At 44.8% G+C, this 63,241-nt stretch overlaps 4 protein-coding genes and 1 non-coding gene across 5 annotated transcripts; 3 read left to right on the top strand and 2 right to left on the bottom strand.

Moving 5' to 3' along the window:
• The first annotated feature begins 21,028 nt into the window (after positions 1-21,028).
• LOC124003254 (transcription initiation factor TFIID subunit 5-like) lies at positions 21,029-28,816 on the top strand. The gene is made up of 12 exons (XM_046311351.1): positions 21,029-21,447; positions 22,755-22,995; positions 23,255-23,402; positions 23,518-23,685; positions 23,908-24,071; positions 24,400-24,535; positions 24,776-24,896; positions 25,088-25,217; positions 25,706-25,870; positions 26,080-26,257; positions 27,779-27,956; positions 28,167-28,816. The coding sequence occupies exons 1-12, from the start codon at positions 21,042-21,044 to the stop codon at positions 28,379-28,381; spliced, it is 2,250 nt and encodes a 749-aa protein (XP_046167307.1). The 5' UTR covers positions 21,029-21,041; the 3' UTR covers positions 28,382-28,816.
• A 5-nt stretch (positions 28,817-28,821) lies between these two features.
• Positions 28,822-30,188, bottom strand: LOC124003255 (ATP synthase membrane subunit K, mitochondrial-like). Its single transcript, XM_046311352.1, has 4 exons — positions 30,069-30,188; positions 29,329-29,427; positions 29,150-29,240; positions 28,822-28,950 (listed from the first exon to the last, which is right to left on the bottom strand). The coding sequence occupies exons 2-3, from the start codon at positions 29,413-29,415 to the stop codon at positions 29,151-29,153; spliced, it is 177 nt and encodes a 58-aa protein (XP_046167308.1). The 5' UTR covers positions 29,416-29,427; positions 30,069-30,188; the 3' UTR covers positions 28,822-28,950; position 29,150.
• A 120-nt stretch (positions 30,189-30,308) lies between these two features.
• On the top strand, positions 30,309-54,140 carry LOC124003203 (protein RRP5 homolog). The gene is given in 38 exon segments (XM_046311281.1): positions 30,309-30,414; positions 31,395-31,525; positions 31,629-31,766; positions 32,025-32,189; positions 33,900-34,061; positions 34,361-34,481; positions 34,800-34,975; positions 35,268-35,375; positions 35,560-35,766; positions 36,230-36,354; positions 37,406-37,469; positions 37,735-37,881; positions 40,193-40,444; positions 40,846-40,971; positions 41,174-41,272; positions 41,274-41,369; positions 42,290-42,463; positions 42,864-43,077; positions 43,279-43,431; positions 43,666-43,775; positions 44,077-44,570; positions 44,718-44,780; positions 44,872-44,968; positions 45,066-45,155; positions 45,334-45,439; positions 45,731-45,908; positions 46,075-46,131; positions 46,338-46,456; positions 46,624-46,630; positions 46,778-46,900; positions 47,157-47,325; positions 47,952-48,114; positions 48,117-48,220; positions 48,900-49,150; positions 50,765-50,933; positions 51,173-51,326; positions 51,680-51,845; positions 53,610-54,140. Coding segments are annotated over 37 exon segments (5,427 nt in total). The 5' UTR covers positions 30,309-30,414; positions 31,395-31,417; the 3' UTR covers positions 53,782-54,140.
• Positions 49,187-49,428, top strand: LOC124004464. The gene has a single exon (XR_006833448.1). It is a non-coding gene; the product is annotated as a small nucleolar RNA SNORA53 (small nucleolar RNA).
• An 803-nt stretch (positions 54,141-54,943) lies between the features above and the next one.
• LOC124002611 (RING finger protein 122-like) lies at positions 54,944-60,462 on the bottom strand. Its single transcript, XM_046310159.1, has 7 exons — positions 60,266-60,462; positions 59,286-59,697; positions 57,445-57,602; positions 56,625-56,667; positions 56,352-56,393; positions 56,028-56,110; positions 54,944-55,657 (listed from the first exon to the last, which is right to left on the bottom strand). Exons 3-7 carry the CDS (start codon positions 57,546-57,548, stop codon positions 55,537-55,539), a joined length of 393 nt encoding a protein of 130 aa, XP_046166115.1. The 5' UTR covers positions 57,549-57,602; positions 59,286-59,697; positions 60,266-60,462; the 3' UTR covers positions 54,944-55,536.
• Positions 60,463-63,241: the final 2,779 nt, after the last annotated feature.

The following is a 63,241-nucleotide window of genomic DNA, read 5'->3' as shown; positions in this document are numbered from 1 at the left end:
GGCCCATGCAGCAGCACAGGCAGCAGAAGCCAGAAAAGTAATACGTCTTCTGTAATAAATTGAATGGTAAGCCAAAATGAAGAGATGTCCCAGATGACTCCTTTGCAGTAGGCAGGGCGTGTGTGTGTGTGTGTGTGTGTGTGTGTGTGTGTGTGTGTGTGTGTGTGTGTGTGTGTGTGTGTGTGTGTGTGTGTGTGTGTGTGTGTGTGTGTGTGTGTGTGTGTGTGTGTGTGTGTGTGTGTGTGTGTGTGTGTGTGTGTGTGTGTGTTATGCACGCCTCTATGAAGAGGGAACGCAACACCCTGCTACAACTCAACTCTCCGTGAAGTGAAAGAGGTATGGACTGTAGGTGTGAGTCTGGACTGTAGGTGTGAGTCTGGAATGTAGGTGTGAGTCTGGACTGTAGGTGTGAGTCTGGACTGTAGGTGTGAGTCTGGACTGTAGGTGTGAGTAAGGAGGACAAAGGCAGAGAGAGTGGTACCGTTTACAAGGACTTTATTCCTTCACACAGTAATATGGGGGAAAGGGGGCTGGACGGAACCAAAGCAAAGAAAGTAAATATCAAAGCCCCCTCTCCTACCTTACCTGCCTAAGCACTACTTACCTAATTTAGCACCACCTGGTTCCCTAACCAAAATACAGGGCGTGGTCCGCCCAGGTCTTACCTAGTGTGCCCAGACAGTGAATATACTACGAGTATATGTATGCCCGCGGGCCTCTTGCCTAAGCACTCCCTAGGTGCCTTCCCCTTCTCCCTGGGAACAAATGAAACAGAATAACACAAACAAGTTCAATAATCAAAACACTGCGTCCTATTGACACACAGACATAACCAATCAGCTCTCTCACTCAACCTCTCTCAACTCAATACAGGACACACTAATCATATCCCGAGGAGAATAACCAAGATGGCATATCACCCTCAGCCATCTGCCTCCTCTCTCAGCAATAATCTTTCTGCAATCTATATCTCTGCAATGACCTCCCAGCAATGATCTCTCTTCTGAACAGAACACTGGCTTTTAAATAGCTTCAGAAGGAATGGGAATTTGGAGACAGCTGCATCTTGACGAGGGGGCGGGGTCAGCTCCAATTAGCCATTGAGTCAACCAATCAGCTGCTTGGTGGATTTCAGGAAGCCATCCTGAAACACACATAACAAACCACAACCCAGAAACTGGGTAACGTAACAGTGTGTATGTGTGTGTTTGTGTGTTTGTGACAGCCATGGAGGACTGATTCGATTTTTGTCCCCGGACCAGCCAGGCGTGACATACAGAGACCCTCCACCCATCACTCAGCGACCCCCCCGAAAGTGCCACTTCGCTGGGTTAGGATCAACAGCAACCTATCCCCCTCTGAAAGTTTCCTGGTTGACGTGGATTGTGGATCCCGTGACCCACCTCCACAAAGCTGGGTAGGGCAAGGGCTTAAGCCCTATAGTCCTGTGGGACAGTGGGGTGGAGAGCCTACTGTCTGTTCAGCTCTCCACCTGAGAGGTGTCAGTTTCTGTAGCCCCTTTTACAATGAACTAGGTTTCTCCAGGGAATAACATGGGATTCTAAACCCTAGCTGGTGAAAGAAGAGTTTCTGGTAAAAGCAGAGTGTCTGGTAAAAGCAGAGTTTCTGGTAAAAGCAGAGTGTCTGGTAAAAGCAGAGTGTCTGGTAAAAGCAGAGTGTCTGGTAAAAGCAGGGTGTCTGGTAAAAGCAGGGTTTCTGGTAGATGCAGAGTGTCTGGGAAAAGCAGGGTGTCTGGTAAAAGCAGAGTGTCTGGTAAATGCAGAGTGTCTGGTAAATGCAGAGTGTCTGTTAAAAGCAGGGTGTCTGGTAAAAGCAGAGTTTCTGGTAAAAGCAGAGTGTCTGGTAAAAGCAGAGTGTCTGGTAAAAGCAGAGTGTCTGGTAAAAGCAGAGTGTCAGAGTGTCTGGTAAAAGCAGAGTGTCTGGTAAAAGCAGAGTGTCTGGTAAAAGCAGAGTTTCTGGTAAAAGCAGAGTGTCTGGTAAAAGCAGAGTGTCAGAGTGTCTGGTAAAAGCAGAGTGTCTGGTAAAAGCAGAGTTTCTGGTAAAAGCAGAGTGTCAGAGTGTCTGGTAAAAGCAGAGTGTCTGGTAAAAGCAGAGTGTCTGGTAAAAGCAGAGTGTCTGGTAAAAGCAGAGTGTCTGGTAAAAGCAGAGTGTCAGAGTGTCTGGTAAAAGCAGAGTGTCTGGTAAAAGCAGAGTGTCTGGTAAAAGCAGAGTTTCTGGTAAAAGCAGAGTTTCTGGTAAAAGCAGAGTTTCAGAGTGTCTGGTAAAAGCAGAGTGTCTGGTAAAAGCAGTGTCAGGTAAAAGCAGAGTTTCTGGTAAAAGCAGAGTGTCTGGTAAAAGCAGGGTATCTGGTAAAAGCAGAGTGTCTGGTAAAAGCAGGGTATCTGGTAAAAGCAGAGTTTCTGGTAAAAGCAGAGTGTCTGGTAAAAGCAGAGTGTCTGGTAAAAGCAGAGTGTCAGGTAAAAGCAGAGTGTCAGAGTGTCTGGTAAAAGCAGAGTGTCTGGTAAAAGCAGAGTTTCTGGTAAAAGCAGGGTGTCTGGTAAAAGCAGAGTGTCTGGTAAAAGCAGAGTGTCTGGTAAAAGCAGAGTGTCAGGTAAAAGCAGAGTGTCTGGTAAAAGCAGAGTGTCTGGTAAAAGCAGAGTTTCTGGTAAAAGCAGAGTGTCTGGTAAAAGCAGAGTGTCTGGTAAAGTTTCTGGTAAAGGCAGAGTGTCTGGTAAAAGCAGAGTTTCTGGTAAAAGCAGAGTTTCTGGTAAAAGCAGAGTGTCAGGTAAAAGCAGACTGTCTGGTAAAAGCAGGGTGTCTGGTAAAAGCAGAGTTTCTGGTAGATGCAGAGTGTCTGGGAAAAGCAGGGTGTCTGGTAAAAGCAGAGCGTCTGGTAAAAGCAGAGTTTCTGGTAAGAGCAGAGTTTCTGGTAAAAGCAGAGTGTCTGGTAAAAGCAAAGTGTCTGGTAAAAGCAGAGTTTCTGGTAGATGCAGAGTGTCTGGGAAAAGCAGGGTGTCTGGTAAAAGCAGAGTGTCTGGTAAAAGCAGAGTGTCTGGTAAAAGCAAAGTTTCTGATAAAAGCAGAGTGTCAGAGTGTCTGGTAAAAGCAGAGTGTCTGGTAAAAGCAAAGTTTCTGATAAAAGCAGAGTGTCTGGTAAAAGCAGAGTGTCTGGGAAAAGCAAAGTGTCTGGTAAAAGCAGAGTTTCTGGTAGATGCAGAGTGTCTGGGAAAAGCAGGGTGTCTGGTAAAAGCAGAGTGTCTGGTAAAAGCAGAGTGTCAGGTAAAAGCAGAGTGTCAGAGTGTCTGGTAAAAGCAGAGTGTCTGGTAAAAGCAGAGTTTCTGGTAAAAGCAGAGTTTCTGGTAAAAGCAGGGTGTCTGGTAAAAGCAGGGTATCTGGTAAAAGCAGAGTGTCTGGTAAAAGCAGAGTGTCTGGTAAAAGCAGAGTGTCTGGTAAAAGCAGAGTGTCTGGTAAAAGCAGAGTGTCTGGTAAAGTTTCTGGTAAAAGCAGAGTGTCTGGTAAAAGCAGAGTTTCTGGTAAAAGCAGAGTTTCTGGTAAAAGCAGAGTGTCAGGTAAAAGCAGACTGTCTGGTAAAAGCAGACTGTCTGGTAAAAGCAGAGTGTCTGGTAAAATTTCTGGTAAAAGCAGAGTGTCTGGTAAAAGCAGAGTTTCTGGTAAAAGCAGAGTGTCAGGTAAAAGCAGAATGTCTGGTAAAAGCAGAGTGTCTGGTAAAAGCAGAGTGTCTGGTAAAGTTTCTGGTAAAAGCAGAGTGTCTGGTAAAAGCAGAGTTTCTGGTAAAAGCAGAGTGTCTGGTAAAGTTTCTGGTAAAAGCAGAGTGTCTGGTAAAAGCAGAGTTTCTGGTAAAGGCAGAGTGTCAGGTAAAATCAGAGTGTCTGGTAAAAGCAGAGTGTCTGATAAAAGCAGAGTGTCTGGTAAAAGCAGAGTGTCTGGTAAAAGCAGAGTGTCTGATAAAAGCAGAGTGTCTGGTAAAATCAGAGTGTCTGGTAAAAGCAGAGTGTCTGGTAAAAGCAGAGTGTCTGGTAAAAGCAGAGTGTCAGAGTGTCTGGTAAAAGCAGAGTGTCTGGTAAAAGCAGAGTGTCTGGTAAAAGCAGAGTTTCTAGAAAACTTTGAAAACCTGACTGTTTATTAGTCGACCCACAGACTGTAGGAACACCACAGAACCACCTGCACTGAGTCAGATGTTATTACAAAGAATTAGGACTTGACGTGTGATGACTCATTGCTCCATGAAAAAGATCCGGATTTGAAAGAACATAATTAACCTACACTAAAACAAACTCATAAAAACCAATAATAATTCTCACAGATACGTTTTTAAAACTAATTCAGTGATAATGTTTTAATACACACAGACAGTATTGATTCCTCATCGACTCAAGGTTTTCCATAGAGAAAGGCTCTAAGTAGCAATGTTGTGACCTTTTAAACGTTTATTCCAGTCTCTCCCCCTTATCTCGTCCTCACAGCAACTGTCAATCAAGCAAGGAGGAGGGCCAATTAACCATTATCTTTAGACACTGTCACTAGAGAATACAAAGGCCCTGTTTAAAATGAGCTATCGAAAGAGGCTGTGTGTGTGTGTGTGTGTGTGTGTGTGTGTGTGTGTGTGTGTGTGTGTGTGTGTGTGTGTGTGTGTGTGTGTGTGTGTGTGTGTGTGTGTGTGTGTGTGTGTGTGTGTGTGTGTGTGTGTGTGTGTGAGAGCTATCTAAAGTGACTGTGAATGTGGGACAATAGCCTTCATAAACTCCAGCATGTCATTTCAACAAAGCAGCGATAACAATGTTATAACAATGTTGTTACTTCGTTACACTGTTGTTTCATTGAACAGGTACAAGGTTTTGTTAAAACTCAAAGGGAGCCTGGACTTTAGTCTTTTTACACATTTTAGCAAGTCTATCACAATAGTGGAGCAAAATGGCACGGACACAGACTGAATACAGGAATAAAATAGTCACAACTTGGAAACACAAGAAACAAGGTAAAAAACAAACTGAGAAACTTAAAATGTAAGTGGTTTGGAATGAAAAAGTCCCAATACTGGTAAGTGATCCTTCTGTAAACTGTGTTGTGTCGTGGTTCTGTGATGTCGTGCGGTGCACTGATGTAGCGAGGGGCCTTATTCATTTTAGATGCATTATTCAGGCTAATAAAGAGACTGGAGAGATAGACATTGGTGTTCTGAAGAACCCGTGGCAGTGAGGACAGGGATCGGGCTGCCTGGTGTGTGGGAGGGAACAGAGAGACAGAACTATAGAGCGAGAAGGAGAGAGAGGAATTAGAATTCTGCAAAAACTTAAGTTGACAAACTAAGGCTGGTACGGAACAATTTAACCCACTATATCAGACTTTGTCTTTCACAGTACAGTCCAAACCCAAGATCACCAACCATGAAGTCTATTTAGGTCCTCATGCTTCATCATAATTAATTTAAACCAGGTACTACTCCCATGACCCCATCATTGTATTTTATACTGCGTGCCCAGCTCCAGCTCCATCTTGGGTTGGGCTGGTACTGAATAATGTAGGCTCCACACGTTTTCTCCAGAACAGAGCAGAGAGACCACTGGTCCCAGAACTCTGCCTGACAGCCATTATCATGCTTCACTGGGCAAAAGGCTCTGAACAACCCCCTACACACACACACACACACACACAGGATAAGAGCAAGAAAGGTGAGGTGAGGACAGAGGAGGGGAGAGAAGGTAAGAGGAAGGAAGAAAGAGGAGAGGAGAGGAGAGGAGAGGAGAGGAGAGGAGAGGAGAGGAGAGGAGAGGAGAGGAGAGGAGAGGAGAGGAGAGGAGAGGAGAGGAGAGGAGAGGAGAGGAGAGGAGAGAAGTTGAGGGGAGAGGAGTGGAGAAGAGGAGATGAGAGGAGAGAGGGGAGAAGAGTGGGGAGAGGAGAGAAGATAAGAGGAGAGGAGAGAGAAAAGGAAAGGAGAAGAGAAGACAGAGGAGAGAGGAAAAGGAGAGGATAGGAAAGGAGAAGAGAGAAGAGAAGAGAGGAGAGGAAAGAAGCGAGGATAGGGGAGAGGGGAGAGGAGAGGTGAGGTGAGGACAAAGGAGGGGAGAGGACAGGAGGGGAGAAGAGGAAAGAAGAGAGGATATAGGAGAGGGGAGGGGGGGGGAGGGGAGGGGGGGAGGGGAGGGAGGGGAGGGGAGGGTGGTGAAGGGAGAGGAGAGGAGAGAGGAAAGGTGAGGTGAGGACAGAGGAGGGGAGAGGAGAGGAGAGAAAGGGGAGGAGAGGATAGAAGAAAGGATATTCGATAGGGGAAAGGATAGAAGAGGAGAGGAGAAAGGAAAGGAGATAAGAGGGGAGAGGCAGGGAGAGGAGAGGAGAAGACAAAGGAGAAGGGGAGAGAGGGGAGAGAGAGGAGGGGAGATGAGAGGATAGCGGAGAGGAGAGCGGAGAGGGGGAGAAGGGAGAGGAGAGAGGATAGGAGAGAGGAGAAGAGAAGATTGGAAAGGAGAGGGGATTGGAGGGAAAAGAGAGAAGAGAGAGAGAAGAGGCAGAGGAGATGAAAGGAGGGGAGAGGAGAGGAGATGGGAGGGGAGGAGGGAAGGGGAGGGGACAGGAAAGGAAAGGAGATGAGAGAGGAGGGGAGATGAGAAGAGAGAGGAAAGGAGAGGAGCGAGGAGAGGGCAGGAGAGGAGGAGGGTGGAGGAGAGAGGAGGTTGGAGAGAGGAGATAGGAGTGGAAAGGAGAAAGGAGAGGAGAGCAGAGAGAGGAGAAAGAAGAGGATATGAGAGAGCAGAGAGGAGAGGGGTTAGAAGAGGATATGACGGGCATGATAGACTAGCACAGGATGCCGCGCGGTGAAACATTCATTTCAATGGAAGGAAAGCGGTGAGAAGCAGAGAGGGGGGGACCTTTGGGCAGTGCAAAATATCAACTTGCAACAACTTTATCTTAAACACCAGCGGCGAACGCTAGGCGGTGACCAATCATATTGAGTGGTTCCCATGACGAATTAGACACTATGCAACCCAAGGCTGGAGACTTTCTTCAGCAAATGATGGCTGAAAATTGCAAAAAAATTACAGTTGACAGGAATATGTTCATGTTAGTTAATGATTCTGCATATTTTTTATCATAAACTTAATTGACGAAAATCGTGATTTAGCAAGCTAGCTGACTAGCTAACAATAGCCAGCTAGCTTTATGGGTGTTGTATGAAATTGTAATTCTGGTTGTTTAAAGTTTTAGGGACAGAAACAGCCAGCAAACCAGGCAGTCGTCGTGTGAAACAGTGAATGTAAAGAATCTAGCTAGCTAAAGGATTCACTGCAAAATGAATGTACAATTTTGTAAGCTTGCCTTGCTGATATTTGCCATGCAAATAGATAGATAAAATAACGTAGCTAGCTATGTTCTTGCTTATTGTGCAGTGGAGGATATAAATATCTGTACGCCTATGGATGTGTAGCTAGCCATCTAGCCAATCTGTGTATGGACCCAAACGTTTGTTATACATAAAAGTTCAGAACCAAGCCATGAACCTCAGCTCTCATAGCCAGTAGTATCAACTTCAAAACAGTCTGAATGACATTAATGAAGCCTATGGATTGAGTAGAATATAATATCACTTTGTGCCAAGGATGCAAGTCGCATATTCATGTAGTTATTACCATGTATGAGATCCCCACATTGTAGCCTGTACATTTAATATAGTGACTGGTCCTGTACTCTACCTTGGAAAATAAAGGTGCAGTTCAGGTATGAATGTCTGTGAGATTCTTTTTCAGTCATATCCAATACCAGCTGTATCAAACTCCAGTCTTTGAATGATGCTGTGTCTGCATGTATGTATTACAATTATACACTTCAACAGTGTTCACCAATCTTGGTCCTGGGACATCAATGGTTACATATTGTAACTAGTAGACTAGAAACAGGATTTAGCTAGTTAAAGGCTGATTTGTCATTCATGTATACAGAAATATAATTTAAAAAACAGCACACTGCACTTCCTATGCATCATGTAAATACTCTAAAACAGTTCTTCTCAATATCCAATGCCCTTCATCTGCATTGATTTGATGAACACAGGATAGGTGTAGTATTTCGTCAAATGAGAGACCAGTAGAGAATGTGAAACGCTTTATTGAAAGAAGTTCATCGTCCAAGTGTTATAAATACATGCATTCTAAATATTAGAATTGTAACATTATAAATACAAGTTCAATCTGTACTTCAATGCACATCTGTTGTGTATCATAAAAACAGAGGAAGAAAGAGAAGGTGGCGAGAGAGGTGTAAAAGCGGGCGAGGTGGCGATGACGGGACTGGGGGTTGGCATCTTCTCTCACATCAAAACATATCTGCGGACGAGATGCAGAGGGAGAGAGAGATAGCATTGTTTAAGCCTTGTGTTTCTATTTTTTATTCTAACACTGTCAGTCATCATAATCATCAGGAGGTGAAATGCAAAAACTGACCTTGGATCATTATCTCTGGGACGACTGCATCTCTATCTGCATTTCAATGTGAGGCATCTCCTTGATAATAATTCCTGTTGACATGACCAAGTGACCTCTCACCTCTGATCATGCTGTGCCCTCTACGTAGCCAGTTCAGATGGGGGAGGGGTTCACCGACACAGCTGATATAACCTAGAGGATTTATGGAGAAGAGGAGAGAGGGATGAAGTGAAGGAGAGAGACTTATTGAGAAAAGAAGGTAGTTAAAGAGACCGTGTTCAACAGGAATCTGTGTGTGTGGCCTCACCTGGTGTCCACACTGAGTGGCTGCAGAGTACTTTATGCTGAAAAACATGAACGGACACACGAGGACAAACAATATAGCGTAGTTATAGAAATAATGAAGTGTCTTACTATTCTCCATGGTTGGCCCTCTTGCCTATTCTTTGAAGGTGGAAGGAGCCACAGTTATACATCTGAACCTGCTTACTGCACAACACAATCCATCAATCAGATTGATACATGAATGTGTAGGTGTGGGTTATAGGGTGTCTAATTGTTCTACATTTTTCAATATGAGTGATTTAAAATAGCCTGTTTTGTTTTTGAACGGACATCACACCCTTACCTAAACAGCACCCTCACCTGAGAAGTAGAAATCAAAGGAAGAGAAACTGGAAATTGAATAACTGCAGTTGACATAGCTAAGTAAATGGAAGAATACACTTATTGCAATGTGAATGGCTCTATAAAGAGCCTCTGGTGGTGCATAGTGTAGTCAATGGTGTTGCCAGGGAACAGCACCCTCTTCCAAGAAGAGAGAAGAGTGAGAAGAGAAGAGAAGAGAGAAGAGAGAGAAGAGGAGAGGAGAGAAGAGTGGGGGAGGTCAGACCGGAACCACACAGAGAGATGAGGGAGTGTTATTATCAGACCTGAATTCAACAGGATTAGTTTTCTTTCAACATTCTTTGAGTGTTTGATTGAGACTGCCTGGTGTGCCAGGTGGGAGTGTTTTGCACTTTTGGGACTAATCCATTAATTCCATTGCGCCAGGCAAGCCCAATCAAGCTCAGCTAGAATATTTGTAAGAAACAGATACTATTTGAACCTAGGTCTGGTGAGAGGGCTAGCCCAAGGCTTTACAAGGGAGATGAGGGAGTGTCCTTGAACTTACCCTCTTCACCATCAGATCTGTCTTTGAGGTTGGCAATGAAACAATGTGGGGGTTGGATGGAACAGTAATTGGATGTGGGGGGATGTGGGGGGATATGGAGTGGGTTGCCAGATTGACAGATGAAAAGGTTCATATAATGACTGGTCTGCTGGTGCCTCAGCTTGCCAGGTGGGGGATATGGAGTGGGTTGCCAGATTGACAGATGAAAAGGTTCATATAATGACTGGTCTGCTGGTGCCTCAGCTTGCCAGGTGGGGGATATGGAGTGGGTTGCCAGATTGACAGATGAAAAGGTTCATATAATGACTGGTCTGCTGGTGCCTCAGCTTGCCAGGTGGGGGATATGGAGTGGGTTGCCAGATTGACAGATGAAAAGGTTCATATAATGACTGGTCTGCTGGTGCCTCAGCTTGCCAGGTGGGGGATATGGAGTGGGTTGCCAGATTGACAGATGAAAAGGTTCATATAATGACTGGTCTGCTGGTGCCTCAGCTTGCCAGGTGGGGGATGTGGAGTGGGTTGCCAGATTGACAGATGAAAAGGTTCATATAATGACTGGTCTGCTGGTGCCTCAGCTTGCCAGGTGGGGGATATGGAGTGGGTTGCCAGATTGACAGATGAAAAGGTTCATATAATGACTGGTCTGCTGGTGCCTCAGCTTGCCAGGTGGGGGATATGGAGTGGGTTGCCAGATTGACAGATGAAAAGGTTCATATAATGACTGGTCTGCTGGTGCCTCAGCTTGCCAGGTGGGGGATATGGAGTGGGTTGCCAGATTGACAGATGAAAAGGTTCATATAATGACTGGTCTGCTGGTGCCTCAGCTTGCCAGGTGGGGGATATGGAGTGGGTTGCCAGATTGACAGATGAAAAGGTTCATATAATGACTGGTCTGCTGGTGCCTCAGCTTGCCAGGTGGGGGATATGGAGTGGGTTGCCAGATTGACAGATGAAGGGAAAATAAAACTATCCCACTAGGTCACCTGTGTGACTCAGGTGCAAATGAAAGACAAGAGGCTGGTATCTGCTGTGATGTGAGGCAGCTAGGTGAAAGCATCTGTTGGTGCATGCCACTGTTAGGCATTCAGGGGTTGCCCTGGTAGCCATAGGCGAGGGAATATTTTCTCTCCAATAGGTTTTGATTAGGGAGGATGGGGGCTGATGAAAGAGGTGTGCCTCAAGGTGAAAGAGGGAAAGTCTCCTGGATTCACTCTCTCTACCTCCTTCCCTCTTTTCTACATCTCTCCCTCTCTCTCTTTTCTACTACATCTCCACGTGCCATATTCATCTCCACCTCCTCCCATTCCACCTCTCATTCTCTCCTCTCTCTCTACCTCCCTCTCTTCGACACATAGCCCATTTCCACTTTTCATCCCCATCACTCTTTCTACCTCTCACTCAATTTCTCTCTCTCTCCTGCACTCTCCTCTCTGGAACATCCTCCATCTCTCTACATTCTCCATCCTCCACCTCTCTACGTCCTCCACCTCTCTACATCCTCCACCTCTCTACATCCTCCACCTCTCTACATCCTCCACCTCTCTACGTCCTCCACCTCTCTACGTCCTCCACCTCTCTACGTCCTCCACCTCTCTCCATCCTCCACCTCTCTACGTCCTCCAACTCTCTACGTCCTCCACCTCTCTACATCCTCCACCTCTCTACATTCTCCATCCTCCACTTCTCTACGTCCTCCAACTCTCTACGTCCTCCAACTCTCTACGTCCTCCACCTCTCTACATCCTCCACCTCTCTACATTCTCCATCCTCCACTTCTCTACGTCCTCCAACTCTCTACGTCCTCCACCTCTCTACGTCCTCCACCTCTCTACGTCCTCCACCTCTCTACGTCCTCCACCTCTCTACGTCCTCCACATCATCCACCTCTCTACATCCTCCACCTCTCTACGTCCTCCACCTCTCTACGTCCTCCACCTCTCTACATCCTCCACATCCTCCACCTCTCTACATCCTCCACCTCTCTACATCCTCCACATCATCCACCTCTCTACATCCTCCACCTCTCTACGTCCTCCACCTCTCTACATTTTCCATCCTCCACCTCTCTACATCCTCCACCTCTGTACGTCCTCCATCTCTCTACATCCTCCACCTCTCTACGTCCTCCACCTCTCTACATCCTCCACCTCTCTACATCCTCCACCTCTCTACGTCCTCCACCTCTCTACGTCCTCCACCTCTCTACGTCCTCCACCTCTCTCCATCCTCCACCTCTCTACATCCTCCAACTCTCTACGTCCTCCACCTCTCTACGTCCTCCACATCATCCACCTCTCTACATCCTCCACCTCTCTACGTCCTCCACCTCTCTACGTCCTCCACCTCTCTACATCCTCCACATCATCCACCTCTCTACATCCTCCACCTCTCTACATCCTCCACATCATCCACCTCTCTACATCCTCCACCTCTCTACGTCCTCCAGCTCTCTACATTCTCCATCCTCCACCTCTCTACGTCCTCCACCTCTCTACGTCCTCCACCTCTCTACGTCCTCCACCTCTCTACATCCTCCACCTCTCCTCCACGTCCTCCTCCACCTCTCTACATCCTCCACCTCTCTACGTCCTCCACCCTCTCCATCCTCCACCTCTCTACATCCTCCACCTCTCTACGTCCTCCAACTCTCTACGTCCTCCACCTCTCTACGTCCTCCACCTCTCTACGTCCTCCACCTCTCTACGTCCTCCACCTCTCTACGTCCTCCACCTCTCTACGTCCTCCACATCATCCACCTCTCTACATCCTCCACCTCTCTACGTCCTCCACCTCTCTACGTCCTCCACCTCTCTACATCCTCCACCTCTCTACATCCTCCACATCATCCACCTCTCTACATCCTCCACCTCTCTACGTCCTCCACCTCTCTACATTCTCCATCCTCCACCTCTCTACGTCCTCCACCTCTCTACGTCCTCCACCTCTCTACATCCTCCACCTCTTTACGTCCTCCACCTCTCTACATCCTCCACCTCTCTACGTCCTCCACCTCTCTACATCCTCCACCTCTCTACGTCCTCCACCTCTCTACGACCTCCACCTCTCTACGTCCTCCACCTCTCTACGTCCTCCACCTCTCTACGTCCTCCACCTCTCTCCATCCTCCACCTCTCTACGTCCTCCAACTCTCTACGTCCTCCACCTCTCTACATCCTCCACCTCTCTACATTCTCCATCCTCCACTTCTCTACGTCCTCCAACTCTCTACGTCCTCCAACTCTCTACGTCCTCCACCTCTCTACGTCCTACACCTCTCTACGTCCTCCACCTCTCTACGTCCTCCACCTCTCTAAGTCCTCCACCTCTCTACGTCCTCCACCTCTCTACGTCCTCCACCTCTCTACGTCCTCCACATCATCCACCTCTCTACATCCTCCACCTCTCTACGTCCTCCACCTCTCTACGTCCTCCACCTCTCTACATCCTCCACATCATCCACCTCTCTATATCCTCCACCTCTCTACATCCTCCACCTCTCTACATCCTCCACATCATCCACCTCTCTACATCCTCCACCTCTCTACATTCTCCATCCTCCACCTCTCTACGTCCTCCACCTCTCTACGTCCTCCACCTCTCTACATCCTCCACCTCTCTACGTCCTCCACCTCTCTACGTCCTCCACCTCTCTACGTCCTCCACCTCTCTACATCCTCCAACTCTCTACGTCCTCCACCTCTCTACGTCCTCCACCTCTCTACATTCTCCATCCTCCACTTCTCTACGTCCTCCAACTATCTACGTCCTCCAACTCTCTACGTCCTCCACCTCTCTACATCCTCCACCTCTCTACATTCTCCATCCTCCACTTCTCTATGTCCTCCAACTCTCTACGTCCTCCACCTCTCTACGTCCTCCACCTCTCTACGTCCTCCACCTCTTTACGTCCTCCACCTCTCTAAGTCCTCCAACTCTCTACGTCCTCCACCTCTCTACGTCCTCCACCTCTCTACGTCCTCCACCTCTCTATATCCTCCACATCATCCACCTCTCTACATCCTCCACCTCTCTACGTCCTCCACCTCTCTACGTCCTCCACCTCTCTACATCCTCCACATCATCCACCTCTCTACATCCTCCACCTCTCTACATCCTCCACCTCTCTACATCCTCCACATCATCCATCTCTCTACGTCCGCCACCTCTCTACGTCCTCCACCTCTCTACATCCTCCACCTCTCTAAGTCCTCCACCTCTCTACGTCCTCCACCTCTCTACGTCCTCCACCTCTCTACGTCCGCCACCTCTCTACGTCCTCCACCTGTCTACGTCCTCCATCTCTCTACATCCTCCACCTCTCTAAGTCCTCCACCTCTCTACGTCCTCCACCTCTCTACGTCCTCCACCTCTCTACGTCCGCCAACTCTCTACGTCCTCCACCTGTCTACGTCCTCCACCTCTCTACATCCTCCACCTCTCTACATCCTCCACATCATCCACCTCTCTACGTCCGCCACCTCTCTACGTCCTCCATCTCTCTACATCCTCCACCTCTCTAAGTCCTCCACCTCTCTACGTCCTCCACCTCTCTACGTCCTCCACCTCTCTACGTCCGCCACCTCTCTACGTCCGCCAACTCTCTACGTCCTCCACCTCTCTACGTCCTCCACCTCTCTACGTCCTCCACCTCTCTACGTCCTCCTCCATCCATCCAACTCTCTCTCTCTCTCTCTCTCTCTCTCTGGGTGTTTTCTGCTTCATCTGTGAGACACACCTCCTGAATTATTCAATGTGCAACACAGTGGGAGGTGAGGAGCCGCACCCTCACCATTTGCACATACACACGCACACGCACAGCTCAAATACACACCTCAGCAGGGACCTTTCAAACAGCAGATGCATAGACGCTCGCTTGCTAAGGGTAAGCAATGCCTCGAATACTCACGCCTTTGGCTAAAAGATGAAAATCTGTGTTCAGTGAGCAGTAAGGACAAATTTTATGATAAACTACAACCCAGCACTGAGGAAGGGCAGCGAACACAAGGCAACCAGCATCTTATCTTTCGAGAAACAGCTTGAGGAACTAGTTCACTGACCAGGGGCTTGAGCAATGACAGAACACAGCTTTTACAGAGTCCGAAGGCAGTTAAAGACAGCAAAGCAAAGGCCTTCTCTCACAGACTGAATGGATAGAGAGGGACCAAAGACTGACAATACTGCATGGCTATTATTTTACACACACAACAAAAATAATTTTGCCAGTGTGTATGATCCTCTCACAGAAGACCTAATAAATGATAAATGATAAAGGTTTTGTTAAAAAGTATAACATACAACTTGTTATCAGGATTCACTGTATCTTTTTGCATTTCTTTGTCAGTTCCTTGTTCTCTGTGCCATGTGCTTTCCCTGAAACACAGACACACACACCTAACAAGAGGGTTAGTGAAAAGGGGGAAGGGAAGTGTGGATGTACCACGCCCTATCTCAGTCCTCCTCTGTCATAGAATGGTGTTACATTGCTCTCCTCTGCCAAGTGGAAAACACACACACACACACACACACACACACACACACACACACACACACACACACACACACACACACACACACACACACACACACACACACACACACACACACACACACACACACACACACACACACACACACACACACACACACCCTTCACACATTTCAATCTAATAAGAAAGAAGAATATTCACCAGACTGGGCATTGAAGGGAATTACATGATGTATATCAACTCAATGACTGCAGATTGATATCAGACTAATTGGAAAAGCCCAGCGGGGAAGAGGGCTCTAGAGAGCTCTGCCATCAGAGTACCTAGCGAGCACCTGAGTGTGACAAAGGAGATCTCTATGGCTACAGTCACCAATGCTGCAGATTGCAGTGCACTTAACAGACAGTCAATCGCTGTAAAACTCCCAAACGATCTCATCATCAGGGCAGCCTTTTCCAAACAGGTTAAACAAGACAGCTTTAAAGGGTCATTCATCAGATCTTTTAATAATGTTCCGTTTGGCAAGTGGTTTAGATTTACGCAGTGCTGCTGAACTGTAGATAAAATAGTCCTTCTGGTTTCTTGGAGTGCTGGCGTGAGTGTGTGCGTGGTTGCGTTTGTTTGTTGTGCATCGTTGGTAGTGTTTTTGTCATGCGGTGCGACGGTGGTAGTGCCACACCCTGTTGTGTTTCCACACAGTCAATGTGAGGGATGTGTTGTAAATGCAGGAGGGAGGGAGGGAGGGAGGGAGGGAGGGAGGGAGGGAGGGAGGGAGGGAGGGAGGGAGGGAGGGAGGGAGGGAGGGAGGGAGGGAGGGAGGGAAAAGAAAAGAGAGAGAATGGGTTTGTTCTGACACCCAGCGTGTGACTTGGGGAGTTGTCACTCTCCTTCTGTGAAGCTACTGAACATGTGAATCCTCCCCCCTCACACACAACCAGCGTGTGACTAGGGGAGTTGTCACTCTCCTCCTGTGAAGCTACTGAACATGTGAATCCTCCCCCCTCACACACAACCAGCGGGCAGACTGGTTGAATATGAGACAGTATGAGACACCAGAATACACACACACACCAGAATACACACACACACCAGAATACACACACACACCAGAATATAAAAGCTTTGGATAAAAGCGTCTGCTAAATGGCATATATTATTATATAATATTATTATTATATTATATACACACACACAAATACACGCTCACAGCGCACCCCATGAATATTCATAGGACACTAAATCCAACAGCACTGCAAGTTTGGGCACAGAACACATGACCGTATAACATTACACATCAACATACAATACATCCACTTCCTCTCAAAGTATCCCACAGAGAAAGAGTATCAAACTGTGAAACAATAGTAGCGGAAAAACAATAGGAAAAATAAAGGGGAAAAACCCGTTGGCATGGTTAACTCTTTAATCAGTTGGATGCTGTCACAAGATTTACTGGCGTCCAGGATGTGTTCATTTCACAAATCAATCTGGCACTGAATGTCTTGACTAAAAATCGAATTACTCCGTTTTATTTCAAGTCACTGGCAGCCACAGTGCCAACTGCCAAAGATACTTTCAAGCTCTTAGACAAGCATTTGGGTCATTGCCATCCAGAACATCATTCATTTGTTTCTACCAAGCAACATTTCTGTTTCATTTCCTACGACAAACAAACTACTACTACATCCATTCCCCAACAGTCTGTTGTATTGTGTAACGGCAGGAGCAAATGAAACAACTAAGGAGAAACAGACAGAATAGAAGCATTGATCTACATATTGATATCTAAAGGATGGGCACGTTTGAGACGGACGACCTTGTGCTGCACATGATCCCTGATCTACAAATCACCTTGCGCACACACACACACACACACGCACGCACACACCGCCATGGAGACACAAAGATTCAACGAGGCACCACATGGACACTCGGGAAGAGAGAAGCTGCTATCTGTACGTTGATGCTACAGGAGGTCTGCAGCATGTCTATGTGGCATTTCAGGAGGCAGGCGGCAGAGTACGCATTAATTAAGACGACACGTGTACAGGTCCAGTCTCTGGTAATTGCTTTTGGAGGGGAGGGCCAAACAGCCATTGATCTAAAATCAATAACCTTAGGCCCTTTTACGTGTGCTTCAGCCCTGAGCCAGCATTAGTAGGGGGCAGATCTACAGTTCTATACATTATAGATCTATCTGGGGGGGGGGGGTTATTAGCAAAAAACATTAAGATTTTGTTTTTAGGTGATGAAGAAATCATTAATATCGCTATTAACAGAAAAAGTAACCCATCTAGGAAAGTTTTGCTTATTTCTAGGGAGTTGTCTGCGTGACAGGTTCCTCCTCATCTCCAGCAAACTACTGATGTCCAGATTCTCTGTTGTCCGCTGCTTCCTCCTGCCTACAGGGTGTCATTACACTGACGTTCCAGCACCAGGTTTTACATGGACCAGGGTCCTTTTACAGGGGAGGAGGAGGTGTAGCTGGAGCACTGCGTTTGTTACATAACAGCTGCAGCAGTCTAGGGCGGTGTGGGGGCGAGGAGGGGGGAACGCACAGACGTTAGCATTACCCAGCTCAGGGTGTTGGCCATCAGTGCTTGACTTGGCCAGGAGCTGAGTACCGGCACCTCAAATGTTCCACTGCTTGAGTTCCTGTTCCTCATATAGAATATTAGCTCAAAAGTACCGGCACCTATTTCAGTCCATGTCGAGCATTGGTGGCCATGCGTGTGGACTCACAGGGCTTTAGCACTGTAGACACATGCACACATGCTGTTCCTCCTCCTAGTGATCTTTTTATGTGGTTTCTCACCTATCAAATACACTCATGCAGGAGCAGATGTGGGACTGAAAGTCCGTTCTAGTACTCTCATCTTCACCCCCCAGACAATCTCTCTGTTGTGTGATCCAGAAACAGACATTCTAAATGTTAAACGCTCGTGTTTCACTAACTGCTTATTCTAATAATAATAGATGCAGGGGTTAATTCATTCATTTGTGACCAGAATGGTAGCCTAGCGGTTATAAGGTTGGTCCAGTACCCGAAAGGTTGCTGGTTCAAATCCCCGAGCTGACTAGGTGAATAATCTGCTGTTGTGTCCTTGAGCAAGGCACTCCACCCTACTTTCTCCAGTAAGTTGCTTTGGATAAGAGTGTCTGCTAAATGACTAAAATGTCAAATGAATGGACCGGTCCCCACAGAGTATAACTTTCTACAGAAACCTATTGAATTTCCAACTTTATGCTGACAAGACTTCCTGCTATGATATTGTATACGAAACATACTAGTTTGCCTTTCAACTGAAATTGTGCATAGTCTTCCTGTACTTTGTCAATGTAATTGATAATGAGGTCTGGTGTACAGCCCATACTGAGGAGACTGGGGGATTCTGTATGAAGGACTGCATTGCAAGCTCAGCAGGTGTGCTGCAGAAGGGGATCTGATAACCCCCTCTTCTCTTCTCTCCTCTCCTCCCTGTAACACCAATCACATTGAACAACAGAGGTCCCCCAACTCACAAGGTGCATCCAAAATGGTATCGTATATTGTCACACCCTGATCGGTTTCACCTGTCTAGTGCTTATCTCACCCCCCCCCCCCCACCAGGTGTCTCCCATTTGTCCCCATTATCTGTGTATTTATACCTGCGTTTTCTGTTTGTCTGTTGCCAGTTCGTCTTGTCCCATCGTGAAGCATTGTGGAGGAGGTGTGATGGTGTGGGGGTGCTTTGCTGGTGACACTGTCTGTGATTTATTTAGAATTCAAGGCACACTTAACCAGCACGGCTACCACAGCATTCTGCAGCGATACGCCATCCCATCTGGTTTGTGCTTAGTGGGACTATCATTTGTTTTTCAACAGGACAATTACCCAAAAACACACCTCCAGGCTGTGTAAGGGCTATTTGACCAAGGAGAGTGATGGAGTGCTGCATCAGATGACCTGGCCTCCACAATCACCCGACCTCAACCCAATTGAGATGGTTTGGGATGAGTTAGACTTCAGAGTGAAGGAAAAGCAGCCAACAAGTGCTCAGAATATGTGGGAACTCCTTCAAGACTGTTGGAAAAGCATGCCAAGAGTGCAAAGCTATCATCAAGGCAAAGGGTGGTCTACTTTGAAGAATCTAAAATATATTTGGATTTGTTTAACACTGTTTTGATTACTACATGATTCCAAATGTGTTATCTAGGTTTGATGTCTTCACTATTATTCTACAATAGAAAATAGTCCAAATAAAGAAAAACAGTGGAATGAGTAGGTGTGTCCAAACTTTTGACTGGTACTGTATCTACATTAAAATACAAAAATAGTCATGGGAAGCATAAATATAACATCACAAATCACTCAGAAAAAAAAACATTCCTCAACTAAGTCCCCAATCAATGTTTTAAATTGACCGACTGGCATCAGAACATCAAGATGAAATGTACACTACCATTCAAAAGTTTTGGGTCACTTAGAAATGTCCTTATTTTTGAAAGAAAAGCACATTTTGTGTACATTAAAATAACATCAAATTGATCAGAAATACAGTGTAGACGTTGTAAAAGAAAGGACGCATCCCAGAGTCGCCGCTTCACTGTTGACGTTGTAAAAGAAGGGCCGCATCCCAGAGTGGCAGCTTCACTGTTGACGTTGTAAAAGAAGCGCCGCATCCCAGAGTGGCCGCTTCACTGTTGACGTTGTAAAAGAAGCGCCGCATCCCAGAGTGGCCGCTTCACTGTTGACGTTGTAAAAGAAGCGCCGCATCCCAGAGTCGCCGCTTCACTGTTGACGTTGTAAAATATATATTTTTTTCTTTTTTTCCCATATATAGTGAATTCATGATTCAGAAATCTGTGAAATGTTGTTTTATTGAAAGCGTCTGGCAGAATTAGCTATTTTGGTCAAAAGTACTATAGGTTTGAGTCAGGAAATGTTTACTTATTCACCTAAATTTCTCCTTATTGACCGATCAGGTAGCCTGATTTCAGATGTGTCCATGTAAACTGGATTATTAGGAAAATCGTTTGCAAAGCATGTTAACAGTTTAAACAAACTATTACATTTATCTGTCTTTGCCAAATAATAAATTCAAAATTGCATTATTGTATTATTGTGTGCATGTAACCGTACTCAATATGTATTTCTCGTAGAATAGATTGACAGCACAGCATTGTTGAAGGAGCAGCAGGTAACTTAGCGATTAAGAGCGTTGGGCCAGTAACCGAAAGGTCGCTTGGAGAATCCCCGAGCCAACTAGGTGAAAAATTTGTCGATGTGCCCTTGAACAAGGCACTTAGCCCTAATTGCTCCTGTAAGTCACTCTGGATAAGAGCGTCTGCTAAATGACTAGAATAGAAAAATGTATTGCTTTTTCTGTCTTTTTTTTACACCATTTAATTGAATACATCAGGAATAAAAAATATACCGGTATTGCCGAATCCCTTCAAGGAGATTTAATCTCTCAAACGTCAGGGAAAGTGACAGTGGGCACAAAGCGCCACCTACTGGTACAACTGACACATGACTGGCACATATAGATCACAGATCCCCAGTCAAGGATAATCATTTTTTGTATATTTTTGTCAGCAGGTGAAAAATATATACTAACTAAAACTAAAAGCAATTCAAGTAATGCAAAAAATATTTACCTATAAGCTATTATCTGTCCTCTTCAATAAAATACAACATTTTCATATAATACAAAAATGTAAACATCATGGCACAATATTTCTACAAATATGGAAATATGATTTGGCCATAATAAATCGTTTCTAAAATATAAACTCGAATTTTGATTGGCTGCTGTACAGGAATGACGGTCCTCTAAGAATCCGCCTACACCACTGAGAACCAACGAAACTACAATTTCTTCTTTGGGAGGACCAATCAGAATTTTAGATATTGTGCGGTCCACGTTTTTTTTTTTGCCCGTACATGCGCACTTCATTTCGAAAATGGCGGCTGTGCAAGATGGTCAGCTCAATATGGAGGTCGAAAAAGACATAAAAACAGAAATAACAAACGATGGGTCTGGAAACATCAATGCAAACTCTTCGTCACCCGGTTCTACGTCTTCAGGCGGTAAATCGAAATCTCCAGCGGGATCGGGTGAAGATCAACAGACACTGCTCGCGGTGTTGCAATTTCTCAAGAGGAATAAATTGACCGAGTCCGTCGACATTTTGCGGCGAGAAGCGGGCTTATCTGCAGATGCAGATGATTCCCCTGTATCCGATTCGGCGGGAGCTGGATCGGGTGGCGTCCCAAGTGTCGGTGCTGATGGGGGGGATGCCAACTCTCTCCTCAGCCGAGTGTCAATCGCCACCCCCGTTGCACCCCCGACCACCGCACCCCCAAAAGGTCTCGTGCGATCACATTCAAAAGTCATGCGTAATTGTTTTGATTTGCCTTGTTAGCTAGCTACCCAGCTAAGATACCAAAATACATGATATTATGCATATTCACAAGAGCATGCAATGCAATTGAATTGTTATTGCCAGTTGGCTTACTATTGAATGAATGAGACACGAGGGAGCTTGACAGCCAGTACTGAAACTGCTGTTGTTGTTCCTCATACTGTTGCTGGTAGATGTATGAAAACAGTTCTTGCGATAAGACCATAGCCGCGGGAAGTATGGGTGCTGAGTTTGTGCAGCACCCCCTGAAAAAAACATAATAAAACATAAAAAAAATAGTAATGCAAAATGGTAATATTTTTGGAAAAAATATTTTCACAAAAGTAGTGCGCTCGGCCTTTATTAGTATAAGCGGACTGATATAGAGGTATGTTACCGCGAAGCACTTTTTCCCTTCAGCTTCTCTGCTTTGGCAAAAAAGGTAGTTGTATAATTGCAGGATTCAATAGGTGGAATTGTAAGAGTTGTTGCCCTGTCCCTTTCTCTGAGATTGTCATTCTAACGGAATCCAGAAAGAACAAGACCCTGTCCTCAATCATTTACATCAAAAGGTAGAAAGTTATGGGCAAAGACACAAAACATCCAGTTCAAATTAAATATTTTTCTTGACCAAATAAAATTGAAGAAACACAATTTACCATCCTTACACACCACTTAATGTAAATGTACATTACTGTATTGTACATAGGCTGGTCATCTAGGTTTGTACCTGTAGACTTTCCATCACCATGAAGAACAACAATGCACAATACAGTAATTGAGAGCATTGAGACATCAAGTGGTTTCTGATATGGCTCAGTTGGTAGAGCATGTCACTTGCAGCGCTAGGATTGTGGGTTGGATTCCCACGGGGGGGGGCAGTATGAAAATGCATCACTACTGTAAGTTAATTTGGATAAAGAACGTCTACTAAAATGGAAAAGGAAATAACAGACTATTTCACTTTTCACAAATAAATAAGTTGCATTTTCTTAGTATTTCAAGAAACTGTAAAACATATATCAAGCAAGTATTTTTATGTTTCACAAGTTAACGGTTTTGTACAGATAATTATCAGACTCGGGTTACAAACACAGGTAAACACTCAAAATAGATTTAGCTTCTGTTTTCACAAAAGTAGTGCACTGGGCCTTTACTAGTCACAGCACCCCAACCCCAAGACTACTATGGATAAGACCAATAGTTATATTACTATTAGTTAGCTACTCTAATATATTCATTCTTCTAACAACTACTACTGTGCTTGTACAGTGGTGGCAGCATCAGGTGGGGAAGACCAACCAGACGTCAACGTTGTCTTGTCGGCCTATAGCCAGCAGGGGGACCCTGTCCTCTACCCACTCTACTATAACGGCCTGAAGAAGTTTATAGAGTCTGTCCTGGACTGCCACAGAGCTGAACTCTCCCAGGTCTTCTACCCACTGTTTGTCCACATGTACCTGGAGCTGGTCTACAACAACCACGAGAATGAGGCTAAACAGTTTTTTGAAAAGTAAGTGTTGTGGACTGGTAGTGCTGTTGCTCCCTTGTAGCGTCTCCAAAGTTCCTGCCTGTCAAGTACATGTCTTTTATTGATTTTTAGGTCCAACTGGTGTATTGATTTGTCAGGGACGTTTATGAGTTCCACAATCAAATGGGAAACAACCTGTTCTATTTGTAGCTGCCTAACTCGGTGTAATGTGACACTATGCATGCGTTATTTAGATGTTAGATCCACTGACTCTGCTCCCTGCTGTCTCTCCCTACCTCAGGTTCAGCGGAGACCAGGAGTGTTACTACGAGGAGGACCTCCGCATCCTCTTCAGCATGTCCAAGAAGGAACACATGAAGGGAAACGAGACCATGCTGGACTTCAGGACCAGCAAGTTTGTCCTCCGCATCTCCCGAGACTCCTACCAGGTAAGTAGCCTTCATGGGCCAGCAACTTCAAATCCCAGCACTGACTGGGGGGGAACCAGAAATGTCAAGGTCTCTGTGGCAGTTGACAATAACGTATCGTATGTTATCTTACCAGCTGTTGAAGAGGCACCTGCAGGAACGTCAGAACAACCAGATCTGGAATATTATACAGGAGCATCTCTATATTGATATCTTTGACGGGATGCCTCGGAGTAAAAGTCAGATTGATGCCATGTCGGGCAGTCTGGCAGGGGAGGGCAAGAGAGATGCCAACAAAGCCAAGGTGTGTGTGTGTGTGGGGGGGGTTGTCGGTGTGAGTGATGCTGAAGCAAAAATCTGTTATAGCTGGTTTGTTTTAAAGTGATAGTGTTATCAATGTATGTGTGAGCAAGCCAGTAAGCAATACTTTTTCATTTTAGATATGCATTACTGTATTTTCTGATTTGAGAGATGAAAACTATCTGTACTGACTAGACTTACTGTACCACTCCTGGCTGTTGTGCAGGTGTTCTATGGTCTTCTGAAGGAGCCAGAGATCGAGGTACCTCTGGACGATGAGGATGAGGAGGCAGAGAACGAGGAGGGCAAACCCAAGAAGAAGAAACCGAAGAAGGACAGCATGGGCTCCAAGAGCAAGAAACAGGACCCCAACGCACCCCAACAAACTAGGTACGGACACTCATTTCTTTAGTTACGCGTTGTTTTCCTTAGTGCACATGCCCTAGCGAACCGTTTTGCTAGGGAAAATGTTTATTTTTTATTGGACCAGTCCAGGTAGTCCCTGTTTCAGTCCGTTTTCATTTGGTGCCTAATGAACACAGCCCAGATTTCCTTGTGTTTCAGAGACCACGAACAACATTTTTACTCTATTCTGCACTAGAGTTAGCCAGGAAGCTTGTTAGCATTTGCCGTCCCTCCCCATTGAAACAACTGTTACTGCCTGATTATGACTTATGAATGATGTCTAAATTGAACGTGTTCATTTTTAATATCCAAGAATCCCCCTCCCCGAGCTGAAGGACTCTGACAAGCTGGACAAGATCATGAACATGAAGGAGGCCACTAAGAAGATCCGTCTGGGCCCAGACAACCTACCCTCCATCTGTTTCTACTCCTTCCTCAACGCTTACCAGGTTAGCCATGCTTGGATATGGATTTTCAATGTTTGAATGACAACTTTATTAGTATTCAAGAATAACTTTATTTCAATGTTGACAAAACCTTATTCATATTTTTGTGATGAGCTCAGTGTTCTCAACATGAAGCTTCTAAAGCATCATTTTTTAAAATATTGTGAATAAAACTTTATTCACAGTATTACCACAAAACAATGCGGTAACATACAGTATTCTGTCTTGACCTTTGACCTGTAGGGTCTGACAGCGGTGGACTTCACAGATGACTCCAGTCTGATCGCGGGGGGCTTCGCTGACTCCACCGTTAGGGTGTGGAGCGTCACACCCAAGAAACTACGCCGGGTCAAATCTGCAGCAGGTAAATGACAATGGTGACCACAGAGATAACATACAATACATCATGCACACATCCAAACACATGTTATGACCAAGGCTGAAAGTAGCATTCTACAATCCATCCATAACCATTGTTGAACTTGAGATCATAAGCTTGCACATAAATTGATAGTAACCATGACTTTAAATCTGCTTCCTCTCATCTCCCTGTAGACCTGAGTAATATTGATAAAGAGTCCGATGACGTGTTGGAGAGGATCATGGATGAGAAGACGGCCAGTGAGTCTAAGATCCTGTACGGACACAGTGGACCAGTATACGGCATCAGCTTCAGCCCTGACAGGTAAGATGTTATAAAGTGATCATTGGGGGGGACACTTTCCCGAACTCAGATTGAACCTGGTCCTGGACTATGAAGAATGCCTAAGGTAGGGGTGTCGAACTGATTTTGCCCCGGGGGCCGCATTTGATCTTCAATGAGGTCTGAAAGGCCGCACTGAAAGTGTCTTATTTCCTTGCCGTCAAATTCTTCTAAAAAGGAGTCTACTATACATCATTAATGGAATTTTTTATGCTCCCTGACTGTCTAGTGTCTAGACACCCCTGGTCTAAGGGCTTTTTAGTCCAGGACGATGCTTAATCTGTGTGTGGAAAACTGGACCTGGGTGTATCATGTAGTGTGGCGTATTGGACTAATGTTAAAGAGGAGGCAATGATGCATAGTTTGAATTAATGAACCTCATAGAGATTTGAAACACTAGAGTTACTGTCTTTTCTAGTGTTCTTATTTCTACGGTTAACTTCAATTCTCCTCAAATTATGTATTTATAGGAACTACCTGTTGTCCAGTTCTGAGGACGGTACGGTCAGACTGTGGAGTCTGCAGACGTTCACCTGTCTGGTGGGGTATAAAGGACACAACTACCCTGTCTGGGACACTCAGTTCTCACCTTATGGTTACTACTTTATCTCTGGGGGACATGACCGAGTCGCTCGGTAAGAACCCTCATTAACACCTAATGTTCCATTTGTTTCAATACAATTGATGAATGGCATTCTTTGGGCCTGTTTCCTGGACAGGACTTTCAAGGCTTAATTTATGTCTAGAGAAAAAGCCTCTACTGTAATTTGGTTTTGTTTACCTGATGGGTCGCAAGAAAACAGCCACTGGTCTTTTTGAGGTTTTGTGTCGTCTTCTTCCGCAGTCTGTGGGCGACTGACCACTACCAGCCCCTGCGTATGTTTGCTGGTCACCTGGCTGACATCACGTGCACCCTCTTTCACCCTAACTCCAACTACGTGGCCACGGGTTCAGCTGACCGTACCATCCGCCTCTGGGACGTCCTGACTGGAAACTGTGTCCGCATCCTCACGGGTCACAAGGTACGAAGAGTTCAAGGTCGTAGGGCACCTGGTGGTCTGTTCTCTCCCAATAGAATGTTTATAGGATGGTTTGGTGTTCAAGGTCATGTTTAGTAGGCACGAAAGGAACAACCTGAATTCATTTTTTTCACAGCCCTGAGTAACACGTCCTTTTGGACAAATGTACACTGCTCAAAAAAATAAAGGGAACACTTAAACAACACAATGTAACTCCAAGTCAATCACACTTCTGCGAAATCAAACTGTCCACTTAGGAAGCAACACTGATTGACAATACATTTCTCATGCTGTTGTGCAAATGGAATAGACAACAGTTGGAAATTAAGGGCAATTAGGAAGACACCCCCAATAAAGAGCGGTTCTGCAGGTGATAACCACAGACCGCTTCTCAGTTCCTATTCTTCCTGGCTGATGTTTTGGTCACTTTTGAATGCTGGCGGTGCTTTCACTCTAGTGGTAGCATGAGACGGAGTCTACAACCCACACAAGTGGCTCAGGTAGTGCAGCTCATCCAGGATGGAAAATCAATGCGAGCTGTGGCAAGGTTTGCTGTGTCTGTCAGCGTAGTGTCCAGAGCATGGAGGCGCTACCAGGAGACAGGCCAGTACATCAGGCGCCCTGTGCTCTTCACAGATGAAAGCAGGTTCACACTGAGCACATGTGACAGTCTGGAGACGCCGTGGAGAACATTCTGCTGCCTGCAACATCCTCCAGCATGACCGGTTTGGCGGTGGGTCAGTCATGGTGTGGGGTGGCATTTCTTTGGGGAGCCGCACAGCCCTCCATGTGCTCTCCAGAGGTAGCCTGACTGCCATTAGGTACCGAGATGAGATCCTCAGACCCCTTGTGAGACCATATGCTGGTGCGGTTGGCCCTGGGTTCCTCCTAATGTAAGACAATGCTAGACCTCATGTGGCTGGAGTGTGTCAGCAGTTCCTGCAAGAGGAAGCCATTGATGCTATGGACTGGCCCACCCGTTCCCCAGACCTGAATCCAATTGAGCACATCTGGGACATCATGTCTCGCTCCATCCACCAACGCCATGTTGCACCACAGACTGTCCAGGAGTTGGCGGATGCTTTAGTCCAGGTCTGGGAGGAGATCCCTCAGGAGACCATCCGCCACCTCATCAGGAGCATGCCCAGGCGTTGTAGGGAGGTCATACAGGCATGTGGAGGCCACACACACTACTGAGCCTAATTTTGACTTGTTTTAAGGACATTACATCAAAGTTGGATCAGCCTGTAGTGTGGTTTTCCACTTTAATTTTGAGTGTGGGTTGATACATTTGATTTCCATTGATAATTTTTGTGTGATTTTGTTGTCAGCACATTCAACTATGTAAAGAAAAATGTATTCATTAAGAACATTTCATTCATTGAAGGATGTTATTTTAGTGTTCCCTTTATTTTTTTGAGTGTGTATGTATGATTTAAAATAGCTTGTTGCATACAGTACACAACAAGAGTAGTGTGTGATGTTACTGAACCTCCATCTCAATAAACCGGGTTTGGTTCCCAGGGTCCCATTCATTCCCTGGCCTTCTCCCCCAATGGGAAGTTCATGGCCTCGGGAGCAACTGACGGGAGGGTTCTACTGTGGGACGTTGGTCATGGCCTGATGGTCGGAGAGCTGAAGGGACATACTGACACCATCTACGCCCTCAAGTTCAGCAGGGACGGAGAGATACTAGCCTCAGGTTGGTGCCCCTTTAGTCTAACTGGCATGTAATAGCCTTTTCACACTACTGAGCCCTTTGTGTTGGCCTGGTCATGCACCCACCATACTTGAAAGGACAATGCGAAAAGAAAATATCTGAGCAAGCACAGTATGGTTTAGGATATTGGGTCTACAAGAAATGTATGCTTGTAGTTTTCTACCACTCCACTTATTATATAATATTTTCCAGGCTCAATGGATAACACTGTTAAACTGTGGGATACACTGAAGGCCTTTGATGATGTGGAGCTGGATGACTTCACCGCAGCAACAGGTCACATCCATCTGCCAGAGAACTCCCAGGAGCTGTTGCTAGGCACCTACATGACCAAGTCCACCCCTGTCATTCACCTGCACTTCACCCGCAGGAACCTACTGCTGGCTGCAGGGGCCTACAACCCATGAGGACATTCAGGGAACCCCCTGCTAAAAAAAAAAGACTAGGGTTGTGTGAGATGAGAAATTAAAAAAGTCTTATCCAACCACAGTTAGACAGTGGATCAAAGCAAAATGCCCAACCAGTTGAATTGGCTAACTGAAGTTTATCAACTGTGATGCAGACCTAAGGACCTTGCTTGTTCCAAAAGCTGATCTCGGATCTGATTCAGCCTAAAATTACTCTGGGGTGAAATTGCCCCTAGATACAGATCCAGGATAAGCTTGTCCTCGCAAAACTGACCCAGGACCAGTGTCACCTTACTCGCCTAAAGAGTGCCATTACTAGCCTATTAAAAGAGACAATGTTTTTTTTTCACTGCCAAAAACACAGTTTTATGTGGCTGTCATGCTATAGCCTTTTATAACTGTGCATATTGTGTAAATAAAACACTTTTTTATTGACTTGGTGGGTTAAAATTTACATCGTTTTTATTGTTAATAACACGGCAATGCCAAGTAATATGGCCTTAATTCTTGCAAGCACATCCAGCTGCCGTCAATCTTCCAACCACTATACTACAGAACAGTCAAGACACCTGTGGGGAAACGAGAACACATGGGATATATACAGTTAGCTTTCCACCAGAAACATGTATTGTCCATACAAAGACTCCTGATTATAGTCAAATACACATTTCTGAATAAAACAGTGCAGTCTTAACACAATTATAAAATGGTAAGTTTGCTAGACAAAATGGGTACGAGAAACTGACGAATCCTATGCAATACACTCACGTCACTTTGCCGTGACAGCCGCCTGTTTCTTGGGCTTCAACTTGAAGAAGAGGGCAATGGTGGCTATGCTTGCATATGTGAGCAAGACACACTGTGGACATAATAACACACGTGTGACCTTTCTGAGAATGTGAACTGGTTGTACACCATCTTGCACAGTAATTCATGCATGAACTTACGTTCCTCCTGCCTGTGATTGTGTATGCATTGAAGTACTTGGCAAAACCAGTAAACTGGTGACTGGTTCCTGCGTCGTGTCCACCCATGTTGGATAGTAGCTGGTCCAGAGAGAAATAGATTACTCAGTCAATTACAATGCATTGAGGATGACAGAGGGCAAGTAAAAAGTAATGCCAACCACAAATGATGGATAGGCCTATTTCTAAACACCCACGAGCAAGTAGTTATCAGTACTCATTGTGTACTTATTGTACTGGGGGGAAAATGATTACTCAAGACAACTTGCCTGTCAAACATTGAAGCTCAGTAGCCCTAGTTGACAAGCCTGACGGCCTGCAAGCCAGACAGCTTCATCCCACAACAGTGGAAACAAATGAGCTAACAACGTTAGCTATTTACAGTAATTGTATAATGTAATTGTGTGGTACCATTCAACCCAAAGCGGAATGCTATATTTGTGTGGGTATTGTTTGTTAGCTGGTTCACTTTAATTCAAAAACAGTCGCTGGCCAAGCAGTAGCTCGCTAGCTACCGCTAGAGGTTAACGTTAGCAAACAATCTGGCTTGTCTTGAGCTACCTCGCTAACGTTAGCAAATTTGGCTAGCAAGATTAGTTGGTACTGACAAACTAAACGGGCATTTTAGAGACACCACAAGCAACAGCGTCCTGGACAAGGCTGTTATAAAACGTAGGAAAATTTATAAAGTTAGATGTTATATTGATTGTCACTATTCTTACCTTGTGCACTGAATTGTACAAGTGCCCTTCAACGAGAGAGGCCGAAATGCTAAAAGTATCAGGAAATCCCGCCTACTCTCTACAGCGCATGTTCAGTGGTTTGTATTTAGTGAACCAATGTTTGTGGACGAAGCTAACGTCAGTCAATTAATAACCCCGCCTTTTTCAAGTAAATTTGAACAGTGACAGGTTTGTTGAAACGTCAATCACTCGAAAGATGGACGTGAATGGACACTTAGGGAAACACCTACTCAAGACCGTTTCCGGTTTGAAAACATTGCGTGCTTCTGATCCACACATGTGAGCTTGCATACCAACTTCTGAACTGGATATTTAAAAGAAAAAGGTAGAGTTTGCTGGTGGATGTTACATGTTTATAAACATGTACAATCGAGGAAAATGGTGGCACGTATTGATTGTTGTATTTTTGTGTTTTAACCGATTGTCTGTTACGTATAGCTTGCATGCTAATGGACTGTAGCTTACTAGCTAACGTTAGCAATGTTGCCGTTGCTTTGGGATGTGCTAGTGGGGATGTAGCTAGCTAACAAGCCATCGAGATTATAGTTAAATATTTTGTGAAGCAGAAGGTAAATAATACACTCAATGCGCATGTAGCAATGCCAAAGTGTTCACAATCAAAAGCTTTATCATAGTTGTATTATAAATAGTAGATATATAAAACCGTACAATCATACATTGCTTGACATGTGCAGTGGTGTAAAAATACTTTTAAGTAGTACTTTAAGTCGTTTTTTGGGGGTATCTGTACTTTACTTTGGTATTCATGTTTTTGACTACTTTTCAAAGAAAACAATGTACGTTTTACTCCGTACATTTTCCTGACACCCAAAAGTACAAATTACATTTTGAATCCATAGCAAGACAGGACAATTGTCCAATTCAAGAACTTATCAAGAGAACATCCCTGGTCACCCCTACTGCCTCAGATCTGGCAGACTCACTAAACACAAACGCTTCGTTTGTAAATTATGCCAGTGTTGAACTGTGCCCATGGCAATCCTAATAAAAACAAGAACACTATTGCGTCTAATTTGCTTAATATAAGCTATTTTAAATTATTTATACTTATAATTTTGATACTTAACTACATTTAACACCCAATACTTTTAGACTTTTACTCAAGTCGTATTTTACAGGGTGACTAACTTTTACTTGAGTCAATTTCTTTAAAGGTATCTTTACTTTTACTCAAGTATGAAAATGGGTTGCTTTTTCCACCACTGGCATGTGTTCTAAAAGAGCCCTTATCACCCCCCTTTCCTTTCTGATTGATAACATTCACTGTGTATTTTGTCTCTGTAGACCTCTAAATCAAGTAAACAACCATGGCATCAACGGAGGAGGACTTCCCTCGCGGAGGTAAAACCAAGCAGACCACTGAAAGTAAAGCAGAACCTGTGAGAAGGCATACAGAAGTGGACAATCTGTTCGAGGTAAAAACACGACTGACACTCTGGACCAGAGCTAAGCTCAAATGTGCATCTCAAACAGTATTCTGTCTGTCAGTAAAGATACTATTGTGGTTGACTCTTTCAGACACATACAGCAGAGGAATCCAAGAAAAGGAAGGGACAGAAAGAGGGTGCCTTGAAGAAAGCTAAGAGGCAAAGGACGAGCAAAGAGGAGGCTCTGAAGCTCAATACAACAACTTCTGTAGATATCCTACAGTTAAAAGTAAGTTCAATCAGCAACATACTTTTTAACATTTTATATTTCTCTGCCATCTCATTTCCTTTGCACACCCATTGAATGTCAGCTGAACCTGGGGTCATGCTCATAAGGGCAGAACGTTGCAATTTTTTTTTTAAAGGTGTAACAGGGAAAGGGGTAAAAAAGCGTTTCTTATTGGACAAGTCCAGGGAGTCCCTCTGTTTCAGTACATTTACTTCTGTTTGATTACTAATGAACACAAACCTGTTTTTTTACCCCCAGAGCCTGAAGGTGGGTACCCTACTGCTGGGCTGTGTGAAGGAGGTGGCAGATTTTGAGGTGACAATTAACCTGCCCAGCGGCCTTTTGGGATACCTGAACATTACCAATATCTCGGACTCGTACACCAAGATACTGAGTGACCACCTGGACTCTGCTTCTTCAGAGGTAACACATTTCATGTAACTCCTACCGAGGGGATTGTTCTGTCTTCTATAGGTAAAAGGCTATGCACTTGTTTTTGAGATGTCTAATAAGGCATTTCTAAGGGCATGTCTACACTTGACACATAGATGCTACTTCTGCTATCCGAATACGATAATCACTGAAAAGACAGTTCTAGGCGCACAAAAGTCGCACTGGGTTCATATAAGGCTGATCACCTCAGGGACGCATTGTGAGGATCGTGTTTGCTGGCTTCATAAATGCAACCCAGCTGGCTAATATTTTGAAAAACACCATTTTGTTTGGCTGGAGTTCCAGAGATGTTTCTGCTAACCCCTTTAGCTTTCCGAGCTTGCTGGCTAGCTACAGGGGCTAGTTGACTAGTTACACCATTGTGTTTGGCTGGAGTTACAGAGATGTTTCTGCTAACCCCTTTAGCTTTCCGAGCTTGCTGGCTAGCTACAGGGGCTAGTTGACTAGTTACACCATTTTGTTTGGCTGGAGTTCCAGAGATGTTTCTGCTAACCCCTTTAGCTTTCCGAGCTTGCTGGCTAGCTACAGGGGCTAGTTGACTAGTTACACCATTGTGTTTGGCTGGAGTTCCAGAGATGTTTCTGCTAACCCCTTTAGCTTTCCGAGCTTGCTGGCTAGCTACAGGGGCTAGTTGACTAGTTACACCATTGTGTTTGGCTGGAGTTACAGAGATGTTTCTGCTAACCCCTTTAGCTTTCCGAGCTTGCTGGCTAGCTACAGGGGCTTGTTACACCATTTTGTTTGGCTGGAGTTCCAGAGAGCTAACCCCTAGCTTTCCGAGGTTGCTGGCTAGGGCTAGTTGACTAGTTACACCATTTTGTTTGGCTGGAGTTCCAGAGATGTTTCTGCTAACCCCTTTAGCTTTCCGAGCTTGCTGGCTAGCTACAGGGGCTAGTTGACTAGTTACACCATTTTGTTTGGCTGGAGTTCCAGAGATGTTTCTGCTAACCCCTTTAGCTTTAGCTTGCTGGCTTCAGGGGCTAGTTGACTAGTTACACCATTTTGTTTGGCTGGAGTTCCAGAGATGTTTCTGCTAACCCCTTTAGCTTTCCAGCTTGCTGGCTAGCTACAGGGGCTAGTTGACTAGTTACACCATTTTGTTTGGCTGGAGTTCCAGAGATGTTTCTGCTAACCCCTTTAGCTTTGCTTTGGCTAGCTACAGGGGAGTGACTAGTTACACCATTTTGTTTGGCTGGAGTTCCAGAGATGTTTCTGCTAACCCCTTTAGCTTTCCGAGCTTGCTGGCTAGCTACAGGGGCTAGTTGACTAGTTACACTATTTGACTCCTGCCATCAAGTTCTTGTGCTATGATCATCTTTTGCCACCATTAGCAGAATGCTTACTGACATTTGATTATAGTGCGGGGAAGGGAATCCGGACACGGTAGACCATGTTTAAATGTGGCGTAGTTGCATGATCAAAACTCCTCGATCAGAATACAAAAACGTAATTAACTGTAGTCTATACACGGCCTGTGAGGTCTTATCCTTATATTATACAATATTTAGAAGAACTGTGCTCTGAGTTCAAAAAACCGTATACAGCTTTAATTATTATTATTTTTGCTTGGTGCACCGTGGGGCTCCCGACCTCACAGGGTTCAGAAGACAATTCCTGATCCTGTATGAATGAGGTGTGAACAACACATCCTAATGTATCCACTTTGCTCTTTCTCTCCAGGAGATCTTCTCTCTCCACAGTCTCTTCTCCCCGGGCATGTTGGTCAGGTGTGTGATAGCCAGGTTGGACACTGCCAAAGGAGGATCGGTCAGCATTCAGCTGTCAATCAACCCCAAAGAGGTCAACAAGGGCTTGAGTACTGGCTCTCTGAAGGCTGGCTTGGTGAGTCAACACCTACAGTATATGTGATATAGTACAAATTAAAAACAGGCTCCGGGCCCGGGATCTCCTCTTCAGTGATGATACGAACGGGGCACAGTCTGTCTCGGGGTCACTGAGTCATGTTTTGTGTCTCTGGGTTCAGTTCTGGGTTCAGTTCCCCAGAGCAGTGTCTCTTCAGTTGAAGACATAGAGGCATTTGTCTAAGAAGAGCTAGAAAAATAAAGAACAGTTGTGATATCCTGTTCATGATTTGAGGTCATGTTTTAGGCTTAGACGGACATGTCACGTTTTTGTTTCAGATCCTGAGTGGTTGTGTGCAGAGTATTGAGGATCACGGCTACCTGGTGGACCTCGGCATCAAGGGAACCAAGGCCTTCCTGCCCAAGCAGGCAGCCAAAGACAAAACGAATAGTCCGAGAGGTATCTAAAGAGTCCCCTTTCACATCAAATATAGTACGCTTTCCATTCAATGTCACGCTGTTAGGTTCTCCAGAAGTCTGATACATTTCTTCAATGTACTCTGTAGACGTCAAAATGACTAATGTGTTATTAACTGTGTTGAATGTGACTTTTCTGTGTCAAGTTCATTGTGTCTTGCAATTGAAAAAGTTTTAAATGTTTTGCAACGGAAAATATAAATGAGTATTTCTTGTGGGACAAGTCCCGGTAGCCCCTTCCTGTTTCAGTCTGTTTTCTTCCGTTTGATGCCTAACGAACACAACAACCCTGGTGTTGCAGAGCTGAAGGTGGGCCAGTATGTGACTTCTCTGTTGGAGGAGGTGAAGAACGATGAGCGTGTGGTCCGTCTGTCCATCAGCCCCACGGCGGTGGCCCAGGCCGTTGCAGACACAGCGCACGGCTGGACCCTTACCAACCTGCTGCCTGGCCTACTGGTCAAGGCCCAGATCAAAAAGGTACATTGACTGAGTACTCTTTTATTCTAATAACAATCTTCTACATATTAGTAGTCTAAGTCTAAGCACAGAGAAGTGTTGGCTTACACCTATGATTATAAATGAACAATTACACCGTTTCGTGGTTTAGTATTGTTGGCAAATGTCTCTTGTTGCTTGACGTATAAACTTGTTGTAATATTGTTAGCAACTAGAGAACTTGCAATTTTGTATATCCTGAGAGGTCTCTTTTTTTATAAAGTCAATAATATGTTGATGTCCTGTTTCATTGTGGTTGACCCTGTGGTTCTAGGTGACCCCACGTGGTCTGATTCTGGAGTTCCTCTCCTCCTTCACCGGCCTGGTGGACTTTATGCACCTGGAACCAGAACAGGCCTCCACATTCAACGAGGGAGACAGCGTAAGAATTTACAGTCTATTAGGCTAGATGCAAGAGTTGTACTTATTTCTACCTCAAATAACAAAACAAAAACCAAGATATTCACGAGAATTTCTAATTGGCCGATTATGACTGTAATCTAATTTAGACATTACATTCAGTTGACCTTTATTGACCTTTGACCTCTTACCCCTTTCTCTCCCAGGTGAAGGCCTGCGTCCTTTATGTGGAGCCGTCCACCCGGCTGGTGGGCCTGTCCCTGCGCAGCCACCTGCTGCAGCCAGGGGGCGATGTGGATCTGGTGACCACTGAGAGGATAGGGGAGGTGGCGCATGGCTGCAAGATGACCGCTCTACATCACCTGTCTGGAGCCATGCTGGAGCTGCCTGACCAGACTGTGGTGTTTGTACATGTGAGTCCGTGTTGTTAGACCATACTTGTGTTGCGTCTTGTGAGTTTAAGTACCAACTCGGGTCTTCGTACATGTTAGTTCCTATTGTTGGTAGACCATATTGTTGGTGTACATTACATTACATTTAAGTCATTTAGCAGACGCTCTTATGCTAACTATAGCCAAGGCCCTCTTTGTGGACCTGGTAGATCACCTTACTACTGCCAAAATGCTAAGGATCAGCCACTATAGGACAAAGAGAATATTGTGATGGGTTTTGAATGAGGAAGTTCTAACGGCTATGGTGAGAACATAATGGTGAGCCCATGCCCCTTGGATCATGTGACAAGCCAACATTAAAAACAATACAAAACCTCAAACCCATGGTTGTTTTGACCTGGCCCAGTGAAAGTGGACTAATGTGGTCTGTGACTGGCCTAGTGGCAGTGGTTTGATTTGATCCGTCCGTTTCTCCCGTCTCCAGAGGAACCACATGAAGGAGCCCATGGAGGCGTTCAACCTGAACCGTGTCATGGCCAAGCCTGAACACACCTGTAGGATCATGGACTTCAGCCCCATGGAGCAGGTGCACCTGGTCAGCCTGCGTCAGTAAGTGTGGTGTGGTGTGTGTGTGGATGGACATCCTGTAGTGCAGTGGTATTCAAATGTTTTCATTTTCTTAGCCAGATTTCTCGCGACCCCCCCCCGACTGCCCAAAATCAAATGATTTACATCGACACTTAACCATCAATTCATTATATTTCAATATTTTCTATCAAAATTAGGAGAACCAATAAATACATTAATTAAATAAAATGGTATTTTCAGATGATCTTTCTCAAACGTTTTGTACATTGTCCCATATAATAATCTGTATGTTTGTTCCAGCTTGGAAAGGACGTATGTTTGTTCCAGCTTGGAAAGGACGTATGTTTGTTCCAGCTTGGAAAGGACGTATGTTTGTTCCAGCTTGTTTGTTCCAAAGGACGTATGTTTGTTCCAGCTTGGAAAGGACGTATGTTTGTTCCAGCTTGGAAAGGACGTATGTTTGTTCCAGCTTGGAAAGGACGTATGTTTGTTCCAGCTTGGAAAGGACGTATGTTTGTTCCAGCTTGGAAAGGACGTATGTTTGTTCCAGCTTGGAAAGGACGTATGTTTGTTCCAGCTTGGAAAAATTTTTGTTCCAGCTTGGAAAGGACGTATGTTTGTTCCAGCTTGGAAAGGACGTATGTTTGTTCCAGCGTATGTTTGTTCCAGCTTGGAAAGGACGTAAGTTTGTTCCAGCTTGGAAAGGACGTAAGTTTGTTCCAGCTTGGAAAGGACGTAAGTTTGTTCCAGCTTGGAAAGGACGTATGTTTGTTCCAGCTTGGAAAGGACGTATGTTTGTTCCAGCTTGGAAAGGACGTATGTTTGTTCCAGCTTGGAAAGGACGTATGTTTGTTCCAGCTTGGAAAGGACGTATGTTTGTTCCAGCTTGGAAAGGACGTATGTTTGTTCCAGCTTGGAAAACGTATGTTTGTTCCAGCTTGGAAAGGACGTATGTTTGTTCCAGCTTGGAAAGGACGTAAGTTTGTTCCAGCTTGTAAAGGACGTATGTTTGTTCCAGCTTGTAAAGGACGTATGTTTGTTCCAGCTTGTAACCTTGCTGTCTCTCCTATAGGAGCATCATTGATGCCCCGTTCTTCAGAAGATACCATGACATCCAACCTGGACAGATTGTTCAGGTAAGATAGTTTATATTTTTAGTTTGTCTCTCTCTCGCACAACACCTGAAAGGTCTTCAAAAAAAGATACCACATTAGCCCATTGAAGCGTCATTGGTATTGTGTGCGTAGGGTGGCAAAAATCTGGTAACTTTCCTGGGTTTTCTAGAAATCCAGGTTGGGGGATTCTGAATGATTTGCTCCTGATTCCAGGAACCTTCCAATAGTAAATTGTGCTTTGCTGGTGGCGTGTGTTTTAACCCAGTTTGTCCTCCCTCTCTCCCAGGGCACGGTGACATCCCTCCAGAGCCATGGCATGATGGTGAAGGTGACCGACTACATCAGAGGCCTGGTTCCATGGACACACCTCTCTGACATCATCCTCAAGAACCCAGAGAAGAAGTACACAGTGGGCATGCCCATCAAGTGCCGGGTCAGTAGTACTATGTAACCGCTCACCTTTAGAAAGGGTCAACTGTGGTGACCTTTAACCTTGGGGAACCAATCATTGAGGAAATAAACACCTACTCGTAATTCTCTTTAGCAAATATTAGGTGTAGGTTAATCTACCTAATAAGTGTCTTGTAAGGATCTGACCCTTTTTTTCAATTTTAGGATAAATTACATACCCAAATCTAACTGCCTGTAGCTCAAGACCTGAAGCAAGAATATACATATTATTCATACCATTTGAAAGGGAACACGTTGAAGTTTGTGAAAATGTTAAATTAATGTAGGAGAGTATAACACATTAGATCTGGTAAAAGATAATACAAAGAAAAAAACATGCGTTTTGTACCGTCGTCTTTGAAGTGCGAGAGAGAGGTCATAATGTATTATTCCAGCCCAGGCGCAATTAACATTTTGGCCACTAGGTAGCAGCAGTGAATGTGCAAAGTTTTAGATTGATCCAATGAAACATTGTATTTCTGTTCAAAATTGTCAATACTGCCCAAAGGTGCCTAATTGGTTGATTAATAACTTTTCAGGTTCATAGTTGTGCACGCTCCTCAAACGATAGTATGGTATCTTTCACTGTAACAGCTACTGTAAATTGGACAGTGCAGTTGGAGTAACAAGAATTTAAGCTTTCTGTCAATATCAGATATGTCTATGTTCTGGGAAATGGTCTTGTTACTTACAACCTCATGCTAATCGCATTAGCGCACATTAGCTCAACCGTCCTGCGGGTGGAACACCGATCTGTAGAGATCCTTAACTTCTCTGGGATATGTGGGACTGTAGCGTTCCACCTCGCCAACAGCCAGTGGAATTGCAGGACGCCAAATTCAAAACAAAAGAAATCCCATAATTAAAATTCCTCAAACATACAAGTATTTTACACCATTTTAAAGATAAACGTCTTGTAAATCCAACCACAGTGTCCAATTTCAAATAGGCTTTACGGCGAAAGCACACCAAACGATTATGTTAGGTCGGCACCAAGTCACAGAAAACCATACAGCCATTTTCCAGCCAAGGAGAGGGCTCACAAAAATCAGAAATACATTTAAATTAATCACTAACCTTTGATCTTCATCAGATGGCACTCTCAGGACTTCATGTTACACAATAAATGTGTGTTTTGTTCGATAAAGTTAATCTTTGTCTAAAAACCTCATTTGAAATTGGTGTGTTCAGAAATTCATTGTCTCAAACAAACATCCGGTGAAAGTGCAGAGAGCCACATCAAATTACAGAAATACTCATAATAAACATTGATAAAAGATACACGTGTTAAAACATGGAAATATAGATAAACTTCTCCTTAATGCAACCGCTGTGTCAGATTTCAAAATGGCTTTACGGCGAAAGCACACCTTGCGATTATGTTAGGTCAGCGCGAGTCGCAGAAAAACATCCAGCCATTTTCCAAAGAAGGCGAGGTGTCAGAAAAGTCAGAAATAGCGTTAATAAACATTCACTTACCTTTGATCTTGATCGGAATGCACTCCCAGGAATCCCAGTTCCACAATAAATGTTTTTTTGTTCGATCAAGTCCATAATTTATGTCCAAATACCTCCTTTTTGTTTGCGTGTTTAGCCCAGTAATCCAAATGCATAATGCACAATCACTTGTTCCGATGAAATATTTAAAAAGTTATATTACAGTTAGTAGAAACATGTCAAAGAATGTATAGAATCAATCTTTAGGATATTTTTAACATAAATCTTCAATAATGTTCCAACCAGAGAATTCCTTTGTCTTTAGAAATGCAATGGAACGCAGCTACCTCTCACAGGAGCACGCGTGATCAGCTCGTGGCACTCTGCCAGACACCTGGTTGAAACCGCTGTCTTTCTCTCCCCCTCACAGTAGACTCCTCAAACAAGGTTCTAAAGACTGTTGACATCTAGTGGAAGCGTTAGGAATTGCAATATGACCCCATAGACACTGTATATTCGATTGGCTATGACTTGAAAAACTACAAACGTCAGATTTCCCACTTCCTGGGTTGGATTTTTTTCTCCGGCTTTTGCCTGCCATATGAGTTCTGTTATACTCAGACATCATTGGAACAGTTTTAGAAATGTCAGTGTTTTCTTTCCAAATCTACTAATTATATGCAAATTCTAGCTTTTGGGCCTGAGAAGCAGGCAGTTTACTCTGGGCACCTTTTTATCCAAGCTACTCAATACTGCCCCACAGTCCCAAAGAAGTTAAGAGGTTTTAACGTACTCTGTGCTTGCTTGCTGTTTAATCTCTTAGTTTAAAACTGGTTCCCTCCATCCCTCTGTCTCAGGTGTTGTCGGTGGACCCACAGGCGAAGAAGCTGACCCTAACCAGGAAAAGGGCCCTGATAGATTCCTCCCTCCCCCCGTTCCTGACCTACGAAGATGCCCGCCGCGGTCGCGTCTCCCACGGGTTCATCGTCTGTGTCAAGGACTTTGGCTGCATCGTCCGTTTCTACGGCGAAGTCAAGGGGCTGGTGCCCCCCAACGAGCTCAGCACGGAGCCAGTGGTAGTTCCTGAGAACATGTTCTACGTCGGACAGGTGAGGGGAAACAAAATGGCTGCCTGGAACTTTTCTGTATCTTGGTAATTCTTATGCGTTGTAGATTTGCTGTTGTTTTTCTGTGTTCTTCTTGCGATATAGGCTAATTGTCCTCTTGAATAACTTTGAAGTAGCCTACTGATAGTTATTGAGCTTTGACAAATAAAACAGTCACTTTAACTGAAGTTCTTCCACCAGTTTGTCTTGCCGGTGTCAGAAAGGTTATTTTTTAAACTTCTGTATCAAAACAGGGAAGTCTTAGTTTAGTTTTGGATTTCTTTTTCATTAATTGGTCTTTTGACCAATCACATCTGAAATTATTGTAAAAAAATATATATCAGAATTGGGCTGCCTTTCTAAACGCAGTCATAACGGCTACCTTGGTTCTCTGTTCTGTTCAGGTGGTGAAGGCTAAAGTGCTGAACTGTGACGTGGAGAAGGAGAAGCTCCTTCTTTCCTTCAAGGCAGTGACAGGAGGAGACACGGAGGGACCGCCTAAACCCAAGTTTGACTTTGAGGTTGGGAAGGTAAGAAAATGGCACCACGTCCTTTCATATTGTTAACACATAATCATTTATGAATTTGTAAAAACATTTTTTTTAAAGATGGTCTCTCTTTTATATAGTTGCATGTTCTATGCGGTTGTTAAATGTGTTGGGTTAATCTCTGTTGTTGGCTTGGAGTCTAGACTGTTCTTTGCTTTCTGTTTTTTGTCTTTTATTGTTTTAGAAAGTGGAGGTTAAGGTGGTGAGTAAAGTCCTGACCGGTCTGGAGGTGTCCATTCTGCCAGAGGAGACCACCGCCTTGCTACCCATGATGCACCTCTCCAGACCATGTGTCCAACTGTCTACTGCTGTGGGAGGGGCTGCAAGAGGGTGACATCATCTCCAACATTGTCTGCCTCAGCGAGAAGAAACCAAATATTGTATCCTTTTCATGCTTTTGAACTTCAGATTGCTCACTTACCTCCACACATCGATTTCAGACACATAGCCCAAAACATTTTCAGACACATAGCCCAAAACATAACAGATCGCTCACTTACCTCCACACCGAGTTCAGACACATAGGCCAAAACATAACAGATCGCTCACTTACCTCCACACCGAGTTCAGACACATAGCCCAAAACATAACAGATCGCTCACTTACCTCCACACCGAGTTCAGACACATAGGCCAAAACATAACAGATCGCTCACTTACCTCCACACATCGAGTTCAGACACATAGGCCAAAACATCAGACACACCTAGACACATAGCCCAAAACATAACAGCCTTACCTCCACACCGAGTTCAGACACATAAAACATAACAGATCGCTCACTTACCTCCACACATCGAGTTCAGACACATAGCCCAAAACATAACAGATCGCTCACTTACCTCCACACATCGAGTTCAGACACATAGGCCAAAACATAACAGAACGCTCACTTACCTCCACACATCGAGTTCAGACACATAGGCCAAAACATAACAGATCGCTCACTTACCTTCACACATCGAGTTCAGACACATAGCCCAAAACATAACAGATCGCTCACTTACCTTCACACATCGAGTTCAGACACATAGCCCAAAACATAACAGATCGCTCACTTACCTCCACACCGAGTTCAGACACATAGATTTCAGACACATAGGCCAAAACATAACAGAACGCTCATCGGTGTGGCTGAATGCTGTGTTCGTCTCACCATTGTGGTTGGCTGTCGTGGTTGTGTTTAGAATGTAGTGGCTATACCAAGGAAACGACTACCTCTTACTAAAGGACATCGTAACTACTTTTTACTGTAGTACGACTACACAGTACTTCTTTCCCTTAACCCTGCCTGTCTCAAGACCCTGACCAAAAAGCCCACTCTGAAGTCATTCCTGGAGGAGGGGGGCATGGTGGCTAAGGAGTTCTCTGACATCACAGTTGGGATGCAGCTGATTGGTTGGGTCAAGAACATTATGCCCTACGGAGTGTTTGTGGAGTTCCCCTATGGTCTGGTTGGCCTGGCCCCTAAAGCGGTGAGTTGGTAGGGAAGGAGTTACTAGTGACCCCTACTAACTCTTAGTAAATTGGAATTTACTAAGAGTTAGTAGGGGTCAATGGGAGTTAGTAGGGGTCAATGGGAGTTAGTAGGGGTCAATGGGAGTTAGTAGGGGTCAATGGGAGTTAGTAGGGGTCAATGGGAGTTAGTAGGGGTCAATGGGAGTTAGTAGGGGTCAATGGGAGTTAGTAGGGGTCAATGGGAGTTAGTAGGGGTCAATGGGAGTTAGTAGGGGTCAATGGGAGTTAGCTAAGAATATATTATGCAGTTTGTTGAAAAGGTGCAGCTCAGCTCACCTCTCCTTCAAATCATCAATAACATTGTCTAAAAGCCATTACTCTAGAATAATTTATATTGACATACTCTTTCTCCTCTAGGCCATGAGTGACAAGTTTGTCAGTGACACGACATCTCACTTCCAGCTGGGCCATACGGTGTTTGCCAAGGTGACCAACTTGGATGAGGAAAAGCGCAGGTTCCTGGTCAGTCTCAAGATGTCAGAGGTCCCCTCCCCTAAGAGAGACTGCCAGGCCAGGCTGATCCGAGGCCTGCAGGAGAGGAAGGAGGTGATGGAGATGATGGCCAGCAGAGGTACGTGGGTTGAGTTGTAACGTTGTTGTCCACTGTTCTAGGAAATATGAGTTTTCTTCCGTTTGCTAAGTTCCCTTTTCCTAGTAGGTTCAAAAGTGCTATTCCAATACATTTAAATTGATCAAAATGATTATGCTAATAGTTACCTTTAACTCCCTCTTTTCTCTTGTTCCTTCTCTCTCCTCCCTCTGTCTCTGACAGGTGACTCTGACCTACTCAAGCAGCTGTCTGCGGTGACCATAGGCCAGAGGATGAAGATGAGCGTAGACGAGGTGAGAGAGGACGGGAGTGTCACCTTCAAGTCAGACGAACTCAGCGCAGCCACCGTACTGGCCACCAAGGACCATACGCCGGGTGAGTATTCACTATATGTCCAATCAGCGTTGGGCTCAATCCTCTTTCAATTCAGGAAGTGAATTGAAATTACAATTGTAACTCCTGCATTGACTGAATTTACATGGAATTGACCGTGTACCCAGTGGAACTTCTACCAGACACAACATGAGGAATCTTTTGAGTGTGACACTTGGAATGTTTTGACTGTTACATCATAGTTATAATGTAAACTAAATGTGTGTAATGTTTCAGGTAAGTTGGCGACGGGACAGGAGTGCATGTCGGTAATCCTCCACGTTGACCTCGTGACCTCTGAAGTCTACGTGTCCCTCTTGGCTAAACTGACCGGCAAGAGGAAAGCGGTGAGTAAAAGGCTGCATCTCAAGTGACACCCTAGTTCCTATATAGTGTGTTTGGAACACTGCCCTACTATAGCTAGTATGGTTTGTGACTACGTGAAGCTTCTTTATGAGTGGTTGGGTGGTTGAGAAGTCAATAGTGGGTAATTTGGTTTTAAAAATGTCATTAAATGAGCAACTATTCAATGCAATAGATCTGTATTATCCCTCAAGTTGAAACTCCCTGCACCCTTATGGACGAAACAATCTTTTCCACTTTGAAAAGCCTTCAAATCTTGATAGTTCATAACCTGTGTCCTTATAGGTGGAGGCAGGGTCCACGCACACTGCCACTGTGCATCACGCCGACCGCGACTTTGCCGTCATCTCATTGGGAGACACGGCCCAACTGACGGTCATCCAAACCACCAATCACCTCAACGAAACGTTCCGCTTCGACTCTGAGAAACTGACCGCCGGTAAAACCCTGGCGATCACAGTCACCAAATCCATCTGCGAGGAACTAGAAGGGCTCCCCCTAGTGTCCTGGGAACTCGCCCCGCCCACAAGCAGAAGGTTCATCTCCAACTCCAAGAGGTCGAAGGGCATGTATCGCTACGGCGACGTGGTCAAGGGGAAGGTGAAGACGGTGAAGCCTACGTGTGTGCTGGTGACGCTAGAGGACGGGAGCACGGGGTGCGTGCACGTGTCCGAGATACAGGAAGTGGTGTGCGTGGGAACGTTCCCCACGTCCTTCCTCAAGATAGGAAGTGAGGTCACAGCCCGGGTCATCGGAGGACGGGAGGGCAACAGTCACAGGTAAGGATAACAATATAGTAACAGATTTATGTAGCCACTTTTTGTTATATAGTTTGATCATTTGAAGGATATTTTTGAATTACAGGTATTCTGTTTGAAATATCTGTGTTATTTTAGAGTTGCAAATATATATTGTCTTTTTTTTAGGTTCTTGCCGTTCTCCCATCCCAACTTCACTTACTCCATGCCTGAACTCTCACTTCTTCCCAGGTAAATGTTCTGAACATTTAGAAGAACGTATTCTGTTATTATACTGCCTTTTTGGTTTCTTGTTAGATAATATTTCCCTCTCTGGTCACAGGAACCTGAAAGAAGACGCAGATGTTAAGCCTATCAAGACCAAAGAGAAGCTGAAGCGTTATCAGGTCGGAGACGACGTCATTTGCTTTGTGTCAAAGGTGAGTTTGAACAAATGTTAAGTGACTTGTTATACAGAATGTGTGAAACGTGTTTAGTAGTAGTACTAGTTGTGTTAAATGTGTATTTCTTCCTCAGTACTTTCCAAAGAGGAAGTGTCTAGAAGTGACTACTGGTCCCTCAGTAACTGGAACTGTTGAACAACTGGCCATGACCTCTGACCCTGAAGTATGTTTTATATACACTTAACTCAATGTTTTTCTCATTAATTCTATGGGGAATTCCCTCAGACCTCAAGACAATTTTGTGAAACGGTAAAATGAAGATGGTGATGTCCCTTATACTGTATGGATCTGTGTTCACCCTAATAGGTTCACGAAAATCATTTTTAATTGTACTTATTCAGGGTGCCAAACACCCAGAGAAGCTGTTCAAGCTGGGCCAGGCGGTCAGTGCTAAGGTGGTGACAGTCAGCACCTCCAAGCCCTCACGCCTTTCATTGTCCCTCAATGGTAAGGACACAAAATAAACACAAGAAACACAACCCTCTTCTGACCGTCAATACAGTGAATATAAGACCCTTCCAACCATCAATAGTACATTGAATAATACATAAAACCTTCTAAACATCAGTACATTGAAAATAGGCCCTTCTAACCACCAATACAGAAATATCAACGCATAACCAACTTTTAACCTTTGAACCATCAATACAGACGTGTCGACTCACCATATACAGCTCTCTCACTATGTGTTGTGGTTGCATTTACTCACTCGTGGTGTTGGTTGTCAATCGCTGTCAGGTGTACACAAGTTGGAGAAGGGCCATGTAATCATGGGGTTGGTGCAGAAGATAGATCCAGTCCTGGGTCTGCTGGTGAAGCTGCCGTTCAGCGCCATGGGAACGGTTGCCATGGAGGACCTGGCCGACAAATATAAGCCAAAACCTCTGGAGCGGTACAGCAAGGACCAGCTGGTCAGGTCAGTGGCACACTTTAAACCTGGGTTCAAGGCCAACTGGACCAGTCTAAAAGTTAGTCAAGTTGAAAATGGTTTTGGAGTGTAACTCTCTAAAGCTGGTCTTTTTATTTATGTATTTCAAGGTCATACTAAGTAATGTGTTAATGTTTTTGTGCTCTCTTTCCAGGTGCTGCATTGTAGGAGAGGCGACGAGCAATTGGCAGTTGTCCCTCCGCTCTTCAAGGTACGATTCCCCAAAATTAGAGTTCAAGTGTATTAGGAAATGACTCCCAAAGCAATCACGACACCCTATTCAACCCTATACATGTCTCTCTCTTCGTGCTTCTGCTCTATTCTACTGGTCCATTCTAACTATCATATATCTATGTTAGGCACTTTGAGCACTGGAAAAGGGCATTTTCTAAATTAATAATTTGAATGATCTTTCAGGACGAACCCAGAGAAGGCCTCGGTTGTAAAGGACCCAGAGATAGTGTCTCTAGAAGACCTGTCAGAGGGGCAGATCGTCAGAGGCTATGTGAGGACTGTCAATGCACAGGGGAGTCTTTGTTAGGTAACTCAGTACATTATCTATTTATAGAAACCAACCCTTTTATTAAAAAAAAAAAAAAAATGACATAACTTTACAATGTCCTGGAAAGATATGAAACTATGAATGGAAAATACATGTACGGTATTCATTACTTCTGTATTATACTTAGACAATATATCTCAGATTCACAGTATACATGTACAATGGTCTGGGAAGATATGACATTATCATGCAGCTTTCTCCTGAAGAATGATTGTGATTATGAAAACCCAATGTAGAAAAGCTGTTGCTATGGTAATATAGCTAATTGAAAATGTTGCCTTTTTGTTTTTGACAGTTTGTCTAGATCCATACAGGGCAGAGCCCAGTTTCAAAAGGCCACTAAGTACTTTGTGGCTAGCCACCAAGACTATGCCAAGAAAGTACCGCAGGCCACACTGCTCACCACCAAGATCCTCAGGTAAGACCCCCCCCCCCTACAATAATTTGGTACAACCCCACCATCACTGCTAGAGGAATAGGTCGGCCCTTCCTGACCATCTCATTCTAGAATAGGGGTGTTCCATAAAACAAGGAAGTTGTTAGTCATATTTTTGTTATATTGAACATGTCTGTGACCCGCAGGGTTATTATGGAGCAAACACGAGCACCAATGTGTAGGAGTTTTTAGGTTTCTACATTTAGTTATTTTTTTAACACAAATGTGTTCCTCGCAGCATCGACAAAGAAAGCGGGCTGGTGGATCTGTCTCTGCTCCAAGAGGACACTGGGAGACCAGACGTGCTCCCAGAATCCCTGGGGCTGCACCTGCGCCTGACAGGAGAGGCCAAGGAGAAGCGTGACGCCACCAAGAAGAGGAGACGCACGGAGTCGGAGAGCAAGCAGGTGTCTATTTGTCCCTCTTTTCTTAATACAAGGTCATCTAACGTAGCAGGCGTCTGAGCGGGGTCACCACATCCAGTTTTCAGAGGTAAAGGAAGCTATGTTGGAGCTGCTGTACCCCTGAAAACCAGTGACCCCACTGAGGGTGAAATACAAGCTGATCCTTTTTAGTTTGAATAAACAAAGTGATAGGACACCTGCATCAATATAACTGAGATGTGCGAGTGCTTTTTAGTTTGAATAAACAAAGTGATAGGACACCTGCAACAATATAACTGAGATGTGCGAGTGCTTTTTAGTTTGAATAAACAAAGTGATAGGACACCTGCAACAATATAACTGAGATGTGCGAGTGTTTTTTAGTTTGAATAAACAAAGTTTGATAAACGAGGACACCTGCAACAATATAACTGAGATGTGCGAGTGCTTTTTAGTTTGAAAAATGTATACATATAATACAATTTTAAATAATGAGCTATTTGAAAAGGAAACCTGTCCTCTTCTGTGATGTCACTGATACTAATACTACTACACAGAATAGAGGAAGCACTGATCACTGTATAACTTGGGTTGCCATGGGGACTGGAATGTCTAATCCATATCATCACTCATCTTCCGTCTTAACGCAGGGAACCGCAGAAAATGTGTCAACGAAGAAGAAGACGAAGGGGAAAGGAGAGGACAGCGACAGTGGAGTGGAGGTGTACTTCAGAGAAGAAGAGGAGGAAAATAAGTTGGAGCCTGCGGAGGTAGAGAAGCCTGTCCCAGTGCAGCCGGCCAGACTGCAGGTGACCGGGGGTTCTCCTGGGATGCAGCGCTGAGCGCCCTGAAACCAGCGTCCGCTGCCCTGGGGGGAGAGGACTCCAGCGACGGAGAGGACGGCGAGGTGAACACCAAGGTAACGAGTAATGCTGGGGTTGTAAGGTGAGGTGAACACTAAGGTAACGAGGAATGCTGGGGTTGTACGGCGAGGGGAACACTAAGGTAACGAGGAATGCTGGGGTTGTACGGCGAGGGGAACACTAAGGTAACGAGTAATGCTGGGGTTGTACGGCGAGGGGAACACTAGGGTAACGAGTTATGCTGGGGTTGTACGGCGAGGGGAACACTAAGGTAACGAGGAATGCTGGGGTTGTACGGCGAGGGGAACACTAAGGTAACAAGTAATGCTGGGGTTGTACGGCGAGGGGAACACTAGGGTAACGAGTAATGCTGGGGTTGTACGGCGAGGGGAACACTAGGGTAACGAGGAATGCTGGGGTTGTACGGCGAGGGGAACACTAGGGTAACGAGTTGTGCTGGGGTTGTACGGCGAGGGGAACCTACTAAAGGAAATCACTTAGTAAAGGAATGTTTGCTTTGCATTTGTTATGAGGGTTAGAATGGCTGTACAGCCTCATGTTCATGGAGGTGTTCGTTTGACCTCTCCCTTGGATTATTTATAGTACTGGTATTGTTTTCATGACCTTGTATGACCTTTCTCTATCTCTCTTCAGCTGCCACTCTCCTCTAAATCCTTTTGTTCTTTCCTTTTTCCTTTTCTTCTTTCCTTGCTTTCATCCCCCTCGTCCACCCAGCCCCAGAAGAAGTCTCACCATGAGCAGGGGGTGGAGAAGCGGGAGGCTGAGAAGGCCCTGACCAAGCTGGAGACGGAGCTGATGGACCCAGGCCTGCGACCCCAGACGGCGGCTAGCTTTGAGCGCCTGCTACTCGGCTCGCCTGACAGCTCTCTGCTCTGGCTGCAATTCATGGCCTTCCACCTGCAGGCCACACAGATAGAACAGGCTAGAGCGGTGGCTGAGAGGGCTCTGAAGACTATCTCCTTCAGGTTAGTGGTGGGGTGGGGACAGGTGTGTGTGTTCATAACACGCTCCTTAGATCCACTTCTGGAGGGTTCTCCTGTGCTGGTGCTGTCGTCGCTCTCTGAGTGCTGCAACTCCAGCCTGGAGGCCCTCAGCAGCTTTCTGGCTGTACAGTTGGAGGTGCTTGAGTCATTGGTGTGTGAGAGCAGTCTACCTGCCCCGCCCAGCCCCACTGTTGCTCTGGCAACCCTCAGTCCTACTGGGGGGGATTCTACCAGCGCAGCTGGGCTGGGGGGCGGACAACACGAAGAAAGCGGGTCCTGTGGGTGGGTTGGCGTGGGGGATATGAATGTGTTGATTAGGGCTGGGCAGTGTACTGTGTTTGATGTATTGATGCACGGACTGTTTTTTTTTATTTTATTTATTTTTAACTTGACCTTCTAAAACGGTATTTGAATGTTTGGTTTGTTAAATGTGATGCCCTGTGTGTAACGTCCATTTTTATAGTTTACTTCCCTACTTGGATCATCTCTCTGCTCTCTCTCTCGCTTCATGCCCGTTTCCCACGCCGAGCCCCGCCCCCCGTCACTCAAGGAGCGCGTTAGTTGTTCCTCGACCACGAGACACTTGAGTTCAGTCTGCATGGTTGAAATGCAACAATGACAATGATGCTGTTTTCACTTTGCTTCTTAATATAAATCCACTAGTGTTCTACAATTACACTTCATTTTTGTTTCTTACATCTGCAAACAGCTAATTTGTCTTTTCTTAGAAAAATTGGGCCTTAATCTTATTTGCCGCTAATGCTAATCCCTAGTTAGCTGGCTAGCTAGCTAATAAATGTACTGAGTCAGAGCAAACATAATCAGCTATACAGCCTGACAATACGTGTATCTTCTAAATCAGAGGAATACGCAAAGCATGAATATGTTAGCTAAATTAAGTAGCTTAAAGAAAACATTCAATGTAGCCAAAGATTATAGGGTCCCCAAGGAAACACTTGTCAACACTTTGGTTGCTACCCTGTCACAATAACTCATCCCTGGCATTTTCATTCATTGTCATGTCAAACAACACTATTCAAAGTGCCCACTATTACATTCCAACTATAGAATTAGAATAATCATTCTATTTCCATGGTTCCAACAGTTCACCCAAGTGTTTTGCTCTGAATTGCAAGTCAAATCGCAGTTGCAACATTTGGTTAAAAATAAGGCCTAGATTGTTTGCCCGTATCGTGCAGCCCTACGTGGCAGTATGGAAATTATCTCAAATTAGAGCAGGAAATACAGAGATTTATAAAAAAATGTAGAAAAATATTTTTGGTTGAATTGAACAGTATTAAACAATCAGAATGCAGAAAGACCCAGTTGAAATCACTTAGGATGATGTATGTGTTGCCACCCTAGGGTCATGCACTACTCATAAAGCACATCTACAACTTTTATTATTCAAATAGATAAAATACCATCATACTGCCTTTAAAAAAATATATCAAAAAGTGTTGATTGTGTGTCATGTCTGTATACTGTCTGTCATCAAATAATTCTTACAAAAATTGTATCACAAAAAAAAGAGTGAAAGAAGGAAAGTGTGTATATAATGTATGTATTCTATAACACGTGTGTATTCTCCCTCAGAGAAGAGCAGGAGAAGCTGAATGTGTGGGTGGCTCTGTTGAACCTGGAGAACCTGTATGGGACAGAGGAGAGTCTTCAGAAGGTGTTTGAGCGAGCCGTGCAGTATTGTGAACCCATGCCCGTCTACCAGCAGCTGGCTGACATCTACGCCAAGTGTCAGAAGACTAAGGTAACTTACTGCCAGGGCTCACAAACATTCATTACAACGGCTAACATTCCTCAATTAACAAAAAGTCATATACTTTGCGTATTTACTTTGTCGTATTAAAGCACGTTAGATGTTGTATTGGGACGTTTTTTTTCTGAGCTTCTTGTACGTTTTCTTCTGTTGAATGGTCCTGCTAGCTCGCTGTTTTTACTGGTGCGGTTTGGAGTAGGTTCTCATCAATTCTGTGTGTGTGTGTGTAGGAGGCGGAAGGTCTGTACAAGACCATGGTGAAGCGGTTCCGTCAGGAGAAGGCTGTGTGGCTGAGCTACGGGACCTTCCTGCTCCAGCAGGGTCAGAGTGACGCGGCCAGCGCCCTGCTACAGAGGGCCATCAAGAGCCTGCCTAACAAAGACAGTAAGGCCCCTGTTATCACCTTTAGGGCTCATACACACCTTTTGGGAGCCCCCTACCTCAACACATTCCCTATTCGACCTCTAGCTCCTATTGGACACTGGGTTGGATTGATATAAACAAGATGGCAAATAGCGCTATCTTGTGGAATTTTGGCTGTATTGCTTATGCCAATATTTCCTGTCCTGATTCTACTCAGTCCGTTTATCTTTCAACAGATCTACTCACCAAGTCATTTGTCCAGGTTGACAGCTCTTAGTTAGTGCCTTTTTGACTCGATGACAAAAAGGTACTAACACCTTACATACAGTATCTCCATGTTAACCATCCACCTTCTCCGTCGTCGTCCTCTTCAGATGTGGATCTGATAGCGAAGTTTGCCCAGCTGGAGTTCCGCTACGGAGACGTAGAGCGAGGAAAGGCCATGTTGGACAGGATCCTGACCAGCTACCCCAAACGCACCGACCTGTGGTCCGTCTTCATAGACCTCATGGTCAAACACGGCTCCCAGAAGGAAGTCCGGTGAGTGAGCCCGACGGCACCTCACTTGTTTTGTTTACGAAATGACGTTGGAATAGCCTGATCCCAGGTCTGTTTGGCATGACAATGACCATAGGAGTTGGCAATAAAGCACCAACACATCTGGGACCAGGCTGACCCTGTAATATTTCATTTATGAAAACATGTGATATTTGAATATTAAATATGATCAACTTTAGTCTAGGAAAGTATGTACATGTAAGTTCTTCACCACCTCAACTGACAAACTTGTATTCATTTGGGGGCGGCAGGGTAGCCTAGCGGTTAGAGTGTTGGGCTAGTAACCGAAAGGTTGCAAGATCGAATCCCTGAGCTGACACGGTACAAATCTGTCGTTCTGCCCCTAGGCCGTCATTGAAAATAAGAATTTGTTCTTAAATGACTTGCCTAGTTAAAAAAGGTAAAAAAATTTAAAATAAAAATTAATTTGACTTTTGTAACACAACTAGTCATGAATTTAGGTGTTATTAAGGGCATATGCTAACTACCATATACAGTGCATTTGAAAGGTATTCAGACCACTTGACTTTTTCCACATTTTGTTTCAGCCTTATTCTAAAATGGATTTAAAAATTGTAAAGCCTCAATCTGCACACAATACAAAGCGAAAACAGGGTTTTGTAATTTATTTTGCACATTTATTCAAACTAAAAAACAGATGCCTTATTTACATAAGTATTCAGACCCTTTGCTATGTAACTTGAAATTGAGCTCAGGTGCATCCTGTTTCCATTGATCATCCTTGATATGTTTCTACAACTTGATTGGAGTCCACCTGTGGTCAATACAATTGATTGGACATGATTTGGAAAGGCACACACCTGTCTATATAAGGTCCCACAGTTGACAGTGTATGTCAGAGCAAAAACCAAGCCATGAGGTCGAAGGAATTGTCCATAGAACTCAGAGACAGGATTGACAGGCACATAAATGATTCTCAGACCATGAGAAACAAGATTCTCTGTTCTGATGAAACCAAGACTGAACTCTTTGGCCTGAATGCCAAGCGGTATGTCTGGAGGAAACCTGGCACCATCCCTTCGGTGAAACACGGTGGTGTCAGCATCATGCTGTGGGGATGTTTTTCAGCGGCAGGGACTGTGAGACTAGTCAGAATCGAGGGAAAGATGAACGGAGCAAAGTACAGAGAGATCCTTGATGAAAACCTGCTCCAGAGCACTCAGGACCTTAGACTAGGGAGAAGGTTCACCTTCCAACAGGACAGCGTTCCTAAGCTCGGCCAAGACAACGCAGGATTGGCTTTGGGACAAGTCTCTGAATGTCCTTGAGTGGCCCAGCCAGAGTCCGGACTTGGGCCTGATCGAACATCTCTGGAGAGACCTGAAAATAGCTTTGCCTTGACGCTCCCCATCTAACCTGACAGAGCTTGAGAGGATCTTCAGGAAGAATGGGAGAAACTCTCCAAATAAAGGTGTGCCAAGCTTGTAGCGTCATACACAAGAAGACATGAGGCTGTAATCGCTGCCAAAGATGTTTCAGAGTAAAGAGTCTGAATACTTATGTAAATGTGATATTTCATTTTTTATTTTATAAATTTGCAAACATTGTCATTATGGGGTATTGTGTGTAGATTGAGGGATTTTTATTTCACTTTAGAATGAGGCTGTAACGTAACAAAATGTGAAAATAGTCAAGGGGTCTGAATCATTTCCGAATGCACCGTCATTGGTAGCACGGTATTTCCTGTCATGTGACCTGGTCTAACATCCTGTTTGCTGTGTTCAGGGCTGTGTTTGACCGTGTGATCCACCTGAGTGTGGCGGTGAAGAGGATCAAGTTCTTCTTCAAGCGTTACCTGGAGTATGAGAAGAAGAGCGGCACGCCAGAGAGCATCCAGGCTGTGAAGGACAAGGCTCTGGAGTACGTGGAGTCTAAAGGGACAGAGGCCGTCAGATAGAGAGACACACACACGTCATGTTTTGGGTATTTTCCAACAGCTGTGGGAAAAGAAGCAAACTGGCAAAGAGCTCAAGGGGGAAGCCTGACCTGAGTGTCGTAACAGCCTCGACACACACACACACACACACAGATACACACCCTGCTGTTGGATATTCAGAGGAGACATTTTGTTAATTGCGTGAAAGCTTTCAAATGGTGACATGTCACACATGATATGGACTTGGGAGGTTGTTCTACCTGGTCGTTTTAACCCATTTTGTATAAATAGCATAATTTAAAATAAATATACTTTGTGTGTATGGATGAAATGACAATTTTGTAATCAAATAAATGATACTAAATAACCTGATTGTCTTATACCATCTACTAATCATCCACAGAAGATGCACCATAGAGATGATACATATTTTATTTAAAAGCGACAAACGATACAAAATTACAAGATTGGGGGGTCACAACGTTACGTACATACATACAGGCAAGACTAGCTGTCTATCAGTCTGAGGTTATGGACCTGGTTTGTGTCAGAAATGGCACCCTATTCCCTATATAGTACACTACCTTTGACCAGGGCCTGCATAGGGTTTTGGTCAAAGGTAGTGCACTGTGTAAGGAATAGGGTGCCATTTCAGACACACTCCTGGATATATAGTTCTGTACATCAGAGAGCTGCTGTAATGTTGGTATTGGCCGCGTTCCAGACCGACTACATTGCAGTCGCGTGCCAGATCTCAATGGCTGCGTTCCAGACTGACGACATTGCAGTCGCTTGCCAGATCTCCACGCCTGGATAAGTATTTCACATATCAGCTAACCGCATACGACTGCACAGTCTATGATGTGGCATAGAACCATTTGTTGCTGCGTGTGGCGCGACTGCAATGTAGTCGGCCTGGAACGTGACCAATGTTTTGACTACCTCAGTATAGTGTTGGTTGGAGTTGGCAGTATTGGACATGTTCTGTGTGTGGCACATGGTATTGAATGGCATGTTTGTGCTGGCTTGTATTGTAACACCCCTGAGGTATGAGAGGTATCCATTTACATCAATCCTGATACTCGACCATTGACCTTCTCAGAATGCCAGACGTGTTGTTTGTGATTGGCTGTTTCTGGCAGTGTTGTACCAGGCATCGTCCAATGACGGGGAGAACTCTGTATTCTAAAGTGGCTCCCGTTCCTATGTCACTTTCCTCTCATTCTCACTGGAGATACTATTAGTACGCTGCTGAAAAATGAATATTTGGGTCAGGAGTGTCCGTATAGCCTTTACTCATTCTCCCTGATCTAAAGGGGGAGGCTAGACTGCAGCTTTATGAAGCTCCACTGCTAAGCTAGGAGGGCCCAATCCCAAACTGACCTGCTGCACCTGACCCCTACCCTATCCTTTCCCCATTGGCATGCTAGTATGGCCACATTCCAAACACCACATCCCTGAAGGTTAGAGTTATCATTTTGTTTTTAGGTTCCATTGCTAAACTAGTAGGGCCTGATCCTGAAACACACTTGCGCCCTGCCCCCTTGGTCATCGTTGACTTTCTTGACGATCTGAAAGGCCTGGACGGGGTGTAATCAACATCCATATACAGTACCCAAACCCCAGCCATATTGATTAATGCTCAGTCAAAGACTAACACCATGGAAGCCACTTTAAGAATACAATCGACTCTGTGTGATGTCCATAAAATGACCATCAATTCCATGTAAATGCGTACAGGTGCGTATGGCGGTCGTGGTGGCCCCTGAGGGTCCTTCACACCTCCTCTGGGTCCTGGGGCCCCTCAGTTCCCTGTGTGGGCTCTGGGTGGAGCCTGAGGATGGGTTTATTACACATGGGGCACACGCTACGGATCTCCAGCCACTTCAGCAGGCACCTGGATGGGACACAAAATAGACTGAGATGTCCTCAAAAAGTGCATAAACCTGTTGAAATATTATTGAGATGCTGCATCCTTCATTTATTCTGTCTGTCCTTCATTTATTCTGTCTGTCCTTCATTTATTCTGTCTGTCCTTCATTTATTCTGTCTGTCCTTCATTTATTCTGTCTGTCCTTCATTCCTTTCTTCCATGAGCTAATCATTGATCTGACATGGATGTTAACTTCAAGGAAAGGAGGATGGAACCGGAAGGATTTATGCTGTGATCATGTTAGTTTCAGCTGCCTCTCGAACATCATTATGACCACAGACGTGTTGACATTCTGTAAGCTCTGTCTACAAGGTGAGCCTGACGGTTAACTCACTTCTTGTGAAATGCGTGCGAACACGGACACACGGCTAGCTCATCTCTGGTCCGAAACTCTTCCAAACATACTGCACACGTTTGCTTTAAGGGCAAGAAGAAGAAATTGTGTTAGTGTGTGTGTGGTCACATTTACAAAAACAATGATCGAGTCAACCCGCCCTTAGCACAAAGTTAAATACATCATCTGAGTTCAAACACTCGACACCAGGTTAAATGAAAGGCATTGCATCGCCCACACGGACATGGGTCAGAAAATGTTACATTATTTTCCAAACGATCTGCATATTGAAATAAAAACGTCACACAGAATAACACGACTTACTCCTAGAAGGCTCAGCTTCTTGCCTGCCCCTTTAAGAACCACCTATTGAGAACAAAAGAGCAGTTTGTACATATGTTAGAGGGAGCTATAAGCTACTTGACACACACACAGGTATTGGTACAAATCCAAGGTTGACGTAATGGAAGGTTAACTATAAAGAGTAGTGGGCGTTGTTTCAACGCACGCTGACGACAACAGTGTGAAATACTGTAGTAGTAGTTGAACCCTGGTCAGACCCCAGTGCTACATGTGCTCGTGTAGAGAAAGGCCTACCTCGTTGTAGCTGAACTGCTCCCTCGTCCCTTGCTGTTTCAACCTACAAAGAGACCAATACAAAATGGCCGTGTTTAAAGATGGAGTCCGGGAAGCACTTAAGTTGACAAAAACTTTGATTTGATTTACAAATTTGAAACATATTGTGTGAATTGGAATTCATAACATTTCTTATTTAGGGTGGGGGATAACGTACACGAAATGGATGACGTAGTACACAATTTGGCATCACTTTAAAATGTCTGTCATCAATGCAAAGGGTGGCTACTTTGACGAATCTCACATATAAAATAGATTTTGATTTGTTTAACACTTTCTTGGTTACGTGGAATCATGTAATGTGTTATTTCATAGTTCTGATGTCTTCACTATTATTCTACAATGTTGAAAATAGTAAAAATAAAGAAAAACCCTGGAATGAGTAGGTGTGTCCAAACTTTTGACTGATACTGTATATAAATAATATCATAGGCCTATAATATGACATAATACATCATTAATAATAATTATGCTCTTTAAGCATAGTAAGTGAAGCCTCCATGTGGATAAGTCTACATGTTAATATCCTGATTGCAATGGCAACCGGCCAGCAGCCATCTTTGTTTGGGTCCTTCCCCCTACGGTTTCCAAGGCACAAAGTCAAAATTCACTATATCGTAAAAATTAATGAGCACAAAAAGGACCTTTTTGGTCTTAATTTAAGGTTAGGCATAAGTTTAGCAGTATGGTTAATGTTAGGTTTAAATTCCGATGTTAAATTGTAGAAATAGGCAGGGTTCATCACTTTGTGGCTGTTCCACCTAGTGATGACCCGACATACCTGAAGAGGTAGCAGCAGAAGATGAGGCTGAGCATGAAGACGAACAGGCCGATGCCCAGCACTATCACGTAGACATTGAGTGGCAGGTGGTAAGTGGTATCCATCTTGCTATGTCCACAGTACTTCTCAAAGTGCTGGAGACCTAAACCACAGGCATCCTGAGAAGAAAAAGATATATTTGCACACAGCTTGTTGTCATGAAAGAGGTTGTCAAAACAACAGAGGGACATGAACGAAAACATGTCACAGCTGACCTCACTTACCATATAATGAAAGTGTTTTCCCCTCAAAACAGAGGAGCCGGGGACATATCCCCCACATGCAAACGGCTCACAGCTTCTTGTTTACACACCTTTTAAAACAGGAGAGACACTAAAATGGAACGCAGAATCTCTCGCTGGTTCACTTCTCACGTAGGTGTTATAACTAGAGACATATTTATACACGGACTAATATATTTCAGTCTAAATATAGGGCTCTCGTTTTAACTGCGTTGCTTATTGTATGGTATTCCTCCCGTAGACATCTCCATTATACCCTCCATGTAGGACACCAGAGCCACCTACATGTGTTTGACTATCTCGGGCTTCGTGTTAGAAAGCCTAGTAAGCCTTGTATTGACAATCCAAACGACAAGGTCAATATTTGGTGGGGAGGGAGGGGGAAGTGACTGCCTGGTATTTGGCTCCCATCCCACCCGTACTGCTCTGTATTGCTCTGCTCTGACTGGAGCCGAGGCACGTAATTGGCAGTGAACTAAACCAACATGGAGTACGGTGGCTCCACTTCCGTCGGTGGGCCATCTGTTCCACAGACTCCCCTTCACAGACTAGGTGGCTGGCCTGTGGGTTGTGGGGTGTGTGTGTGTGTCATGGGTGGGGGTTGATTGGGGGCTTTAGCTAGCCTTTTCATGAACAGACACACGACACTCTAGGGACTGAGGCACCATTTGGCAAGACAATGGTAACCAGGAAGCACCACTTCCACCCATATGCCCCATGTGTTCTGTTCTTGTGAATTTGCCTCACCACGGACGAGATGCCCCCTCACCCCCCTCTCTTTGCCAGTCTGTTTTAACGGCCGTGTCACTTCATTTGGAGTGATAGAACGGGTACAGCTTGAGCACAGTGGGGGGGGGGGTCATTCATTTGACATTGGGGTAAAGGGAGGGGCGAATGGGAGTAGGGGGTCTTAGAATTGAAACATGGTTACATAGACAGTTTATTTTCTCAGATGTAGAATGGACCATATGCAGAGACCGGCTAGGTATTGAATAGCTAAACAACCTCTAGTCGTACCGTTAGTTACAGTTACATGATGGTTGCTATGTAGCCTAAATGCAGTGGGGCAAAAAAGTATTTAGTCAGAAGTTACAGGTCTGTGAGAGCCAGAAATCTTGCTTGTTTGTAGGTGACCAAATACCTATTTTCCACCATAATTTGCAAATAAATTAATTAGAAATCCTAGAATGTGATTTTCTGGATTTTTTTTCTCATTTTGTCTGTCATAGTTGAAGTGTACCTATGATGAAAATTACAGGCCTCTCATCTTTTTAAGTGGGAGAACTTGTACAATTGGTGGCAGACTAAATACTTTTTTTATAACTAACTAAACATCATCCTGGAAAATTGAATTATGTTGAGTGCCGTTTCACCCTTTCGACAAAACCCAACTGAACCCACATTCAATTTCGACATTTCTCAAGCATATCAATTACAGAAGCTCTGTTAGCAGTAAGTAAAGAGCTGAAGGGGGGGGGGGGTTATAGTGGAACACACAGGCTGTGTAAACTACAGACTGCGTTACATTGACTTGGCAGAGGGTTGGGGGAAAACACTCACCGTTACACCATTGGAATGGTTGCATGAAACCTGACTCCCAGGACTGCAGCAGTAAATCCAGGCCCTGTCAGGAGAAGGCTGGACCTGTGTGAGGGCCAAACTACCAGGTTACCCCGACGCCCGGAAGCCTACAATCAGTCTCTAAACTGGGGCTAAAAGAAGACAAACGAGTTGCTGGGGTGGTTTGAGGTCGTGGTGGATCGTCCAAAAACAAAACCATGAAGATGATCAGAATTCTGAGAAGAGTGTGCAGATTCTGGCGGTGCGGTTTTGTCCACTCAGCAATCCATACGCGACATTCCCAAATCTGGATTAGCTCCCGAGGGTTAGGATTGGGAGATGTGGGATTGGGAGTGCTGCAGTCCTCGTGTGTGCTCCTTCTCCTCTCTCAACGATGACGTCCAAGTGATGACTGTCAGAGAGACGAAGAAATCAGTTTAGTCACATGGCTCTTACCTCATGTCAATGTCCACTGGCAAAACAACACACATTTCCTTTCCTCCCAATCAAAACAACTTGCATTCAGGAGAAAAACAGCCCCATAAATTGCAATCGGGTAAAAAAAAAAAACTATCCAGTTCATCACAGTCACGAAAAACCATTCCAAACGAGAGTCCCTGCTCTTATTCCAGTGTGGGAGGTATTAGTCCCTCCTTTGTCCCCCTCCAAATCCTTCTGAACAGAGGGATTTTCACAAGCCTTATCCCCTCTGTCTGCCCTCTCTTCTCCTCCTCTTCCTCTACTCCTTCAGGGCTCTGATCTACTAGGGGGGTAGAGCGTACTCTTCACAGCAGGAAAAACATGATTCCCCAAAACACAAAGAACTGTCTTCTAGCTGGGATATTTTGCTAGTGTGTACGTGTCTGTGTGTGTGTGTGTACGTGTCTGTGTGTGTATTTAGGAGGGGGAAGTTCCTACTCTCCCTCTAACCATCTGCTGCTTCGATTGAGAAAAATGTTGAGATAAAAACAGTCTCCCACCTCCAGCTGGCTTGGTCATGGTGGCAGGGTTCCCTCTTCGTCTCAATCCATAATGGTGGTCTAGAAATCTGCCTCGATCCTCCTCTGCTGCTTCTGTTATTGCTGCTGCTGTTCCTATATTTCTGCCTCTGCCTCTTTCAATTCAATACAAGGGTCTCTCTCTCTCTCTCTCTCTCTCTCTCTCTCTCTCTCTCTCTCTCTCTCTCTCTCTCTCTCTCTCTTTGGTTTGTAAACAGAGCTCTGGCTGTTGGTCATGTGACCAGTCCTTTGCCTCGCAACTCTCGTTTCCCTCCCCCCTCCCTCTCCTTTGGACCCTCCCCCTCTCCCTCCGTCCTCCAATCCCTGTCTCTCTCCCTTTCTCCCTGGGAGAGATGAAACCAGGCATAGGCAGGAGGGTAGGCAGAGGGGCTTAGACATTGACGAATGAGACGACTGGATACGGTGTGTGTGTTGGAGTCTTGCAGGAAAGACAGGGAGGGCCCAGTCAGTGACATGTGCACTGCTGCTGTCCAGACAAACAAACAACATCCCAGTTGCTCTTTAATGATGTGCTATATGTACGTTGCAACCCAGCAATGCAAAGCCAGGCAGGGTGAGGGAAAGGCCAGCAGCCAGCCCTTTTAGTCAAAACAACAAAACTAAACTCTGAGAGAGAGAGAGAGAGAGAGAGAGAGAGAGAGAGAGAGAGAGAGAGTGGGAGAATTCGAGGAAGCATACTTAAGATCACACAGGACACCAGATAAGACAGGAGAAATACACCAGATAGGACAGACTGACCCTAACTCCCACTGCACATCGGGGAACACTGTGGCCCTGTCTGACGATACCCTGCTCTCCCATAGCATACCAGGGAGGGAGTGACTCCCTGAACCTATCTAATGAGAAACTGTTGTTTTCTTACTAATGAAAATGACCAGTGTGTGGGAGGATACCCTGTTCCCAGATCTGCTCTATAGCTAAGCCCTATGGTCATACCAGTTGGCTATACAGCCCAAACTGATCTGGGACGAGCTGCTATGAGGAGGAAGTAGAGGTTTCCGCGGGATCCGGGGGATTCATTACATTCTCATCATCCTATAATTATGACATCATCATTATCCAGCACAGCTGTATTGTCTGTCGGTCCAAGATGAATCTCTGCTCCCAGAACCAAATCAGCTACTCTGTTCAACGCTTCCACGAGAGTGTAGTGTAGTACAAAACAAGATGAGGATGTTCAGTCGATATGGACATTTTTGATTTATAAGGATGCCCTAGGCTCCATTAACATCCTCAAATCAAATTTCATTGGTCAACTACACGTGTTTAGCAGATGTTATTGTAGGTGCAGCAAAATGCTTGTATCTGGTGTCCTGTGATTTTAAAATGAGCAGGGTATTGACCATTCTTCTATTCTTCTATTCTTCTATACCTCAATGGTGTGGACAAGCAACTTTGGGAGGTTAGACTTGGTATTTGTAGTTTTTCTACCCTCTAGTGGTATGCTATGGGAGAGCAGTGTTATGTCAAACCGTCAACAACTCACTGATATATGAGGATAAATGTCATCTATCGCCATGCATATGTAATTAAATAAATGGCATTTTAAGAAATGTTATTTTAAAAGCTTTGTGACAGTGAAGTAAACATTGATTGCCAAAAGGCTTTACCTGAAAGCTTGGGGATAGGATGAAATGAAAGAGAGATGCAAATCCTGACCCTGTTTCTATCCCATCGTGTGTGTGTGTGTGTGTGTGTGTGTGTGTGTGTGTGTGTGTGTGTGTGTGTGTGTGTGTGTGTGTGTGTGTGTGTGTGTGTGTGTGTGTGTGTGTGTGTGTGTGTGTGTGTGTGTGTGTGTGTGTGGGTGGGTGTGTGTGTGTGTGTCCAGTTTACATGCAATGACTGAGTGAGATGGATTATCAGGTCATGAGGACACTTGTCATGGTTGAGAGAAGGCTTGGAATTCTTAATTGAGTCACAACTGTAAATACCATATGGAATTACATACAGTATGCTGACGTTTTAGTATCTGGGTTACAGTTGACAGATGTTCTTCAATTTGTAAATTCTGTTTTTTACAGAATTGTGACAATCAATAAAAGTTTTGAGTGTGTCAAAGAACATTCCAGAACAACAATCTAACACTATCGGTCAGCATTAGAGTATGAAAGGAAGTTTAAATCATTGATTGTTTGCAAAATGCCACGAATACAAACCGTACTACTCATGGTCGCTTTTAAGCCAGCATTCAGGGCATTCTGATCAAAATCAAATCAAATCAAATGTATTTATATAGCCCTTCATACATCAGCTGATATCTCAAAGTGCTGTACAGAAACCCAGCCTAGAACCCCAAACAGCAAGCAATGCAGGTGCAGAAGCAGGGTGGCTAGGAAAAACTCCCTAGAAAGGCCAAAACCTAGGAAGAAACCTAGAGAGGAACCAGGCTATGAGGGGTGGCCAGTCCTCTTCTGGCTGTGTCGGGTGGAGATTATAACAGAACATGGCCAAGATGTTAAAATGTTCATAAATGACCAGCATGGTCAAATAATAATAATCACAGTAGTTGTCGAGGGTGCAGCAAGTCAGCACCTCAGGAGTAAATGTCAGTAGGCTTTTCATAGCCGATCATTAAGAGTATCTCTACTGCTCCTGCTGTCTCTAGAGAGTTGAAAACAGCAGGTCTGGGACAGGTAGCACGTCCGGTGAACAGGTCAGGGTTCCATAGCTGCAGGCAGAACAGTTGAAACTGGAGCAACAGCACGGCCAGGTGGACTGGGGACAGCAAGGAGTCATCATGCCAGGTAGTCCTGAGGCATGGTCCTAGGGCTCAGGTCCTCCGAGAGAGAGAGAGAAAGAAAGAGAGAAAGAGAGAATTAGAGAGAGCATACTTCATCAATTCACACAGGACACCGGATAAGACAGGAGAAGTACTACAGTTATAACAAACTGACCCTATCCCCCCGACACATAAACTACTGCAGCATAAATACTGGA

Source organism: Oncorhynchus gorbuscha, linkage group LG18 (genome assembly GCF_021184085.1).
Source record: "Oncorhynchus gorbuscha isolate QuinsamMale2020 ecotype Even-year linkage group LG18, OgorEven_v1.0, whole genome shotgun sequence".
Lineage (NCBI taxonomy): Eukaryota > Metazoa > Chordata > Actinopteri > Salmoniformes > Salmonidae > Oncorhynchus > Oncorhynchus gorbuscha.
This window is presented reverse-complemented; position numbering and strand designations above follow the sequence as displayed.

What these genes read in the sequence shown, in the direction of transcription:
- LOC124003254 (XM_046311351.1), top strand. Translation starts at nt 21,042, where the DNA reads ATGGCGGCTGTGCAAGATGGTCAGCTCAATATGGAGGTCGAAAAAGAC. An exon ending in GAGATGCCAACAAAGCCAAG is followed by an intron (nt 23,686 to 23,907) that starts GTGTGTGTGTGT and finishes GCTGTTGTGCAG; the next exon opens with GTGTTCTATGGTCTTCTGAA. An exon ending in CCGGGTCAAATCTGCAGCAG is followed by an intron (nt 24,897 to 25,087) that starts GTAAATGACAAT and finishes ATCTCCCTGTAG; the next exon opens with ACCTGAGTAATATTGATAAA.
- LOC124003255 (XM_046311352.1), bottom strand. Translation starts at nt 29,415, where the DNA reads ATGGGTGGACACGACGCAGGAACCAGTCACCAGTTTACTGGTTTTGCC. An exon ending in CAATCACAGGCAGGAGGAAC is followed by an intron (nt 29,241 to 29,328) that starts GTAAGTTCATGC and finishes TTATGTCCACAG; the next exon opens with TGTGTCTTGCTCACATATGC.
- LOC124002611 (XM_046310159.1), bottom strand. Translation starts at nt 57,548, where the DNA reads ATGGATACCACTTACCACCTGCCACTCAATGTCTACGTGATAGTGCTG. An exon ending in TTCTGCTGCTACCTCTTCAG is followed by an intron (nt 56,668 to 57,444) that starts GTATGTCGGGTC and finishes GTCTCTTTGTAG; the next exon opens with GTTGAAACAGCAAGGGACGA. An exon ending in TCGCACGCATTTCACAAGAA is followed by an intron (nt 55,658 to 56,027) that starts GTGAGTTAACCG and finishes TGTCCCATCCAG; the next exon opens with GTGCCTGCTGAAGTGGCTGG.